A 72089-nucleotide genomic window follows, 5' to 3' on the forward strand; every position below is an offset into this window, starting at 1 on the left:
CAAAATTAACTTTTTCCCCAAATGGACAAGCTTTCCACAATCAACTGTCTTTAGTCTGTGTCTCTCTCACACACACACGCTTCAACCTCTGCGACTTCCCTTCTGAAGATCACAATTAAAGCCGTGGAGCATCAGAGGGCGTCTCTGATCAGACAGGCGACAGTCTGATGTGACTCTTGCACACTCATGCACGAAACACACTCATGCAGATGGAGCAGCCTCTCTTTCTATTTAAAATGCACAGATTTGCCTTACAAATGGTGCAATGAGGCTTCAAACACAATATACTTACATTTTCATGCACACTGGTTTTGTTGACTGCAACATATGAACACAAAGAAAGGTGTCTTGATTTTAATGATGAAGAGACAGATCCTGCAGTGGTGATGACTGTTTATCCCCCATACTTCAACAATGGAAATGAGCTGCATCAAGCAGAGAAAAAAGTGTCAAGTACCGAAAGATTGTTTCGATTCTTGTATTTCATTCTTTTGACACATTTTGTGGAAATGTAACAGGCAACATTAAACACTGGTGTATAGATTTAAAAAAGGTTGTGCAATATAATGCTTGTTCAATATAATGACATACTATTAGAAAGAATGTCTGATGTAGGGAATTAAAACCAATTGTATAGTCCTTGAATATCATACGGCACCTTGGATAGTAAAGTTTTTCCAGAATTCCATTTTTTGCATGAAAGTACATTATTCTTTACACATGTGAATATATTCACAATCCATAGATACTCATTAAAAAAGATGAAAATGGTGTGAAATATAAATATAAATCAAGACACTCATTACTTCTACCCATCATTGGCAATTATTGTAATTGATTACTATACACTAAACAGTAGTTCTTAATGAAAACAAATAATGCAACTCATTATGCATCTTTATTCATAATAACATCATTGGCAAATTACTTGTTTGAACAAACAGCATAATATTACCTGCCCTTTAAATTGAAAGCTATACAATGTGTCACTAATGTGACTCTTGTGGCAACATGTTCGAATTCTTATTCACAGCACAACTTCCAAGCCTTCCTAGAAGACATGAATTAAAAAAAAACAACTCAACTCAACTAAGGTCTGACACTTTAATTAGCAAATAATTTATTACAAAGTAAACATAAATTAATTAAAAACAATTTCTCAATAAGACTTTCCTTTGGCTTCATTAGCGATAATGAGCAGACCTAGCTGCTATTGCTACTCCTGCTGAAAACAACTGTGCAGTTGGTACACGACAATCACTAAACATGTCCTTATATTTTACACCAGGCGTCCTTCATCATATAAATTTGCTATTATTTTTGTACTTTTGATCATTAAAATTACTAACAGCATAAACCAATGATTAATCACAAGTAAATCTAATGCATAGAGCACACTGTCAAACACAGTAAACATATCCACTACTGAAGAGTTCACTGCTACACAGAGCCGCATTTTCAGCATTAGTCATTATATGCATCCAAGTGGCATGCAATGCAGTATTGTTGCAGCTGCACAGGCAGATGGTGAGTGTGCAGGGGTTCACTGGAGCATTGCACCATGAGGTAGTTACTGACTAGGATCAGATGGAAAAATAAATCATGAGCATTAAGGAGCATGGACTAAATCCCCAAGGTAAGAGTGGTGTAGTATTCAAAACCCGTTTTGCAGACTTTGCAAACAATGCCACTTCATAACGAATGAGCAGGATAAACTCTAATATTGGTGCAGCAGAGGAGTTTATTCAGTTGAGAGGAAGTATGGGAGGAGGAGAGAAGCTCGGCAGGAAGCGATGAGGACTGTGTGGACACGCTGAGAGTGGTCACAGAAGACATACTGTCTCACGCTGTTACCTGGATCAAAACTACTGTATATTACAACCAAGTGGTGTAAGAGGTTGTCTCAAGTCAGAGGGCAGAAGCTGTCAATCATGTCACCTGTCAGAGCAGCCTTGAGTAAGATAGTGAAACTGATTCTTTTATTATCATTTTCAGTGGAAGTGACAGCTGGATGTCTGAAACATAAAAATGTGTAGAAATACTGCACAAGAGTAGAGCATGACTGAAAACTGACTCAAACTGCTGTGATGTTAATATCCTGCAGGTTAGGATCTATATCAACAGATGTTGGTGTTCGTTCAACACAAACTGACTGATGGTTGGGCAGCGATGTGTTTGAGGAAATACAAAAAATACTTTTTCTTTTAGCTGGAGATGAAGGTAAGGAAGTTCAGATAAATGGAACATTACTATCAACTAATCCTCTCATAACTTTGTAACCAGGTAGTCAGTGGCTTATTGGGCTGCTGTGGTTCAGGAGGAAGAGAAGGTTGGCCACCTACCAGAAGGTTAGTGGTTCGATCCCCAGCTCCTTCAGCCTGGGAAAGAAACTGAACCTTCAATAGCCCCTGACTGATGCTTGCACCTTCTGAGCTAATCAGTAACAAGATGTACTGTCGAAACAAATTCTAAGCATTTGATATATCAAGATCAGGTTTTGTTTCAGGAAAATCTGAACAATCAATGACTCAAGAGCAAAGTCTTAAAAGTCTTAAAATATTCAAACCCATTTCCTACATATTGTGTTAAGAAGGCAACTCTGCAGCCATGTTAGTATCTCTGTGAAGCTGTGCGGATAAATAAATAAGTCCTGGTGATTTGGGCTACATGCTTATGCCAGTGTGCTGTCAAAGATAATGTAGTCATGCCAACGATTTACTGCTTCATTGTTTACCAGCGTCATTTGGTCAAAACAGCGGTTTTCATTCAGTTTGCAAGTCTGCATGAGTTTTCTGTGGATTCTCACACACATGCAGATTGGGGTTATGTTAATTGGAGACTATAAATAAACCGTATGTGTGAATGGGAGTGTGAATGGTTGTTTGTCTCTGTATGTTGGCCCTGTGATATGTTGGCTACCAGGGCGTATCCCGCCTCTCGCACAATGACAGCTGGCATTGGCTCCAGCGCACCTGCAACCCTTAAAGGATAAAGAGGTATCTTGATGAATAGATCTTAATTTGGCATATCAGCAAACTCAAGTCTCTGATTAGCACTAGTTGCAAAATATAGTAGATAATGTTGGGAATGTCATCACATTTACATGTGTTTAGTCATAAAAGAAAGTATAAGAAAAAAAGAAGCTGTGTCCCGATCAGGAAACATTTTCTCAGTATATCTTTTGGGCTCTATGAAAATCTGTACCAAATTTCATGGCAATCCAAAACTGGAAATTCTTCACCCAAATCAACAAATCTTAACCTCAAGATGAAGCTGGAGGAAAGAACAGGACACCACCTGACATACTGGTACCCTGTCTTGGAACTATAAATGTCTGTATAAAATATTCCCTCCCTCCACCCATCCATCCATCCAGTTATATGGAAGTATAAAGTACAAATGTACTGGAAGTGCAACCACAGATTTCTATAGTAGATAAGAGAACCACCAAGTCATTAGGATTCATTGTGAATGGTCACAATGTTGTGGCATCCATCCAATTTGGCTAGGGTCCAACAGCAGGACGAGCTCTACAAACGCAAATGTGTGTGACGGATTAGGGTATGAAGTTACACTACTGGTCGGCCAAATGTGGCGTGACTGATTGATGGTGTTGGTCGGCCGGTCAACTATAAGAGTTTCTCAATTGGCCATTGCTTGTTCAAAATAAATAGGTGCTAACAAATTTTTATTGCATCATAAGGGATGGAATTGACAGGCAGTCCTGCCGATGAAGTGCATTTGTCAGCAGATCTACCTTTGTGGAAAATCTGAATATGCATGTATAACAGCATAATAAAAATATGAATATGATCATTTTCATATTGCATCACCAAGCATCATTATTTTTTCAGACGAGTTTTGCTACTTCTAATCGGGGCAGTAGTTATAGAGCTTCCACAACAGTTTTCAGCTTCAATTTTTAATATCACACAACCAACTACACAATCCAGCCATAGCTTTTGACCTAGTGACATGTAGTAACATAAGCTAGTAAACATTCAATGCATCACCATGTGTAGCTGCAGAGGGTGCTGTTGCTCAGTAAGTTGAGCAACAGCACCCTCTGCAGCTACACATGGTGATGCATTCAGTTCAGCTCCATGTCAGAATAATTAAGTGGTTTTCATGTAGAGAAAAGACAAAGCAGATCAATGTGTGACCTCTGTCCCACTCAAAGAACTGAAACACTACTGAACAGTTGATATTACACATGATCCCCGGCTTACTGAAACAGAAGAGCTGCCATTATAATCAATACACCAAAATCTGTTTGGAGTTCTTCATATAGTAAGTTTCCACCTGTAGAGTTTTGGAGATCTATAGTTTAGCATTGCTCTTAAACTGCTGGGCCTTATTTTGACTGTTTAAGATGCACTACACACGATAACGTGGTTACATACAGCAAGAACAGGAGATCTGGGTGAGGAGTGCTACTGCAAGTGGCCACTTTGGTCCAGTTATTCCATCACACAAATTTTGAAGCTGCTATTTTAAGCTTTAAAATAAGGTGCATAATGTTGCTTTAAATCTGGTGGTGAATAACTTATAAAAATATAACCCTTACCCAAAACCTCAGTTTGCAATTTCAAGTTTTAAAGGTGTTAAGTAAAGACATATCCAACCTTGGGTCCCCCCCTAATTGGGACAGAGATATAATTGTGCTGGAAACACAAACAGTTTTTAAACCAGTGACAATTTAATTAGGTTCTTTTGAATATGTCAGTTTGTATTGTGTAACACTAATACCAACAAATCCGGCCCTTCTGCCTCCCTTTCTGCCTCCCTTTCTTCAATTTCAAGTTCTGCTGGAGCAACCACTCTACGGACTTGGGAGTTTGAAAATGTGACCTTTAAATACCCATTAGGCCAATCGATATAATTTTTCAAACGTCAGATCAGAGTGCAAAGATGCATCACTCCTCCCAGTTTCATCAAAATTAGACGAGAGGCAGATATCTCCTGAGATGTCACACATGACAGACGAGCATTCAGCCTGATCCATTGTGCCCTTCCAAAGTGAGAGCAATGAGACACAGCTATTTTAACCTTTTGTGTGAAATCACATCAAAGCTATGGTACGCTCGAGTTAGAACTTGTGAGATACTTGACTTTGAAGACTTAAAAATGTGAGTGCAAGTGCTTAGATGCTTGACTGGACAGGGAAACTAGGCTGACCCTGAAGACCAACTGTTAACACCCAAATGCAGTGTCAGCACAGTAAGTTTCTGGACAAAATATTTAATTCATGTGTTGACTCAGCCAGCACTTCCTTGCACTCCCCTGTGCTACTTTGCCTTCTACCTGAGATGTGGATTTTCAGTGAACCCTGTGCTGCTTGATGCCAGTTTGACTTTAGAATGCATTTCTCTTTGGTGCAATGCTCTTGGGGACTGTGTGACTCCAAAACAGTGGATATTATAATTCACATTTTTCAGGGTAAAAAAGACCACACTCTGTATAATCTAAATCAGCATGCCATCCATCTCTGTCCAGTAACGTACCCTCATGAATTATCTCGTTCCGTCTGCTTATTGTACAATCTCACTAAAATCATTTATTACATTTCTGTGGGGAAAATTTTTTAACAATATTGAAAAACAAACAGGAAAGCAAAAGGCTCCACTTCAAAAAGGATTTCAGGAAAGATTTTAAGTCTTAGCCAGCTGAATTCCGGCTGTAAAATTATGCTAATCTCCCTGAGAACACAGAGAGGCTTGATAATAAAATTGAATTTCTTTATTTCATTTTCCTTTCTATGTTTTAAGGGAGATGAAATACAAGACAGATTCAAATGTGGAGGAAGTTTTCACTGAAATTGGAATAATGGCATCTCAAAGAGCCAATACACACAAAAAGATGAACTTTGAGTTGAGCAGAAGACAGTACCAACTCCTGATTATGGGTTTTGGCTGATCTCATCTAAAGTCACAAAGTTGTGTTAGAGAGGCTTTGATGCTGGTTTCTGTCAAGGCTCAAATATTCACAGTTCCAATTCTCTCCAAGCTTCAATTGATTTAGGGCTGCATGGAGAGATTTCAGACAGATTTTTTTAAGTGCGTGGGCATCCGTGTCACAATATAGACTGATGCCATGTTGGAAGACTTGTTTTGTGCTACATCTGCTCCCCCGTCATGCTGTGGTATTGAAGAAAAGCCACACACGGCTGTCAGGAGAGCGCCATGCATTTTGCCAATGTCAACAGGTGTTTTAAATATCAATTCAAGAGTCTTCTCCAAGAGATTGTTCTCTCACTTGTCATAACTTAGCAACTTGAGCATCATTACCCCCATCTTCTTCTTTTTTTACTCTTCACCCTCCAAATGCATCCAATCATTATTCTGCCTGTTGTAGTTAATATTAACAACATCGAAGAACATGAAGCCTCCTTGCCTTTTACGATAAAGGCGATCATTGTTATTGCGCCCACTTGCAACCTCAATTAAATTTAGAGGCCGTTATGTCCTGGCTTTAAAGAGCCTCTGACTTCCTCCAGGGGCTTAATCCCATAAACCACTGTGACCCACTGACATCATAACTTTAAGCCGCAAGGCAAGGCGATGTCAGACTATCCTCCAGAGGAGGGTGACTGGCTGCAGGTCTCTTTGAATTTGTGTGCACATTTGTGTCTATTGTGTAAAGCCCCCACCGCTTGACACCAAGGTGTTAATCAGACATAATGATTGTAGTTTTATTTATTTTCCGCCCTCATAGGATGTTTATTAGTGGGTAAAAGCAGGAGAATCTCTGAGCAGTGTTGATCCCTGAAACCCTCACCATTGTTCTGATATGAGCAGTGGGAGCTGCGATGTGCAGGCGCTGCTGTTTCTCTGTATTCCAACACGTCTCGTAACAGGTCGAACTGGACAGAAATAAACTTTGCTGTGACATTACAAAACTAAACTGTTGTATAATGCTCTCTTTAGAACAAAAAGATAAAAATGGAAACCACAGGTCAACTTAAATGGCAAAGCTTAAGCAGCAAGTCTACATTCAGAGTGAATTTAGAAGGAACTTCCATTGTTAGCAGGATATTATTTATCTGTTTGACCTAAGGCTGCATTTACACTTGACACACAGGTTAATGGAAGTCTTCCATGTTTGATTTATGGTACAGCACTGGTGAGCTGCACTACAACACCAAAGACCACATGGTAATTATGCTTTAATTACAGTATCCACAACTCAGTTATTTCAGTGTATGAGTCAAATAATTTACAAAATATTTAGGATAAAGAGCAACAATGGGAAGGTTTTGTCCATTAGCTCTCCATATAACTTGACTATAGCTTGCAAAAATACACAGAGACACACCACAAAATGGTAAAACTGTGGAGCCCTGTGTTCGTTTGAAAATAAATAACAAGATTGGCTGTAGGATTGGCTATCTGAAGAAATAAAATCTACACGTATCAAACCGCATTTTGCTCGATGCATGTACTGCAAATGAGTCCAAGTCTTCCTTGGTCAGAGTTTTTGCAATTTACTGAATACAGATATCACGACCTGGCTCAGAGGCCATGACAAAAATAGAGGGAGGCGCTAGTTGAAAGCCAAAAATGAGTGAATTATGTTAATACACATATCTTACAACAAACATAATACAAACTAAGAAGGTAATGAGGTGTGTTCATCAGTGGAATCAGTAGTGAGGGTGCGTGGATGCATGAGTGAAGCGTGTGTGATGCGGAGATAATTTTGCTTGGATGAGAACAAAGCAACGACTATGCATGGAAGTCAGATGAGTGAGAGAGGAACCTCCGCCAGGCGGACGGGCTTTTACAGGAAGAACACCGGGTTCAGGTGCTGCCAACTATGTGAGTCTCCGCCCACCAGTTACCTGCTGCATCACATCAAAGAAGAATAGGGTAAATAAGGCGGCAGCCGTCACAACAGACAACTGAAGAACTGCAAAGCGTATGATTATCATTATAATTATACATGATTAGACTAAGCACACGTATAGATGCTTAACTTGCTTAGCTCTTTGAAGGCTTTAAAAAAGGTTAAGAGTGATCTTATTCCCACGCCTACTACATTGGCATCAGTAGGAGAGCACAGCAATCATCACACTTGTACAGTTATCATTGTACGTGTCTCCTGCAAAGTCAGCTAATACAAGTCATTTAATACAACAATTCTCACAAGTCTATGAAGTGGAATTGCCACCTTGTGACTGAAGGCCTCTTCCAACCAATGGATCACAGTGTTAAATAAAGGAAGGAACAGTGTTATGACACTCTGATGTCACAGTGACCTTTGGAATAAAAAATTACATCTCCATCATTTTTCAGTTAGACATTTGTCGCAAATGTTTTGTCATAATTGAGCGACCTTGACATTTCGTTACACTTCATCTTTTTAGTTGGAGTGAAAGCTTGTGCCAAATATGAAGAAAGTCCCTCGAGGCATTACTGAGATATCAAGTTCACGAGAACTGGATGGACGGATCGACAAATAAAAAACATAATGCCTTCGGCCACAACTGTTGCCAATATAGAGGCATTAATAGAAGTCTTGCAATACACTATATTACAGTGCAATAAAGTAGGATGCCAGAATCCACAATACTGAGACCAGAGGTATTGTCTTAACTTTTTTGTAATTTTCCACATCAGAGCGCCGGATTCCTCTTTTCTTTTTTTTTCTTTTCTTATCTGCATACAATGGCTGTTCTGAACTGAAGCCATAAAACCGGTTATTACCTCTGTTTTAGCTTCTCTGTTGACGTTATACATTTTGAAATGAAAGGATCTTCTTGATTTGAAATACCCTTTATCTTCTTATCTTAAACCTCAAATCAGCTTTGAGACAAATACAGTGGATGAAACTTTTTAGTGAGCTTCCAACTCACTCCACCATGTTAGCATGTCATAACCAGAAACAAAATGTACAATATGTTATATTGCCACAAGGAATCTCAATTAAATCAATAACAAAACAGTTTGATGACGCTTTGAAGCAGGATCATTGGATTTGTTATCACAACGATTGCTGATTAAAATCTAGATTATGCGACTGATGTTATGTTCACAGATCAGGTGATGTATTTAAGTTTTATTCAGGTTACCCAGCGAACGGCAATGAATTATCCATTAAAGTAATCAAAACAGACCATGGAAGGTACAACAGCTAATTGGCTAACTGGTTAGCAGTGTGTTCTTCCCTCATCATGCGTCATTTGTTTGGGAAGTTATTGCTGAGATGAATTTGACTCAATTAGAAGGTGACCAAAAGGAAACCTTTTGAATACAATTTGGGATTTCTCTAGGTTTGAACATTGTTGGAAACATTTAGGATAATGTAAGTATACAAATCAACACAATACATAACACAGGTCTATTTATTTTATTGTTACACATTTCATTTTCTTTTAATTTGTTTCACATTTTTCAAAATGGCCCCCAGACGTAAACATACTCCATCAAAATACAGACACACAATCCAAATGTATTTGACCTATTTGGTATGTTAGGTCGGGTATTTATGTATGTGTCCTGTGGTTCCTGTCATATTTAGGCTGTATAACAATGTCACTGATGCACCACCACAGACCTCAGGACCAGCAAACTAGGGATTATCCCCAGGAACAAAGGACAAAAACACCAACGTGTTTCTGTGATGTTCACAACAAGGGATTAGAAGGTTCCCACTGACAGGATTAAAACAATACCTACTGATTTTTCTCTGTCCTTCCACACCAACCCATTTTTATCCTGACCTCGCTTGTTATATTGAGAGATAATGTTTTTCTTTGCTGTTCCTGTGTTTGGAGCTTTTCTCTGCTCTTATCCCACTCCTACTTTTTAATGGTTAACCTGTGTTTTGGTCTTTCCCCTCTTCTGGGAGGATTATGTCAATCCTGCCTAATCCTGAAATTCCACCTTAATACTATGTCTCTGAGGAGCACTGTCATTCATGAAGAAATGGATTCAGATGAAAAAGAACGAGTTTGTTTTAATGATTTTTCATGTTTTTATTTGAATAGTTATATATATAAGCGTGACAAAACTCACAAGTCATAATGAAACAGACCAGTGTGGCAGCAAGATGGTGATGAAATTAGAAAAACGCCAGGTTGTCAGTCTGATAAAAAATTTCCATTCGCTTGCCGAACGACAAGGAAGAATGTGTTAAAGGGTTTTGTCTGACCGAGGCAATATAATCAGCTAAATTCACCAGGCACACTGGAACTAATTGAGTCAATCAAAAACGATTCCCTATAAACCTGGCACACGAAAGAAACGGTCTGAGAAAATCAGGCCATCATGATCGAGGAAGAACTCACACTAAAAGTACATCTAAAAAATGTTTCGTACGAAAGGGCTGTTTGAAATTTGTCATGATTCAGGTGCAATAATGTCAGGCTGGAAATATATGGATGCTGGGACTTCCTTCCTAATTTGTGGCATGGATAACAGGATTTAAACAATATGCATGAGACTTTAATGAAAAAGTGCGGACAAGAGTTGTGCTTATTATTATTTTCTCACAGTCGGACCCAAATGTAATTGACAACTCAAAGATTGAGTGATAGAGCAACAATCAGTGCAACAGCCAGAGATGATAGTGGATGTTGACACAGCTGATGTGTGGAGATGAGACGAGCGAGCTGTGACCACACTGATTGGTCTGATGTAAATGGAAATGTTGACAAAAATAAACACTGGAGGGCACAAATCACTCCGAACCGCCAGGCAAAAGCAATCACACCCGCACAAGTCTCCCACCTATCACTAATCCCAATAATCCCCCCCCCCTTCACCCCACAACCCTCTAAAAACTCGAGCGGGAACCTCCAAACAGAGATGTTTACACTGACAAAGCCGCGCCAAAAACACGGTCTTTATTCGAGGTTGCGATTACGGTAAAAAAAATCTAACAGCTACTGTAATCAGGCGAGGATCAACCTCCAACGCAGGAATGATCAAACACACAACGACCTGGGGGCGAAAACAACGGTAATTATCCCATGCAGAGTGCAGTACCAGCTTGTTCCCTGCTGGACAACGGGGTAATGATATGATGAGGGTGTAGTGATTCTGCCATTTAGGAGCTGGTGCAGAGCCAGATGTGTGTTGGCCATGCCTTGAGGGCTGCTCCTGGTTACCGTTTGATTGTAGGGTGGAAGGAAAGTTTTAGTCAGGTACCTCTTTGTGTATAACAAAAAAATACGCTGAATAATGAGACCCTTTCTACATGAAAAAAAACAAAACATCTCACTTGTGGTGATGCCTGGTAATAATATTGTTATCTATTCCATCTGTTCACCACAGTGTCATTCATTTGCCTATTTTTTGACCTTCATATCTATCATTCGCTCCCTCTGACACACAGCGTCTCCGGATTGACACTTCTGGTGAGCCGTGGGGGGTGTTCGCTGCTGTCAGACAGACTCTTTCTGACAACTCAGCACTAGTGGGCATGTCCAATCTCTAAGACCAACGGAAGGACGACACCAGCGTGGAGGAGGAGGCACCGAAATGCTCACTCCTCATTTTTTTGGGTTGCGATTCATTAAAATAATACTGAATTTTTTTTTAACAACCTGTCTTTGTTTGAGTCTCTGTTACTGTGGGTACGCGTGTGTGCTGTCTTGTGAACCGCACCATTACTCTCCTATGATCCCCATCAGCTACTCATGTCTTGCTCTTCTCCCAAATCTTCCTGACCTTCCTCAAATAAACCTATCAGCTGTAATCAAGAGCTATCATGTCCTCTCTCCTACATTCCCTGTGACACATACAGGAAGACTGTCTCTCTCTCTCACACACACACACACGCACACACACGCACGCACACACACACACACACACACACACACCAGTGTCAACTTCTCATGCAGGTCTCTTTCTGTCCCTCGTGGACTTTTTAAGGCGGAGGCGGTCTGTGCCAGAGAGCTCAGTGGCATCTGTATCCATTCATGCCCCTGTCACATACTGGGCCACCCACAAATGTCCTTATATAATGACCCCTATTAGAGATATAAGATGCTTCAGTCATCCATCATCTGTAAAGAGAAGCCATGAAACAAATACTGGTAAGAAAATTATCTTTTGATGGGACGGACATAGAGATGACCTCAATGCTTCAAAGAATCCATATATTTATCATAATTATGTTTACTGCTGTTATTAAAAAAAATGTATACGTGATACAAAACTTCAAAAAGCCCATAATGTAATATATATTAATCCAGCATTATTCATTACCACCAATGTTAATTATAATTTGTTTTTCTCAGAGAAGGACATTTAATATTTGTGCGTCACAGCTCTCATCTAACACTATCAGCACTGACACTGGGACATGACACGTGGCCGTGTGACAGAGACACAAGTTACAACAACAAAGGCCAGATGTGGAATAAGTCGAGTGTCGGGAATAACTCACACATTCGTGAAGATGACACTCAAAGTGCCAGAAACGCCAAAAGAACCTGGCAAATCGCTAACTTTTTCAAGTATTACTTTTGCATTCCCTTGCTATATGTTTTGCGATATCTTGCAATAGTTTGTTGTTGCCACAATGCAACTTCTTAATTTCATTATAGCAACAAGTGCGCAGTCATCTGTATCCGTGCAGACGTTTTCCTGAGTGCAGTAACTCAGACAGCTTTCTGCAGATCACCATATTGCGTTCTTCTTGATAGTCAGAAAAATTCAACTAGCTGATCCTTACTGCAGGACTGTAATGGGAGAAGATAACCGGGAATGGGACACATATGGCTCAGAAGGTGAAGAAGAAGAAAAATATTAGGAGGAAATGCAGAAGTAATGCTGAAAAAAATCTTGCCGTGACCCATTGGGAGCTCCTTACTGTTAACTTTATTAATTTTAGGGGACACTTCCCTTTAGCATCGTAGCCACCACGAGAATGGCATGTTAGTATGTTTCACCACAGACTAGCTACCATGGCAACCAAATTGCTGTGGTGATCACACCAGCACCAGACATCCTGCACACCCGCTGTCAAGACAGAACGCCTACAAAAAAACAACCAAAACCCACTAACATCTGGCTCTTATGTACAATATGAACTGATGCAGCATTCACTTTTACCTCAATGACATTTGATTAATCAGCTGATTGGCAGTGGTGAAACCTGTTTGAGCGCGCTATTTCTTCTTCTTCTTTACTTTGGCAGTCTAGACACTTGCCCTGCTGCTATGTTATGATGTGCATTGAGCTTCCAGGCCTTGGCATGTAAATACCCATGAATGTTTCAACACATATTCTTTTTTCACACCTTGGGAACAACGTGCAACTGTGAGTTTCCCTTCCAATCATGCAAAATGCTTCTCAAAAAGCGTGTCAGTTTCTAGCACCCTTGTGACATTTAAAAATAAAGAAAAGAAAGGCAAACTCCTCTACAATGGGAGAGGAGCTTAATGTTGAAAAAGCATGTGTATACCTGATAATTTTTGCCTAAACAGTAAATAAGTATGGGTTGAAACTTGCAACTGCTATGTTCTCATTGAAGCTTTGAAGCCACAAAAATGGTATTTAGGTTAAACATTTCAGTTTGAAGGTGAGACATAAAGGAAAAGGTCATCATCTTTGTAATTATTATATTCGATAATAACTTAGGGTAATAAGAAAAACCCTTCAAATGCAATACCACTTTTGTTCTTGCTCTTTTCTGTCTTTTGCATACGCACACACATTTACACACATTGACATGGACTGTATCTCCCAAGAGCACTCTGCTCTCTGCTCCCCCTCAGTCCCAAGGCTAGATTATCATAGACAAAAAGAGAGCGAGCAAGAGACAGGGAAGGAGAGCAGAGGGAGCTTGGTTTTTGTCAGTGGGTCACACGGTGGTGGCATGGTTAACTAGCTAATATGATTAAATTTAGCAGAGGCACAAGTCACATTGTCAGCCCACATCAAAGTCTGCCGGCTACTGCGAGAGCAAAACGAGACCCTCTGTGAAAAGCGAGGGAGACGAGAGCGAGAGGAGCAGCCGAGGAAAAGGGTGATGTTTAAAACATAAAACAAAAACGGAATGGAAGGAAAAAGATGAGGCAATAATGAGGCAAGAGAGGAGGAAGAAGTGTTTGCTTAACCCATCGAGTGAACTGCATGACCTGAAAAGAAGCAGTTAACAGTGAATCCCTGTCTGTTTTCATCTGAGCACAAATGAAGGGCCATTGACAAATACTTATGGTGTCAACCAGCGCTCTGACCTTGTGGTTTGATTATCTGCCTTGAGACTGAGAGTTTGTGAGCTCACTTCTCACATGGTTTATCGCATGGCATGAAACATCTAAATTGCTTTTAGAGTGGAGCACTCCAATTGACCCGTGTTCTGCCTGGCCTCTGAAGCACACAGGACAATAAATGGATACGTAACACAAACACCGGATATAAGACGTAGAAATTAAAATTATAACAATGGCGGTTTTCAGTTTTTTTGCATATTGTGCATTTCACCTTTCTTCACAACATTAAATTGGTTTTAAAACGTGTTTCCTATCTTATTATTTCTTATTTCCTGAATTATTTGCTGTGGTACTCTGAAAATGAGATCATTCGTTATCAGAGTTATCAGTTTTCCATGTTCATCAAAGCAATGGAGAATCACACTGTAAACCTGCAACAACCAAGATCTGCATTTAATTTATGTTTTATAAATGTGTGGTTTATTATTCATACTAATTTATCATTATTATTTATTTAACAATTTAGGTTTGATTATATATCTTTTATTATCTTAACTTTCTTTTGCTTTTTTCTATTATGGATTTCTTTGGTTTGCATGACAACATGACACTATTTTTGTGATGAAGTTATAATGTATTTCCTATCTTTAAATATATATATAAATAAATCTTAATAAAATATACAAATGTTAAATGTATAACTATATGGCTTCTGCATGATTCACCAAGTTCAATATAAGACTCTCTTGGACCATATTGTATGAAATATAAGACCTTTTTCAAGCATAACAGATATGAGGGAATATCAGGGTCTGAAATTTTAATTCTAAATAAACGCTAACATATGTAAACATCCCTAGTATGTAATATTTTGACATATTTAAGACTTTTAAGACATACAATTCTGATTTCAAGTTCAAGTATTGACTTTTTAGACTTTTCAAGACCCTGTGGAAACCCTGGACCTAGATTGATTCCTGTGTCTTCGTGAGTAAATGCAAACAACGTGAGTTGAGGATTGGAACAGTGGCAAGTGTACAGTAAATGACACTGTTTCGAGTTGAATTTGAATGTCGGGGGTTACTGACTTGAATGACACCACAGGAGCAGTATGGAGGCAGTTTATGATTTTTTCTGTTGTTTTGTGGTCACCATTTACTTCAATAGTATTGGATTGCTGCAACACTTTTTACCCCTAGACTCAAACATTTCAACCACCCCTCCATCGGCATATTGTTGAGTAGATAATGAGTGAATTTAATTTTAGTGTGAACTATCCCTTTAAGGTCTCACAAGCTCTGCTTGTCAAACTTTCCCTGTGGAGTTTGATCTCTTTCAATGCTATGGAGCAGTTTTGTTAGTGGGTCTTGTGTTACAAGACAATGATGCACATGCATCCCACGTCCATTATGTGCACTGAGGTAAATTTAAATGCACATTCCTGCCAATGGTTTCACACTGTTCCAGTAAATTGTGTTGGAAATATGGCCAAAGCTGACAGCAAATGCAAGACTGCTTGCTAGAAAATATGGATGTAGAAAACCACAAAGATCAGCATCGTGTGTGTTTAATCAGTAAATGAAATGCCTAGAAAGCCTGAATATAAATGGAATTTTTGTTTAAATACTCAGGACACCTTCAAAGCAAGAAATTAATTCATGATACTTTTGGGACATCCATGTTTCTTTGTGTTTCTTGCTATTGTTGTGTCGGTGCTACCTTCAACTTATCACACAGGTTTGAAATATGAGACAAAAATACACAGATTTAGCTACCGATGGTGTTGTGTGCATTCTTCGGTACACCAAACAAAACATTTTAATTGGTTATCTAATGCACCAGCATCAAAAGGCAGTTCCTCTTTTCCCCGTACCTCGTGGCCCCAAATCCTACAGACACCTGCAATTGCCTAACAATATATTTAAATGTGGGTTGAGCCGTGAAAAGGTCTCTGCCTGGAGCAGCTTGAATAATGTTGAATTATTACAGCGGGGTGCACCTGAAATTTACAATGAGCACTGTCGTTAATGCAAGGTAAAAACTGATTTGTCAAGACATCGTCTTTAATGTCAGCTGTCTAATTTGGTTTCAGAATTGTTGGGATGACGGCAGCGCACGCTCGTGCCTCCTTGATTTTGCCTTGGATAGCACGTTTAGGCATACAGATTACTCTGAGGAGCTAAACTGGGGATAAGAGTGAATAATAATTATCAGCTGCTCCATGAATATAACAACACTGCACATTCTCTCTCACACACACACACACACACACACACACACACACACACACACACACACACACACACACACACACACACACACACACACACACACACGGTCCCCTGGTGTTTGATGACAAACCATGGGGATTTTGAACCCTCTAAAAATGAAAAGGGTTGGAGTCGATACAAAAAGCTTTTATACTGATACACTTTTATCCCGGCTGTTAATGTCAAAGCGATCTGATCCATCTCTCCAACATGAAAACAAAAATGATTAGCAGGAAATCAAGACAATAGCGCAACAAAACAACAGGATTTATTTTATCAACAGGTTCCCTGACAAATTGGACATAAGCCACAAAAAAATGCCATTGTTTGTTCTTCCTAATTTAAAGTGGTGGTGTATTTACAGTATTTCTTCACTGCCTGCAAGGTTCTCCTCTGACATTACTTCAGTGAGACAGGCTTTTTGTTCATGGCTCATTATCACACTCCTGAGATTGCCAGCAATTGACATTAATGATATTGAAAACTGTCTGTAGGCTGTTTGGCTGTACATATTGTGCTAAAGTGTGTCAGTGGTGAATTCTACCTTGACTAAAACGTGTGCACTGACTGCTAGCTGAGCAGTCTGCTCTGGATATGCACTTTTAAATGCATTCATTAGTTTTACAGGGTCTTAGCTGGGAGGCTCATTTGTTGATGTTAGACTAATAGTGTTGTGTTCCTGCTGATTCTGCTCTTGAGCCAATTTGGGCTGCGGAGACACAAATACATGCTAAACTGCTTATTGATATTCATAACTGGTTTACATTACAACTTAACAACAGCAGAACTTGTTGGCAGGTTGTGAGTCCAACTTCACCGTATCCTAATATTAAGTGTATTTGCTTTCTATTGATGAGAGGATTCAGGTGTCACAAATGATTTGAAAGAAAGACTGAGACCATTCATGTCTGTGACACACAATAACAATAGAGCTAGCAGCAAACTACTGTAGCGTCATAATTGTCCTGGCTCTGTGCAACGGTAACAATATGAGATTAGCAGCACCTCTATAATTAATTCATTAACAGGTTACAATGCAAAGACCCACTCAGACTTGATGAACATCCATCCTGAATGACCTGATCACACGTGGACAGCGCTAATATCAGGTCTGAAAACATATTTGGAGGAGGTCTGAATGCATACGACGAGATTATTTCAGCAACTGGAACGCTCACACGTCCTGCACCCCATATGAGGGGCCGCCTACTCTGTTGACGTTTCCGACCTGCTAAAATATTACAATAAACTCAAAGTACTCTTTACTCTTCTCAGTGTTACTATCGTTTGTGGCCACTGCTACAATATCAACACTGACCACAACATGATCAATTTTCTTTTAATGGGTAAAAAAAAAATCGTACGCCATAGAAGAGCTTTGTGGAGCCTATTGATTCATTCAGCTCATTGACAGATCTGTAAACCACGTATTTGCATATATGGCCATAAAGTGAGATCCAATCACAATTGGTCACAGGAGACATATCAAGGACACATTGTAATACCAGGTGTGAACACAGAAACGTACAGCTAATGATTGAATTGCTCAGAACGGATGTAAACACAAGGGGCATACTAAAAGTTTGAAGCGCACAAAAGCTATAAATGGCGTACCCAAAAAAAACGGTCAGACCGACGAGTTCACACCTAAGATGAAGACAATCAGTGGTTTCCTAACCTCCACTCTGGGATATTGTTTGGAAATGGATGTGTGAAGGTGAACACAGTTTATTTCTTCTAAGTGGTCTCCAATGGGCTCTGTTCATCAGTCATGTTCACTGCAGTGACTTTACACTCACACGAAGAAGATAACAAAAAAAAGAAAAGCTTTTTTCTTTTACAATTGAAAGTTGTTATGGATCTGTTTCAATTCACTGCCTCATGTCTGTATCGCTCCTTTCCTGTCTCCAAAATGTTAGTACGATTTGGTCAGAGTAAGCATACGAGTTCACACATTCTCCCACCAAGTTTGTTTTTATAGATCCCAACTCCTGTGTGAGAAGTGGCGTACGCACAAGGTCTGAAAGATGCATATGTGACAGTTATAGATGAAGCCCTAGATCTGAACAGGGCCAGAAAGCAAGCCAAACTAACCATTCAGTAGTCCTGACCCAAATGCTTTGACCTTTGCTAAGCTAACCTACATCCAAATTTGTGTTTGAATGCTGTTGTGGGTTTTCTTTGAATTATTAATACATTTTCCTACAAAAATTCAAATAGCAATATTTATCATTACTTTGATCTCACTGGTACCCTGGTAGTGTCACAGCTCTTATGTAAAGTTCTTCAAAAGTGAATATACGATTGACTAAGAATCACAGATTTATCGGTAATGGTTAAAGTTATATATATATATATATATATATATATATAAAACACATTATATGAAAGGGAGAAAAAAAGCCAGACCTTTATGTTGAGTTAAGCAGATCCTCAACTCCACAAACAATGAGTCCACTCTCACTTTTCTTGTTTCTTGCACTTTCCAGGTCATCTATGATCCTACTTCACACTCAGTCCGTATTCACCCCCTCCGTACCTATCTATTTGCCCTCTGTCCCCTTGTGTACATTTGGTGCGACCTCCTCTCCGAGCACAGAGTGAAGGGCACAGAGGGCTGCCAGTCTGGTCCTCATTATAACAATATGTATGATACCTTTTACAGTTGTCAGAGTGCGGGGGTAAATCTGGCTGCACTGCCCCCTCTGGCACAAGGCCTGTCACATCAATGACCAGTTCATCTTTCTGATTTGCTGTCGCCCATGGTTACATACTGATTCTAATTTGTGTCCAGGCCCTGTGCACTAAGATAATTAAAAACACCAGTTTTACAAGTTGGATGACTCTAAAAGGTTTCTTTTTATTATTACCCATGCTTGCTATGCTGTTCAACCTTCTGTTTTTTGGTTTGGTTGGCAGGTATCACAGTTTTGACGTGTACCCACCCCAGGATGTGACATGATGATGTTTGCGACGGGAGAAAATGCAGAGAAAAGTGACTTTTTTGTTTTAATCTTTGGAGATAATTAGTGTTTACTGGTAAACTGTCAAATCATATACCTGACATTTGAAGGCGTCAGTCAGTTGAGGGACTCTTAGCAGTTGGGAAATCTTATTATTGTTTGCGGCAAGCCTCACTGATTATGAAATCACAGAGGATTATAGGAAAGTGTTCATTAGAATGTCAGTAAATGTTAATTGCATCCAGTGGGAAAAGATATATTGGATTGAGACAAAAAATACAATAAATGTAGTCCATAAAACAATGACACACACCTCCTGCCAGAGCTCATAACCAACACTGTATATCAATTTATTGATCCATCGATAGCCCAATCCACATGCTGCTTCACTTTACTAGATTGTACATCACATACGCACACACACACACAGAGACAAGGTATCAGGCAGGTGCACAGAAGCACATACACACACTATATCTCCTGTGCACGCAAACACATGCACACGTACACACTCACACACAGATGGATTGACTAACATATTTCACCAGGAGAGGGTAAAAATGCTCTATAACAGAAATGTCAAGGTGTTTTAAGGAAGAAATATGCTTTGGCACACAACAGCAATTGATGAAATGTGACCTTGAGTTCCTCTTTTTCCATGTTTGTTGCATCACAATAATGAATGGTGCTGGGTCAGGAGAGGGGGAAAAAAGAGGACAAGGAAAAAGCAAATTGAGGAACCATGAGGAGCCATTTTTATGGTTATTACAATCAGTTGTCGGGGATTGGAATAAAAAATGAGTTTTAAATGCAGAATGTATGCATGAGTCACTGGATAACACTGAGCAGCATCCAACAACTAACACAGATCATTCTCTGTTTATAATAACTCCTACTAATTACTTTTTAGGATCGATAAAGCCTGTGAATTGAATGGAAGTGTTCCTGTATCACAATTTATAGGGAGAAAAGGGTCTGTGTGATTATGTATGTGGGCGTCTACTGTTGGAAATAACAAATGTGTTTGTTCATTTGGCCCATGCTCATAACAATTGACTTATCATGAGAAGTCTCAAAGAGTGAAATGACAGAAAAGTGGAGTTAATTTCAAAAATCTTACATTTAAAGGTTTCTTTTTCATAATAATGCTCTATACACACACACACACATATGTATATAGATAGAGAGCATCCACAGCACTTTGTTAAGGTGGGGGTTATGGTCAATGATGATTTCCAGTACAACACAACACAGTTGAATGAATTTAAATTTAAGCAAACCAATGACTTTTCCTAAGTGCTTTTGCTGCCTTACTCTAATTAAACACAAGATTACGATGTAGTCATACATTCCACAAATCCAGCAAAATCCCCCCCCATGAAGAGTATTTACACTTTTTCGTCTGTATGTGTGAGGAGCGCAGGTGCTTCTGAAAATAAACCCTATATATAATTTATTTTTCCAGTAACATTTTCAGTTCCCTGTCATTTGACAATCTTTATCAGTTTTCTTATTTGTCCTTTCATTTACCATCCTACCTCTCTATTTTACTGTTGGCAGCATATATCCACTATCAGTTACACTGACACATGACCCCTCTCATCTACTTATCTTTTTTGTTTGACCTCTATTTCTCAGTTTACCCTGTCTGTCACTTATCTCTAGTTTTGTGTCCCATATATGTCCCAATAACTCCATTAGAGTCCTTACCCATTGTCCATTTCTCCATTATTCCTCCTGCTCCTTTCCCCAGAATCAACATGTTCCTCCCTGACCTGCATGTCTACCTGTTTGCACATATACCCTTCCTGTTCCATCCCCTCCTCAGTGCATCCAGTCCCTCCCCTCTTTTCTCTCCAATCTTCCTTCCCCTCGGGACCAGGGCCCTACCTCATGAAAGAGTCATCAGCGGGCATAGCTCTTAATAACAGCTAATCTTTTTAAGCAGCCGCTAAAAAGGTCATGGCATCGGCTAGCGAGGGACGGAGGGAGGGAGAAGGAATGGTGCAGAATAGAGGATTTAAAAGAAAGAATAAGAGGCTGCAAGAAGAGACAAAGAGGCAAGGGGGGCGGGTGCAGCTGGAGCAACTGCTCAGTATACAAGACAGTGTGTACAGCATGTTCTCATAAAAAAGTTACAGATACAAAAATTAAGCATTATGGTGGTGCACAAGATAACAGAATGTATTTAGAGTGGTACTTTCTGGTGCAAGATCTTTACTGAAGTCTGCTGAATCCAGCGCTGGTTCAATGAGAAAGTGATTTGTGAACACTCACAGCCATCAGATCCTATTATGGCCTCTGCAAATTCTCTCATAATGACTGTAAGGAGACGTCCAATGGTAAAATCAATCATAGATCTATGCACTTATTGAGAAGCCATCACAGACAGAGAGGGGAGTGAGGGGAGAGGATCAATATGATATTGCAACAGTGAAACACATTGTACGGGAAGATGGCAGAGAGCTGCTCAGCAGGTCAGTCAAATGGCAAAAGCGGGGGGGGCAGTGGTCGAGCTAATGATGAGATGTACATTTACTGGGGTAACAGGCTCCATCGATATGCCCAAAAATAAAATGGCTGAATGTGTGTAGATTGATCGCTTGCCTGCACATGCTGTTGCATATCATTGGCAGTGATGCACAGGCACAGGCATAGCAAGGATTAAAAGGTTACCAGTTTAACAGTAAATCTATAGTGTATAAAATGAACATACACTGTGGGTATGGAAAGTGAAGCCAATGCCTGGAACCTGTATCTTTGTGAATGACCAGCAGAGGGCGACTCCAGTAGTTGCAAAAGAAGTGAGGTTATACAAGTCTATGATCCTGTTTCTCAATTGATGTATAACATCTGTAAACATTTTCATACAAAGTTTATGGTCTCAATCGCTACTTTCAAGTCTTTCTAATACATCACGAAGTTCATGTTGGTCCCATTTGGAGTCAAAATGATAAATAAAGCATGATATGCACTGGGGAGTTAATACTGTTGTAGAAGATTTATCGATAATACCATGAAGTAGATCACATTAAGTTCCTGAGGGTTTTCTTGTGTGTTTTACACACAGGTGCAGCATGCAATGGCAATTTGTTTTGTTTTAAAGAAACATGGTGGAAGCCATTGATAGATATTTCTAATCCTTCTGAGTGAAATAAGTCAGAAGTCAAGAGTTAACTTAAACCTTAATGCATGATGCAGAAACCTCTGAATGTGACAATGACTACATGTTGTTGTATGTGTCAAATATCTGCAGACTATTCGCTCAATACACATGATAAGACATTACATTGTTTAGTTACCCAGCCAACTGATTTGGTTCTTTTTACAAAAGCAATAAAGAATCATACAAGATTTATGTAAATTGTTGCATCCATTGCAATTACTGTCAATGTCTCCTTAAGATTATCTTGTATTTATGTAAAATATGCATGGGGACATTACAGATACTCAAAGGCAACACAGGCAGACAGTGCATCTCCACTTGGGTGGGTGGAGGTACATTGAACATGTATTTCTGCTCATTTGTGTGCATGCATTTTTTGTGTTTGTGTGACATAACAACAATAATAATACATTTGAAATCCCCTTATTTACAGATTGTGCATTCCTGATGGCCAACCCAACATGGCTACTGGTCCAATGTCCTCATCTACAGCGACACAGCATTTAACACAAAGTCCTCACAGAAGCCCTTTTATTTTACATTCCACCCAAAGCATAGTTGGTTAACTCTACTTAGCCTTCACTATCCATTACCTGACTCCAACCTGGTGACTGGAATTAAACAGCCTGGAAATGCTGATCTTTCCAGAAGATCAATCAGCTCACAACATCAGAGTTTCTTTGACAATGTTCTGGGAGAGTGGGTGATCAATAAGAAACACCTGGTTTCAGCTAGCTGTATGTGTTTCTGTGAGAGGCATGTAGATCTCAACAGGCTGACACCTGAACTCTCTGTGTGCCTCTCACTCACACTGAGAACTGCACGCTTTCCTGCGCAACATGACTACTCTGTAAAATACTTCTCTGTACATGAGTTCTCTGTACATGACTACTCTGTACATGACTTCTCTGTACATGACTTCTCTGTACATGAGTACTTGGTCTGTTGAAGACTCACCTCGTTCTAACTCCACACACAATCATATGGTCCTCAGACCCAAGCCAACCTGGCTCTAATGACATCAATTGAGGCAAATCAGAATTCACACAGCTTCCTCTGAAGCCCTGCAAGGCTTTATACTACTTTCTTCACATATACACTTACCCTTCAAAGACTTGCAAAAAGTCATAGATATATAGTATACAATTTCTTAAAATTGCCTTTTAATGAAATCAAGTTGAAATGATCAAGTTGGAAAAATAGTATTTCATTATGTTACATTATTTTTATGTTTTTGCTCAAGCATGCAATTTAGTTCAATTTTGATTTGAGCGTGGACCACAATAGTAATTTAAATATGTTTTTCCTATCAATTACCTTCACTATGCTGGTCTGCCAGTCAAATCTGTACAGCCTTGGTTTTTGTCAAAATCTTTTTACATTACATTACATATCATTTAGCTGACACTTTAATCCAAAGTGACTTACAATAATGGCTTTTTTTTTTTTACATATCTCATAAAAACATATAAAATCACTAAATCAATGTTGAGTGCCATTGCCTCGTTGTAGAACTATGTGCTGCGCATTTTGCCTACTTCTTGTTAGCTTGCTCCCCTTTTCACGTTGCATTTATCTATCTCACTTGCCATCGGCAGCACCAGAAAATATCCTGCTGTGTCAATGCGCCGCTAAAACATCCAATACGTTTTTGCCATCCAAGCGGGCAGGCAGAGCTTTTCATAGATCAAGCTGTAGCACCTGCACTCTCTGTGTACCTGTCACATGGGCTCTGTTTTACATCAAAGCATTCATCCCTCTACCATTACACTTGACACTTCATCATTCAATAAAAAGTAATTCATTTCATCTCTCTCATGTTTGACTATCATGAATGGAAAATTATTATTATTGCATGCAAAATAGAAATTACTAGAAGTTCAGGGCCAGTATAAACCTGGAATACACAGAACCAACATGTCTTTCATGGTCATAAGAACTAATTCACTGAATATTTCACAAGCTCAACTTTGCCAGCATAGCTCTCACACACACCCGCGCACACACACACACACACACACACACACACACACACACACACACACACACACACACACACACACACACACACACATTAAGTCCAATCACACAACCTTTTTGAAATTCTTAGGAGCAGGTGGACTTCCCACTTCCCAACACAAAACTAAAAGACAAAAAGCCACTTCAGAATTCAACGACTTCTAGCCCCCCATGGGACTTAGCGGATTAGTTGGGAGTGAGGGAGCGAGAAGAGAGAAAAACTCAAGAGTGAAAGACATAAAGAGGAAAGTAAAAGAGAGAGAGAGGGAGAGATTGGCTTCCTCTTTCTATTCCCATTGTGGGCCATGGGCCGTGCCAACTGAATAGCTATGCTAATAGGCAGCTGAAAGTACGAAGAGATAACACAAAACCCACTTGACTTCCTGACACCTACTTGAGTGGGGCCACAGCGTTTTCCATGGCTAGTTGTTATTCATGGGGCCTGAAAGTAGCCTGTCTCTCAGCCTTAGGGTGGACGGTTTTTCGTCTTTGGAGGAAAATAGGCACGGAGCAGGTTCGCCTCTTTGTGGGTTACCATTACAATTGGCGGCTTATATATTAATTATCATTTAAATGCTTGTAGGAGTGGAGAGGGTCTTTTTGAAGGTGGGAGTGCAGATTAGGGTCTTACCGTTGGTATGGAGCGTCAACCTCAAAAATCTTTGGAAAGAGGTCAGTAGTGGGCGAGATCTAATCGTCTGTAGCAGCTGCAGGGTCTGAACACCTCTGGACTACCCACATGGCCATGGACAGCAGTTTTAGATGGTGGTCATGGAGAACATCACTGAAGAGTAACTGGAACCATGTAGATTCTGCAGAGAGGAAATTTTATATTATTATATTAATAAAAGAAGGTACAGAAGAAAAACCTCAACTGTGTTCGTAAAGTATAGACTCCAACATAAGGTTATGGTGACAAATGGAAAATGACTATTTTTAAACCACTAATTAACAATAGCTTTCACAACAATTTCATGAGTAGAAAACCCTCCACTCTAGACACACAAACATGCATACACCCAGATAAACAACTCCTAATGCACTCTGAGGTGTTACCATGGTGAAAATTATTTTCCATGACATTTCAAAGGGACAACATGTACTTCAGAGTCTATTCATAGCGAGTAATCTTTCTTTTTTTCCTGTTGCTCCTTCTTTCAAATTTTATCAGTTTTCAATGGTGGAAAAAACTTTTGCTTTCGTATTTTTTTCTGTGTGACTGGCATCAGAAGCTCGCAGGGGTCGCATCATGATGTTTTTCATTATGTGTCCAGCAGTGGCATTGTACGCTTCATCCAAATTTAAATGAACTTCTCAAAACCTGCTATGAATTTGGTTTATCAAAAAAAAATAAAAAATACCCAACTTCAGACTCCAGGATGTTATTTTCAATGAGAAAGGAGAAGAGGTAATCCTCATGTGAACATGGTGTATAGACAGCAAAGAGAGTGGCATGGCGCGCACACTTGAATTGATTAAAGGGGATGTGATGGTTCCTGATTAAAGGGTAAGTTTTGTCCCATATCTTTTGGGCTATGACAGCTTAAGATGGCAGCTCTCTGCCATAGAGGAAACTCACACCCATCACAGGGAGAAGTAATGAGAAGAGCCCCTTTCTTGGCACCAACTGAGGCTGGTGGAAATAGATTTCTTTTCAGCCTCACAAGTCAGACAGTACAGTCGTGTTTGATCAACATTCAAACAGCTTCCTCCTTCTTCACATATTAGTCCTGAATCAATGATTGGTGTCACACATTCTTTTTTAAACTGCAGAGGAGAGAAACAAAAACAGTGAAAAGCGTTTAAATTCTATGTGGCCAGGTTTGGAGAGCTTGCATTTGGGACAGAGTCACTTAAATGTTTTTTTCAATTTTGTGGTTTTCAGTGACAGTATTTCATTTCTTTTGGGTATCCTGTTCAAAAGCCTGCATGTGAATGAAAGACATTGCAACCAAAAGCATGAGATCTCTCAGCTAAAGCAGAATCACTTAAATGCTATTGCTCTTTAAGTCACAGATTGTGTTGTCGTTTCGCCCTCAATCACAGCAGCCCTTTGATGCTTGTTCAGAATTCACTCAAAGACAATAAAAAATAATTCCAGCTCACACATAACGTTTCAAATTCCTTCTTTGGTTTCAGGATTTGGGTACAAAACACTGTTTTGTTCTGTTCATGTGTGAATTGCGCTGATAATTACTGGGCTGAAATCTGTGTCTAGGAGCAGAAAGCAAGCTCTCGTCATCATTGTATAATGGAGGCAATTTGCATCTGCTTTCACTAAAGCTGCTATGGTGAGCTACTGAGAATCAAAGGTTGATTAATGCGTCTGACCACAATTTATTAGCAGCTGTTCAGTAGGCTTTTGATAGTGTGTGTGTGCATGTGTGTGCGCTCACTTGTATTTATATCTTTGTAAGGACCAATTTGAGCAGAAACGTTATGGATTGAGGACATTTTGGCCCCCTCCTCCTCACTTTTTCAGAAAGCTGTTTGAGGGTTAAGACTTGTTTTTAGGGTTAGGCAGTGTTTCCCATTAATTATCTAGACTGTGGTGCCCCGCCAAAATAAAATTTGTCTGCCCATATGTTTATAATGAATTAAACATTCTTTAGCATTTCTCACAATGACACAAGGTCTCTTACTTGATGTTTTGTTCCATTACTACATTGTATAGCTATATGCAGTGCTATTTGCAGCATACTTGCTCATGCACTTGGGCTATCATCCATAAAGCTGTTGCCATCCAAGGAGACAGTCAGACTTTATTGTTTCAGCTGCATTGGGGAAGTGTCGGCAAGTGTCATGCAATGTACATCTCTCTCTCATGTCTGAAGTTTTCTTTTACTCTTTAGAAGGTGCAAATATGACATCATGTGTGTGTGTTTGTGTGCGTCATGAGTGTGAGAGAGAGCGAGCGAGAAAGCAAGGGAGGCAGAGAGAGAGACTGACAGTAATAAACCCTGTTCACACTTAGCTTCACCACATATGTAGCTTGGTGTGAATGCTAAGGTCATGACTGACTTCCCAGACTTAATTTGGTTATGTCAAACAACTTGAACTAGTTTCAAAGGTCACATTCATGAGTGGATTGAACTTTGATTATGAAAACATTAATTTGACATGACAGCTGCCCCCCCCCCCACACACACACACAAAAACTGCCAATCTGGACACGTGATTTCCCTTCAACACAACAAACACCCAGCAGGTACAGACTGAAGTCGCCCTCAAGCTCTAACACTGTCTACAAGAGATGACCCCACTGGTTCTGATGCACTCATTGATGCAATCAATGCCGTTAAATAACTGTAAACTAGCTTCTGGAAAGTAAGGAGTCAAATTAAGTAGGCCTGATTAAATTTCATGTCGGACAAATTCAATCAACATTCCACAATTGATGGCGCTAATCTCAATTTCAGTTTGCAGCTACAAGTTGCTAACAGAATTGAAGCTGTCATTAGAAAACTGCAACAAGCTAGAATCAGGGACAAATCATTCAAACTAATGTTTTGGGGTAAGTCTGACAGAGCTCGACAACACTGCAAACCTGCACCCATTGGATAGTAGTAGCCATCGATCACACAGTATACAGGCCTCAATGCATGCCACGGTTTATAGTGAATTTTATCTAAATGGGATCTAGGTGTATCAAATGAACATCATGCTATACTGAAGTTCTCAAACTAAAGCAATTGAGAACATAACCTGGAGTCATTTTCTCAGACTTCTGAAGAGATGGCTTCATCAGCTGCTCATGTGGGAGAATTCAGGTTTCAGGCATTGGATTCACTTTCCAGGACCAAAATCTACGTCCATTCCATATACAGTCATTGGGTTTGCCACCCTTGATGGTAAAAACTTTATGGACGTTTTGACGGCCCACTGATGTGATTTTCTCAGTGACATGGGGAGGAAGAGAGACATAGAGGGGGAGGGAGGTTTGAATGTTCTCAGGATGTTTTTTCATGTTCCGCAGTAGAAAAAGTCAAAGCCTGCTGGGTATTTTGGGAAGCACAGGTTGTTTGTAGTGTAGAGAAATCAAAATGAAATGAACAGTAAAATATGTATTGAGTTGTTACTACAAACTACCTTGCTGGTTGATAATATCAACATGTTTTCATTCCCCATGCTAATGTCTGCATTACAATCCTCCTCAATATATAACATAAAAAAAAACTCATTTTGTATTAGATCTCTGACAATAAATTTCAACATGAGAAATCTTAATTAAATTTAGCCTCTTGTTTCCTTTCTTTTTTAGGTGAGCATGACATATGGAGCTATTTTTTATGTTGCAATAGTGACAGGGGCGATGCCGAGGCTCTTCAATGTGACCATCTATCACACAATCTCTGACAGCGAGTAAATCAGTCAAAGAGGTGACTGGAAAAATATTTGATACATGGCTTTACTTTTCCTTCCAAATGCCATTTTATAACATCCATAAAGTCCTAACATCAGTGTGGCTTGAAGAGAAAATACAAATGTTCACCTGACCCATAGTGAGGGAGATGCACGGTCACAGAGAAATGGAGGAAGGAATAGAGAGCGGAGGAAGAGAGGTGGGAGCCGAGGAGGGGTGGAATGGAGGTGTCGCTGAGGCACAATGGAACTATATAAATCTAAGCAAGTGCATTTGATCATGAGCTTTTGACAGAAGCAGGGATGGAGGAATGTGGTCGGGGGAGGAGATGTGGCGGTGAGGAAGTGTAATACCATGATGTGACTAGCTGCAGACGTTTTGTGATTTCGTGCACGTCCAGAACACTGGCCTTTTGTCATGCCAAAGTAGAGCAGTGGCAAGGGTATAACGCTGTGATATTTCCAGCCTGCTGCAGTGACACATGTAGTGGCTTCGGGCCATGCAGGTTTAGTTAGAGTCTGACTCATGGTCATGATGTAGTGTCTCATACAGTGATAGCTTTGAGACATATGAGCTGGTATTTCCAGTGCCAGAGACGGGCCGCCATTTCCCCAACTGGATTAAAAACTGTCCCCAGAGGAGAAACCTGGATTGATTGTGCTCTAAGGTTTAGGAGCAGGTCTAAACCAATGCTGTCACACCAATTCCTAACATGCTCTGTGACAAAGAATTCAACTAGGGGAACATAAAAAAATAAATTGCTCTCATTAGATTTATTGGCGAAGAGGTTCTGGCCTGTGTTGTGTATCAGGGTCAGAACATAACCACAGGGCTCCAGAGTGAGACTATTTCAGTCGCACATGAGACTAAAAATCTATCAAGTGTGACTAAACATTTTCATTGGTCGCACCGGTGCACCTGACATTTAGCAGGTGTGTGTGTGGCATTTAAATGTGGTCATCCCGTGAAAGACCCAGCCATCCTCTGCCTGTGATTGGCTACAATCTTGATATTCTTATTTGCTAAATTCAAGACAATTATTTTAAGAGAGATATTTAATTGTTTTTTGGCTCTGGGGCCAACAGACAATATTTTGGGGCCTCAGGTGACTTTGTCTATTTGCCATACATGGTTAACAGTCCAACTACTTACTTCTGTAACATCCTCCACACAAAATGCAAACAACAATACTTCTCATAGGCGTTTAGTTCCAGATAACATTTTGGTTAATCTTTATTACATATAACAGCTATCTGCTTATAACTGGGGATTAATTGAAAAGTGATAGCCGATGCATTTTGGTCAATAACAGAACAACTAAAGCCAGCTCAATCACAATTGGTCAAACTAGAAATGGACCAGAAGACCTCTTCTCCCTTGCCAATAGATTTATTCATAGAGATTATATTAATACTGACTTTGCCAAAATATTTTTGAAACAAGGCTACATACTGCTGCACATTATGAAAGAAGCACTCCAGAGATTTAACATATGAAGGTCAGTTTACTTGAGTAGTCTGCAGTGACAGTGGAAAAAAAGCCTGACGATGTCATCAGGACTACCTTGAATTCTGATAGAAATGAATTTAAGTGCTGTAAACTGAAATAAAGAAGTGAAGGGTTTAAAACAATACTATTCAGCTGCATTATGGAGATCGAGTGTTATTGGAGCTTGACCTACAATGGGAAGCGCAAACAAATTATTATTATTTTTTCTTAGTTTAGTGCTCTAACTTAATGAAAATACAATCCTGTGTTGCTTGAGTGCTACTTTAAAAACAGTGACTACTTTACTGCTGCCGTTGACATGAACAAGTAATTTGCATTGAAACTAGCATAAGGCAGTGCTTTGTCACGCAGACAGCTTAATGGTGCGATCCCATCACGGCTGAAACGCTCACTGTGTAACGTGCCGTTACAGGCAGGTAGGCAGACAGTTGCATGGTATAGGTACCAGGCAGGAAATGGAAAGCAACACAACACTCACAGAACACAGATGGAAATGCTCAAGTATAAATACAGACAGCACCAATGGGGACATGTGGAAAGGTGTGGAAGTGGGTGGGAAGGGTCAGTGGACCAGAAGCCTGGACAGTGCTTTCAGACAGTCAATGAACTTGAACTATTTTTGGAAAAATCCTGAAATCTTCCAGACGGGCTGTATGCAAGATTGCAAATGTCTCAGTCATTTGTTCCAGAAAATCTTACAGACTTTTTCTCATCAGCCCCCAAATAAAATGTCTGACTGAGCCCGTGTTAGAATTATGCCTGGAGAATATGAGCAAGTTTACACATTGATAACACACGGCAAACACAAAACCGTTAGGTCCAGCCTTCTACGTGCTCTACCCACATGCCAGCTCTTGCATGAATGCTCCAAAGATTATTCTGTAGTTGTGACCCAGACAATCTCCTGCATTGATCATGTGAAAAAGAACAACAGATTCGATAGTCTACACATTTACTGTAGGTCAAGTCTGAAAACAAGTTTATTCTATATATTTCTGATGAATTAATTATATTTAAAATATAATATATATATATATATATAATATATTTTAAACAATTACCTTGAAATAGATCAGATTATGATTACAGCCATCTTGAAAATGCTGTTACAGTAAAACTGAACTCTTGTTAGAGATTTACTGTAAATCTTGTAAAATAGAATGGAAAAAGTTAGTTGCTGAAATATGAACCGCGGTAACGTTGCCAACACTGCACTGTCAGGGCTTTACAACGTGAGCTTTTCGCTTGCATATGAGAGTGGAAATTAAAGCATGCCATTGTGAAAAATGATTTGGGTGCACCTGTGCAAGTGCCTGAGTGCCTAGAGCCACTGGTTCTAAATCGGTTCTCATTTTGTAAGGACCTGGAGCATTTTATGGGCACTTGAGGAGACCAGTGAGTGAGATTAGTGGATTGGAAAATGTGGTTGTGGTGTTTATGGTGCAGCTTCTCTCTATGTGTCTCTCTGCTCTCTGTGTCTGTGTTTGACTGAGGGCGAGGCCGAGCTAATCCACACGTACACAAACACGATGGCAAGAATTTATTCCGTAGTTTATTTTTTTACAATTCAAATTTTGCCTAAAAAAAAAAAAGGGGTAATTATTGTTACACAGTGCTGGCTGTCTCTTACCATATCACATATAAATGAAAGCAATTTATTCTAGCTAATGTTGATTCATTAAATATCTTTATACTGGATTCAGGTTGAAATGTTTTGAATCTAAGATTTTAGAATCAAAACCTTTCAATCTGAACTCTAAATACATATCTACATGAATCAACCTCTCAATGCTTCTCCTTTTGCAAACTAAATTATATCTTAAACAGATTTAGAATAACTGTGCCCCTAAATGTTCGTCTGTGCCCATATTTTTAAGTGACAAAATAAATATAAATGTAAAACCCCTGATAGCTTTTGACTGTGCAGCGTGGTTAACTGTAAAATAAACAGTAAGTAAATAAGCTGAGATTGTTGACTGCTGACGTTTTTTCAGCATGGTGCTGTTTTCATTAAAAGCACCTTTCAATTAAACGTGTGTATAGCAATGCACAACACAAGACAGAGGTCAGTACTGACACTAGTGACACTAGTGAAACAACTTCAAGTAGCCAAGTTGAGAAACAAATGCACCAAAAGGAGATGGAACAGGGAGTTCCTGTTTGAGCATGTTTTGTTGCAAATAGGTCAGCCAGCACGCACGAAACTTTGTGCACTATCTGCCTCTACAATGTTGTGGTGAAGTTTACCAACCATTGTTGTCCAGGGTGCCCTGGGAATACTTACTACGTAAGTAATTAATAGACAACATTACAGCGCGCCAAAAAAGATTTGAAAGCTTCTCAGTCACACTCTAGTAGCTGGCCACAGTATTGGTCATAAACCCCGCCTGGATGATGGTGAATGAAAACAAAAAGTCAAAATACATGAATACATTTTTCTGTCATTTTTGGTAGTTCTTATAACACCGATGTTTGTTGAAATGTTCAAATATGTTTGGTTTTTATTAACAATTTAATCATAATGACATGATTGGTACAATTGGTGGAGGGCGTGGACCTCTACCATTACCACGGCTCCATCCCCCAATTGCTAATTAATGGACTCTGGTTCCAAATGTGCAAGTTGGCAGCGTTCTTATATATCAGGATAATTTGGCTCCATTTCTCAATAGTGGGAGGAAGTGGAGATTCATCATCCATCTTTCTACAGTTTATGATTGAAATATAAATTAAAACTATTTCTGAGCTTAAACATTTGTGTTTATATAAATAATTGCCTTTGTTCTGACATTGTCAATATTTATTAAAACCCCAATAAATAATAAAAGAGTTGAACTGAACTGAAATAGTTGACAAATGTGCTTATTGTTTCCAGCCATATCAAATTTACAAAGGCAAAGACAAGGATTTACAATAAAACAGGCTTTAGCAAAGGTTTATTCAACATTTATATGCATGATAATGATTTAGCAATAATGAAACACACACACACACACACACACACACACACACACACACACACACACACACACACACACAAACATGGAGCTGGTGTTGTATTCTTGAACAACTGGCTGGGTATCTAAGACGTACAGAAATGCAACAGATCGAATTAAACATCATTCTTTAAGGCTGTGGGAAAGTAGTACCTACAGCAGGATAATCATTTTCTGTGTGTTACACTGAAACAAACAAACTCCATTAGCCAGAAAAGTGTGAACACAAAATATCTGACTGTTTGTTGAACCTAAACCCTGATCCATTTATATTTTCCTGATTTCCACCTTTTTCCGCATTCTGAAAATATCTTACTTTTTAATTTAATGAGCTTCGTATTTTATTAACAGTGCAATCTTGAATGGGACTGAATTGACATGTCTTTCAGCCAAGGCTCAATAGCAAATGTACTGCAAGTGTGCAGGTATTTATGTGAGCAACATTCACAAAGATCTCTTACTGAATCGTCTCTGGCTTCCTTTTCATGTTTTATGCTCTTTAACTGCCTGTGTTATATATTAAGAAACCATCTCAGCTCTTAATACCTTAATGCTATTTCATCGCATGTATCCTAACAATGTTTAAAGAGGGCGGGGGGATGGAGAGTAGGACATAAGGGAGAAAGAGTCAAAGGAGGGAAGGGAAGGGTGACACTGGGGGCAGCACAGGTGGTGAGAAGGAGATGGGCTATTGGCATGGCTGTCTGAGCAGCCGCTCGTCTGAAATTACATTGTTGCATTAGAATAAACACATGAGCACAAACAAACACACACGTACACACACACACACACACCTTCGTGCATGCCAATTTGGATATAATACACGGATGTCCTCTATGTTTCATCATCAAAGCTCCATCAGGCTGCGCGGGGTCTGAAGGGGAGAATATGAACCAGATAAAACAAATCGTTTGATGTGTGAAAGACAGACACTCCAGCTCCAAAGTACTTAAGCTTCTCCTCCCAATGGACTGACAGGGGAGGAGGGTAGCGGCGAGGAATGAGCGCTCCCCCTCTTTTATTACCCTCCTCTCTTCCGTTCATAACGAGGTGTTTCCAAAGCCTTGCATCATTGTTTATGCAAGGTCCTCGTGTCAGCACGTGCGATGTCAATTAAATAAATAAAGTCAATATTGACAGACGTTTCAAAGGCGTGGTGCAGCGGCGAGAGAGCGAGACAGACGGGTCGAGAGCAAGAGATACTGAGCGAATGAGGATGAGGAGGACATGAAATCTGATGAGCGTGTAAGTGTACATTTGAGTTTATGTGTGTTGAACCATGGCAGGATGAGGAGCAAAGTGTGTAATGTGATTCATGTCTGGCGCTGCTTTGCTATCAGCCCGACATCACAAAAACTGTCTTATTTCATTCTCCATCTCTTTTTTCAAGTTACTTTTGGAAATCTTTTGACACTCACAGCCATATGATTATCTGCTCTGAGAATCACCCGTTGGAACCGAATCACCCTGTTGTTGAAATATGGATTTTCACGGTCATTATTCACTATCTTGTAAAGTGAAACAGATGGCAGATTCTTTGTAGATATTAAAATATTCAGCGAGCTGCCATTAATTCTTTGATTGTCTGGCTTGACAAAGGCCTTTTAACTCTGGTTAATTTCCCTTCAAAAGGAGTGGGAGCGTCTCAATGAGTTATGACCATGAATATGGCTCTTTTCCGAAGTCTTTCAAGATGAAAGGGCTTGTCTGCTCTGGTGTCAAACACAGCACACCTGACCCTTTTAACGTACTGAATGGATTCTTAATATGAAACTGAATTGTTCTCATAGATGATCGTGATATAAAGATGTAAAAGCTATACAAACATATTCATTTGATGATCACAGAGAACGCCTAACAACACAGACATCATGGAAAGTATTTAGCCACGGTGAGCTCACCCACTCTGCTTTGACTCAGTTTCTCCATCTCCACAAAGAAATTTGATTACGGTGCCATCAAGGAAATTCACATTCCAAATTACCATATCTGCAAACACTTGTTAATGATGGCCACAGAAGCAGAAAGATGAAGGGATGAGACCAGCATTGTTGGGGGTTATGAGCATGCTGACCAGATGCCAAGCCACCTGTCGCTGGACTTCAGTGAGAAAACAAGATGGTGCACATTGCCACAGCAACAAACAGGAGGAGGAAGATTCTTCAGTCTGTGCTAGTAAAGTTAGAATCAAAAAAAGGCCACAGGAGATCTGCAAGAATCGAATTTACCCAAAAAAACAAATTTTGGGAGTTGGAGCACGGAACCTGTAAATTTGCATTCGCTGATTTATGTAAAGCAGCCCGGAGATGTCAGGCAGGTGGGGACACCCTTTCATCATTATGTCACTATATGCATTCTTGTCGTTTTGCCACTATCTCTCCTAGTGACTACAAACCCATGAACACAGAGTATAAATGTGCCAGTTGTTATCTGGATAAAGACATCATCAAACTCCTTTTCATTTCCACTTTAAAAAGGATTCTACCTACATAAAACTTAATTAATGAGACAAAGCTTATGGATAGCAAATGGGGAAGATGGCTGGTGCCAAGGAAGATACGTATAGTGCTCCTGAGTGACTGTTACAAAGAACAAGGCAAAGGTCACTAGACAGACGAGCATAGCTAAAGGCACCCATGGGCCAATTTCTCAGTATACTTGCCAACTAGGGGTTACTTACTCTGTAAGAGGGTAATCAGTGCTGGTGGAGAAGCTTGCTCGGACTAGTAGATTAGTCATGTGACTCCTGCATTGCACTTCTTAGCAGTCCCTCATAAATCATAAACAACACGTAAAAACTCACTTAACCTTACAAATAAAGTCAAAGGAGGAATGGATAGTCTGTGGAGAGGAGTTAGAGGTCTTTTCGTCATGTCGCCTACACAATGCATTTACACCTGGCACAGATCCAGTACAGTGAAGCCCAGACCACCTCTGGGTATTTAACATGAGTGTGTGTTAATGCCAGTTGTAAACGGGGTCCTGTGAGTTAACCCCTCTCTGCAGTGCCCCCTGGTGTGTGCATGCTGGGATCTTAAGTTCAATTACAAATTGTAACAAGTTGCTTGTTAACCAAAACCAAGAGCTTAAACAAACAAATGTGGGTCTTACGTCAATAAGCAACTTATGAGCTACAAATATGTGGATTCAGGAGTTTATCAGTGCTACTTTTATTTGAATTAACCCTTTATCTGACCTTAATCCTAATTACAACACAGTGCAGCATGTGTAAGTCAGTGGCTATCCAAAAGACAGAAAACTTTTAACATTTCATTGATAACAAAATAGATTTACTATCATAGCATTAACAAAAAACTGTTTTCCCTCTGAATATATGTCAATAAAATGTTAATGACTATTCACTCATACAGTGATAACCAGGAGAGATTTTCTTTCATCACTAAACAATAAATACATCAATCCTACCCTTGTCTGAAAGCCAATGTGTCCAGAAAATTATTCTGTGCTTATTTTTCTCTTGCAGCACAACATCAGCTATAGATTCTGTTTTCAGGTACCATCCCAAACAGCAGCTACATGAATGTAGCCAATCAAAACGCATGCACACAAGATAGACAAGTTGGTTTTAAGACTGTGGAGCTCAGTGTCTGATTTAACTGATTCCTAAAAGTGTTACTTTACTACCCTGTGTTAGTGCATAATCCAAACTGATTCAATCTGAAATGCAGACGGAGAGATCGGTGACACACAACAGTTGAGTTATTATTATTTTCTAGCTTTTTGTTCACTAAAAAGGCAATGTAAATTTCATAGTTTCATGTAACTGATGTTTGACAGTGTAACCTGTAATGGTGCTGCAGTGTGACTGAATTTGCTGTATCTTGGAGGCTGTTGAGAAGACTAATGGAGATTTTCCTCAGCCTACAACTGGTGTAAGCTCTTCAGGTCATCGGGACAACAAAAAGAAGGAAACACTTTGTTCTCTTCCCTGCAGAAGAAAAGAAACCGCACAATAGCTGATGAAACACAAATTCCATGGGGAAACACTGGATAGGGGTTGAGAAAATGTGGTCTAGAAGCTAAGAACCATGCATCTTTGTCAAGGACAGAGCTTTCCATAAGTGCTGGCTACTGGCCAAGCAGCCCACCACTCATACAAGTCTAGCTACTTTATTTTTTCAAATAGTGAACAGGGCCTTTATTAACCTCAACTGCAGAAGGTTACATGGGTTTTTTTTGTGCAGGCTTGAATTTTTTTTAGATAAGTGGAATCGGTCATATTTTAATTCGAGGTGCTGTTTGCTCTCTGCTCTTTGCACAGGGCAGGGCTTAAGGAGCCTTTAAGCAACACACACACACAAAGTGAGCAGAGTGTTGAGGCTGAGTTAAACAAAGTAAGGAGGAGAAAACTCGAGTTGACGACATCGCGTTTCACAAACCTGAACATGTAGAAAAGCAATACTCAGAGAGCGCATACCTCCGCCATTCAAATCTCATAAATATCAATCCACTAAACATGCCTTTTTCAACATCCATGAATTATGAAAAGTTTGAAAAACATCTTATCCTGCAATGTTAAAGTACACGCACAAAAAGATATCTGGATCCGCCCCCTGATCTGGATCAATGCACACCTTCATTTAACAAGACAAAAATGGGACTCCATTAACAGCAAATTGTTATCAAGACTCAAAACCAAGGCTGTCTGTCTGTAGTCAAACTTATGTTAGTCTCCAAACTCATAACATTCATCTCTACAATTTTAGATTTGTTTCCAGTGAGAGATTAAGGTAATAATGACACTGCTGTTGCTGCATTGCAACAGTTTCAGATGTAAAGTAATATACTGAAAAAAATGTTAATAAATAAACTATGATGTAAGAGAGCTTCCTGTAGTAACATACCCATGATTAATATGTTTCTCCACACCTGATACTTTATTTGAAAATGGTTGGCATTTTGGGTTTATTCTGTCATTGAGTCATTATCTCCGGCTTTACTCTTTCTAATTTACCTTTACAATTATTAATTAAAACTATTTTAAAATCAGGTGGAAAAGTTCATTGAAATATGCAATGATTAGGATCAGTGATGGAATAAGAATCACTGGAAAACACAAAAATGTGGAGTTTTTAGTCTTTTTTCTCAGGTGGAATATGCCTTGCAATGATCTTCTATATGCAACTGTCTGCCATCTTAAGATGTGTTCCCAAAGAAGTAGGCCGACTCTTTCCCTGTCACAACTCTGCGTTTGCAGCAAGCAAGTTCACACACTCATCTGTTGGACAGTTATTTTCTCACATTGCCTGACTGCACAACAAACTGCTTCATTGCAAACTTTGCAGAGTTGAGTGGAGTAGAAAACAATTCTCTGCTGCCGTTTCATGAGCAGATCAAAATAAGTGTCACTGGTTGTCGTACCTGCACATCAGAGGACGTGTCATAACTCTGTACCTTTCTAGACTTCAACATGTGCTTGTGAGCACTTCTAGTTGGCAACAATAGTGATTTCAAGGCTGCAGTCATTATGAATTGCACCATGCTATATCTCCGGTGTATAAGTCTTTATTGCGGACAGAGATCACACTCCTAGACCATGATGACAGAGAATAAAACTTCACAAGTCAGCTTGTGTTCTGACACAGTCTCAACCTTTTCAAATGGTGTGTAACAGATAACAATTGGCAGAGTTGCTAAGCACGGTGTTTCTGCTGTTAAGCCTCAGGTTATTGTTTGCGGTGTCAACCCAGTTCATCAGTGATAGAGTCATCAAGTACAGTTCTTTCAGTTTATTTTTTGGACTTGTACTTTTTAGTAAAAGACTCAAGAACGGTTATTGAATCAAAAGACCTTGTGTCTTTCTTCACACTGGGTACTTGCATTTAGCCTCCCAACCTTCATTTGAGTATGCGCAGAGGGAAGTTATCTCCCATATAATGATGACCCAGGTCGGCTCATTTATCCTATTCAGGAAACAAGAGATTGATTGTGCCTGTGCCATTGCTGTAATTATACTGTCATCACTTAATCAACCTTATTGGATTCCTCAAGCGGTCGCAGTCCCTCAGGCTGGAGCTAGGAGAAAGATTGACTTTTTTGGACAGAGAGAGAATGAGAGGGAGAGTGAAGAAGAGACAGACAGAGAGCGAGGCAGAAAGGGAAAGACCAAATTAAGCATGGAGCCATTTAAGAGGCAAAGCAGTGGTAATGAGGACGGAGAGACATCAAATCAGCAGACAATGGCGGTGAAGGAGTGCTGCCATTACAAGAGGATGTCAGAGACGTGTATATGAGAACAAGAAAGTGGACCAGAGAGAGGTGGCACACAGATGATAGGGAGATCAGGTGTGAGGGTACGGGCAACGACTGAGTGATTGTTCCCTCAAGTCTGTGTCTGCCTCGCCACAGAGGAGCTAACAAATGGTTAGGGTGTCACCTGGAAAAGCAGTTTAATAATTCATTTGTCTATGGGGCTTTGCAGAAACGGCTGCTTTGAAGAGTGGGGCACAGATGGTCATCAGAGTGAAAGAGAGGCCAACACACACCTACACCCATGCAACCACACATATGCGCACAAAAAGGCCTGTGCAGAAGCCTGGCTTATCACCTGGGTGCACACCATATGCCACTGTGGCTGACAACCTGCTCTCCAGGTCCATGCTGAGAAATGCACACAAACACGCACGCTCGCCGACGGACACTGATCTTTTCTATTTTATAAGTGTTCCGGTTTCCCACCGCAAACATCCTCTCTTGCATACTGATGTGCACTTGTGTTTATGTGGGCTGCAAAGATAAGAATTTACCAACTGATAGAAATGCCTGGCGGAGTGTCTTCTCCTACACACTGAGCCACATCAGTGCGCACATAACCAAAGTCAAACACTGGAAACACAAACAGCCAGGTAATTCACACACTGAGGTGCACACACACTCGAGAGGATGTGACGAGGAATGTAAACTGTGCTTTCTGTCAATCCATTATTGTGTGAAATTACCCGCCATAACGACCACATTCTCTCCTTTGCCATTTCACATCTGACTAAGCCCAATCCCAACACTGAATCAGCCCCTAAAATCTAATGATGCAACACCTACTGTAACAACCAAAAAAGCCCCGCATCTTACCATCTTGTTAGAACACATACCTGCGCCCCAGCCACTAAAACAGCAGCCCACCTTTCATTCAATTACTGTACCGACTTTAATGGTTATGAGTTCTCCTTTTGTGCGTGGCGTGCTTTACTCCTCTCCCTGTGTGGCTTGCAGGTGATTACTTCAAGGCAGTAAAGGTCTTATTGTGGGTTCTGCAGATTGCAGACGTAACGCAAGATTCTTTGTTTGACTTGATATCTTAGGGAATTTTGATTTCCATTAAAAATAAAAGAATGTCCTAACAAACCTTGTTTCTGCTTTTTGTATTCCATTCACTTCCAATTTTGCCATGGTGCCAAAGCTTCGAGGAAGAATTGACAGTTTCTATCAAAACTGCTCATCAGGAGGCGCGGATGACAAATATATTTGGCTGCAGACAAAATGGTGAGTTAGGAGTGACGAGGGAGGGACTTTTGTGTGAGTGGATGGGTGAGTAGTGGCTGAGAGTGTAAACCCAGGACGACCCATGCAGTCCAGACAGGGGACACATATTGATGGAATGGACTCCAGACGACAAGCACCATTACCCTGTGGATCTCAGCAGCTATAGAGAGGATATGGAGCAGCAGACGGGTTGAAGCAGAGACGCTGGGGGAGCCAAGGGTGAAGGAAGGAGATGGTGAAATGAAACCCAACAGACTGAGGGTAGATCCAGAACCATGAGACACACTGATCATTCCTGTTCCGTGGTAACCTCTGTAAAATCAATGGACATTGATTTCTGCTGAACTAATTAGCTATTTAACAGATTAAAGGAATAACTGTGAGAAATAATTAATAATTTGAGTGATTTACAAAGGAAAAATCTGATTCTGACTTCTATCAGTGTGAAATAACTATCCTTGGGTTTTGGACATTTTTGATGGACAAATGAAAAGAAAATTAAAGACATCACCCTGACCTCTGGGAACTTAGAGGAACACTAAACTTGTTTTTTTTGCATTTCTCTGACTAAAAAAATAAACCAGATGTGTATTGTCCTCTTTAGATAAGTAGTTAATTTATAATAATAATAAAGAAGGTGAGAGAGAGCAGGCAAAGAGTGCAGCAAACCACTCTACACCAAGCAAAGGCTAAAAAACAAGGTTAGAAATCTCATTATGAAAAGTATAGAGAATTTTTATTCATGAAATTCTGGTTGGACAACCTATATTATGGCAGGTGGCCACAGTCTTAATAGGTGAATAAAACAAACATGATTGTTTGTCGGAAAAAGAAGGATTCAGTGTGTCACTGTGTGACAATGTTCCTGTGGCAAGAGGCTTTTCCACCATATAAATACTATGTCATTATTGGCCATGGGCTGAAATGACTGACGGTTATTTCTTCTTGAAGGACAAGAATGACCAGGTCATAGAATAAGTGACTGGGGTTCAGAGCTGCCAATAATCTTAATCATGTATTGATTGTCCACCTTCAAATAGAGCAAATTATCTTTTTTTTTTTTTTAACATGTAATTTATCAAATTTTTGTACTATTATTTTATCCAAAGCGACTTCCAATTAGGCCATTGAACATCTATTAGGGGCCATTCAGGGTTCAGCATCTTGCCCAAGGACGACTGCTCTACCCCTCAGCTACAGCCACCACATGTCCTCTCTGGAATTGGACGAGTGCATCATCGGGTTGAGAGGATTCTTGTATCTGAACATTCCCTGTGTTGTCCTTGATTGTTCTTTTCTTTTGCTCACTTTCTTGTCTCGTGCAAACTGTCATGAAAAATGCAAACAATTTCATACCTCTATCACCTGCGCTAAACCTGTGACATGACTCGCACAGGCTGAAAGGATCTCCATGGCGACAAAGTGAAATTATAGGTACAGTCATAGGTGAGAGTCGAGCAGAGGGGAAGGAGGTGTCAAAGTCACACAATCAGCCATGACAAGCAATCACTTGGGAGTTTTATAAAAGCAGACCAGGAGGGTGGAGAAGACAAAGGAAGGGAGTGATAGATGACCGGGGTGAGGAGGATGGGGAGAGCGCACGGATGACATGATTACAGAAGTGCGAGGCCTGATGAGCCTGATGAGCCTTTATGGGATATAATACAAAAGTGAGAGAAGAGGAAGTGTTTGAATGCAACTAAAGAGGAGGCTGAGTGTGTGGTGAAGGATAACAGGGGAAGGAAGATGGTGGTTAGCAGCAGCAAGAGCGAGGTGAGTGTACAAGATTGATTGGTGATTGCTCTTGGATTTTGTGACACAGAGTGTGGAAGCAATAAAGACAGAGGGAGAGAGAGAGGTAGAGCAGAAAGAGAGAGAGAGAGTTGTAAAGACGAGGGAATATAAACTCCCAGATGCCAGGTATTTTTCCTACAGGAGGCGAGACGACAGGAGTCTAATGAGTTCCCTCATAGCCGAGCAGATTCCATCTTATGAATCACACAAACCATTGCTACACACACACATTCACACTCGCATGACCGCTCACATACTGTAGCTGTAATGAATTACGGAGCTCTCAGTCTAAAACCTTGGCCCTGCACCTCATCACGATACACGCATACATCATTTTGCACTGGGGATCGATGCCTCCACTGCCATTTGACACAAATACACATGGAATCGAATGCTACATGACGTATTCCATCACCTGCCGTTCTCTTGAATCCCCGCCGACATCCTCCAGAGAATCATTCACACAGTGGAGATCAATATATTGATGCGGTCTAAGCAAAAACATGGGGGTGCTGCTTTGTCTTGTGAAGGTGTTTTGGGTATTCTCCTGAGGTGTGATCACATGCAGAGCACAGTTATGCATCTTATTTCTGACAACAAAAAGTCAGACATTACCCACAACTATCACCAACCTCTATTTCTTCAATAAACCCACACCTCATTGCCCAAAACTGAAGCGTAATTACTTCACTCCACTGATCACTCTAAGGTAGCAAACTGTCATCCATAGAAAATGGCATTGTGGCTAATATTTTTCACATGTTATTTCAGCCATGCTGTTGTTCCAGAACCCTATGTAGGGTTCTGAGGGGAACTAATGAGAATTATAAATTATAGAATAAAACAATGCACTGTGCTATATTGTCATTATATGACAGCTATTGTCCGATCAGTGATGAGAATGACACATATCCTTATTTATGATTTTAAACTATAACTTGATTAGAATTATAAATGGTTCATTTAAAATCTTAGTTAATTTTATTTAAAAAGGGTCAATGTACATGAATTAACACAAGCACTTTCGCCTGTATGACAAACATGATAATATAATATACCTGACTCTGGCAGGCTGAAAAATAGTTTCTAAAATAGTATAGGTTGAATGTTGATATATTTCATCACTTTTTCTGTATTGTCCTGTACAAAATGTCACAAGAAATGAAAGGGACATCACATAAGTCAGGTGGGGGTTCCTGAAAGCCAAAGCACTTTTGAGCACCTGACTGTGCCCCCCCCCTTTCACACATTACCAGTTTTGTTTTTGACATTCTTCTTCTCTTTCTATCAGGAAAACAGAAAATAAGCCATTGCACGGGTTAGGCACTACCAAGTTTACAAGGAAGACCTGAAGGCAGCCTTATTTAGTTGTCTGTCACTCGACTAAGAGGAGAAAAGGAAAGGATTTGGCATTTAAGTGTGGACAGCATAATTCTAGAAAATGACATGGAAACCTGAAGTGAAGAGAAAAGTTTTTGAAAAGTTCTAAAGTTGACCTTATCTGCATGAAGAAATGAGCACATGATAAATCTACTTGTGATTATATGATGCATAGAGCCAGGATTCAAGGAACATTATCAGGGGCCAATTTGAGCATATTTGATAGCCTCCATTTTTATTGATATTTGTATTTCTTTTCTTTATCTTAATGTGCTGGTATGTGCTAAAATGAAACCAGTCAAAATCAGTTAATTCTTTTCTCTACTCAGTTTTTTCCACCTCAGCCTCCAAGTATTGCACCGCTTTGCTTCAACATATTGCAGCAGAGTTGCTTCATATTGCTACTGAAAATTAGTCTGTGGATGTCAAAAATGATTTAAGGTGACTTGGGCTACCGTCAGTTCATTAACTGATAAAGGCAAAATGCAAGAATTCATTAAGGTCCGATGCTAATTATCATGAGCAAAGAACAGAGAACAAAACATCCAGGAAGCAACCACTGCCAACCATCACATTCACCACTTTAAATGACTCATGTAATGCTTCTAGGTGAGATTCAGTATAATGATTTCTAAATAAGTCCGTCCTTGACATTTTTCCATGGTTTGTTAATTACTATGGTATTTTTTATGTTGGTGCTGACGGCCAGAATCAATTATTCCATTAGGGAGAGTAATACTTTTTGTCTTATCAGTGTACAGTCCCAGGTGATTTGATTCGAGCAGCTTATATCAATGATCATCTTACTTTTTTCAGCAAATGAAAAAAAATAAGAATCATATTTTTGAAACTGCCTTTGAGTTGGTTCGTTCCAACACATCACTGGTTGTTTGCCACAGCAGGCTCTGACCATCAGTTACACTCTTAGAGGTAAGAAACATCACATTTAGCTAAACTGCAATTATTGACTAAAAATAGAACCTGAGAACCTGGTAGATGTAGAATGAACCTGCTCACCCCACTGACTACAGTCAAACTATGAATCTAGCTAAAGCAAAAAGTTACATGGTGCTGTCGCATAAATGCTGAACTGATTTGTGAGTTAACTTTGTCACTCACCCGCCTAACGTTCACTGATCAGACAGGATATGTCTGCTGAGATCGGGTTAGGCAGCGTCTACCCCATAGCCTCATGACAATGTGTGCATGGGACATCACGGTGGACGCCGACATCATAAAGGGCATCTGCCCAACTCTACTTGTCGCACGCTGTCATGCCAAATGTACACTTTCTCACGCAGTGAAAAACACATTCAGGAATGAGAACATGCTGCGCAAAAACAGGACCCTGACAGCGCATGGACAGACAAGACCGAGCAACCCGGCACGACAGCAGCCAGACCACCAGGGTTAAGTGAGAAAGAGCCACAAATCTGTTATATTTTGATTTATCCCCATGCTCAGATTCAGCAGCTCTTCTGGCTCTGTGCACACGCAGACAGATGTGCTAGTGAGTTACTATGGTTACGATGACACTGTCTGTCACCGAGACATTGTCATGCTTCCCAACGACAGGTTATTTAGCCTTCGTAGAAATATAACGTACTTGCAACTCAAAGCTGAAGTATAGTTATACTACATGATTTTTGGTTAATTTAATCCATGGCTGCCAACACATTATATTCTCTATTAAATACATATTTCAAATCTCACGCCAAATAAGACAAAGCCTCAAAGCCAGGTCTTCAAGAAGGAACATAATTCCATACGTTAAATAGACTTTCTGCGCACAGGTCAAAGTGTGAACACCAGGCTTTTTTCGAGAACAGAGGAAATCCCTTCTCATTGGATGACAACAGCGAGCAAAACTGAAACACCTGCTAGAGTCAGCAGGCGAGCAACTAGTAACAGAAGCGTATTTACAAAAGCAGCATGTACAGCCACAGGAATACTTAAACACTAGATTGTGTTTTAAGATAAACAATAATCAGCATTTGTATGAATGGAGCTCTCAAGACTTCAGTCAGAATCTGTTGTGTACTTGTGTACTCTGCAAGATGTCTGGAGACTGTCTGGATCAGAAGCTCTCACGACAATCGGAACATTTCCAGAAAAGTAAGGTGTTGGGCAGTGCCTGGGTAGAGCAGGAGGCAGGAAATGAAATACATTTCACCATTGTTTTTGTTTACAGCTTCTTGTTGCCTTTCTAAGTGGACATCATAGGTGTATTCGATGTGGATGGCAACGCTTTTGTATAACGAGATATTTGTATTCTTTTTTTCCAATCTGTCACGTATTGGAAACATAATTAACATGCAGGCACTATAGTAGCAAAGGATTTTATAAAAGGCACTCAGTAGAGCACATTTCTCTGCCAAGACCCAAAAGTACCTTTATGAAACCAAATTTAAATTCACTAGATCTGGATATTAATTTGGATCTGCACCTTTAACACACACATTGAACACACCCCATTCACACAGACTGGTTCTACATATGCCTGATTATTCCCTGAGAAATCAAGGAAAATAATTTAAAGAAATCTGCTCCCTGATCCAGATCCACGGCAAAATTGTGTGGCTTGTTCCTTGTGTCATGCCCCACACCCTTTCGTGGAAATCGGAGTATTACAACGACATACTGCTAGAACACTGGGATACCACAATGGAGTATTTTAAGGGTTCAGTGTAAAAGATTTAGGTAAAAGGGATCTACTTGCAGAAAATGTAATAAAAAAAATCCTAGTGACCTTTTCACAAGTGTGTTTTAGCTAAATTGTACAAATTGTTGTTTCTTTACCTTTATATTAAAATACTTTACATTTACATCAGGAGCAGGTCCTGTCTATGGAGGCTGCAGCCCAGTCCGGATAAACTAAACACCTTTTGAGTTTTTATGCCAACTGAAGCTACCACAAATTCTCTATCACTTTTGGAAGGGGAGGGTGAGGTGAGGTGTGTTCAGCTGCAACCTGCAACTTCACCACTAGATGTCACTAGATTCTACACACTGTACCTTTAAGATTATCAACATTTCTACCAAATTGAAGGAGCAGTGCAGTCATACAGAGACAAGATGAAAATAAGCAAAACTAAAATGACACTCAAAGAGCACATACCTCCCCCAAGGCCCAACAGTCCTCTAATGAACACGTTTGAATTCACTAGATCCAGAATTTTATTTGTAAAAATCAGTCCCCTAAACATGACAGCTTTTTTAAAATCAGGATTCATTAAAATTTCTCTGAGATATCAATGGAATGTTGAAAAATACATTTGTTAACGAGAAAAAAAATTATATCCTGGTTCCACCTCCTGATCTGGATTCACAGCAAAATTAAATGGGTTCTTCTCTGAAACTGATTTCACGGGTCTATATATCAGTGTAGGTGTATATATTGTCTAATATAGTGTGCTGTGACTCCAATATTCTCAGACATGTAGCAGAGTACACAGATGGTGGAGGGCAGAGCTCCTAACCTCTCTGTGTAAAACATTTTTCATTATAACTCATATATATATACATATAAAATATCAGGACTTATTCACTTAAAGTGTTGGCATTATCAGTTGGGCCCAAGTAATCAAAGATCCAAGGTTCAACACCAGATTTGTCCTTACAAATTCTGTCCTCTTCAGCCTTCAGCAGTGTGTATACCTGCAGGCTGTCTGGATCAGTGCCTGCGCTTGAGTGCACGACTGCTCTTTTACTTTTTATCTGTGTTGTTGATGTTTCTTTTATTCATTTTTCCATGTGAATCCACTGATTGCAGGTGCTCAAGGCGTGCACATATTTTCCGCTCAGGGGGGGGAAGTAACCGTGGTTACTTCTGCGTGCGATGTCACCGCTGTGACCCATGTTACACCAGCTCCACACCTGCAGCATCCGTGTCCTCACAGTCGTACACAAAAAGACATAAATAACACATACACCCGCCAACACCCCTGTCATGTTTCTGAACACCAGCACCCGGCTAAAATATCACCTCCAATGTGAAAATATTGATTCCAAAGGAGTTGGAGTGGGGTATGATTGTGTGGCGATCACACAGCAATGTGGCAGAAAATACAGGGAAATAGATTCTGAAACCAAACCTGCTCCAGCAACGCTTCAAATGCCAATTATCATTAAGGCCCTGACTGCAGCACTTAACTGCTGTCAAACACATACATTACACATTGCTTAACACTTACTTCCGTTAATTACTGCACAAGACAGCAGACAGTAAGTAATTAGAAGAAAAACTGCTCGGATCGAGATAGCAGATGCAAATTATCTCATAAGTCTTTTACACAATCGGTGCCTATATGTTTTATTTTTCTCTACTTCTGAGACAACACAGTAAATACTGTACGAGCTGCTACCTCTCCTCCTGCCTTCCAGCTGTTTATTTGAGCCACGCCGCCCCACCTCCCTGTCACTGCACCAGATTGACCGTACCCTACTAATAAAATAAAGAGAGATGCTCCCTCTGTGATGCTAGCACTAAATCATCGTGGGCCCTTGCGCCGTGTTGACAACCCCAGCCTCCTCTCTCTTTACTGTGACACTGCGAATATTAAATTATGCCACCGCAGGGGCCACAAGCACAGAGAGAGGGAGAGGGAGAGAGAGATACAAGTGCCAAAGAGTGAAGACTAAACGTAGATGGGTTTGTATGAAAATGAAAGATTTTTTTTGTTAAGTAGATAAAAAATAAGGTGACTGGTTGGAAGGAGTAAGAGAGAGGAGGGCGCAAAGAGGATGATCAGTAATGTGTAGCCGGAGGGAAAAGATCAAGTGAAAACGGTGCTTATGGGATCAGGTGGAATGGTCAGAGTATGTGAGACTGAGGGGAGAGATTAGCAGATAGGCAGAGTGCTGGGCCTGATTTCCATAAAGGAAGGAAAAGGGAGGGGGAAGAAAAGAAGGAATGAGAAGGGATGAAAAAGTTTGAAATGTGGTACGGAGGTGGACGAGAAGGAAAATGGCCATCAGCTAGTGCACGGCAGCTGTGAAGTAGAAATCAGAGACCCAGGGGTGCTCGGAGATGACAGACATCCAACCTTCAGCATGAGAACACGCACGCGAACACACATACACACTCGAACATGAACACACATGCACGCTATTCTTGAATTACTGATATAAAAGTCTTCTGCTGAACATCTACTGCAATATCCTATCTACTTATATCTATTTGCAAAGGGATACATTGGTTGAGTGTGTGTACTGCAGCAGGAGCACCTATTTATTCCTTCACTCAGTAAATAAAGTGGAAATAAACATGTATTTTAAAAAATGTAACACTTGCATCCAGAAGCCTCGACGAGGGGATGATTTGCAAGCACTGACTTCTTAAATCAGATGTATTAAAATGATTAACCTGCATCCACAGTCTTCCGGGAACACATTGTTGTCCTCCACTTGATTATCAGTTTTTTAAATGACCCTTTTTGATTTACAACACTAATTTCAATTTTCAATCATAAAACATTCCTTAAAAAATAATCCAATAGCTGCTCTGCCTTTAAAACAGGTGCCACAAAACAATGCCAATCATTATCACGAAATAATTTTCATCAATAGCAATATAACAAAAGTCCAATTTATATTGCTGCATTGTTTATGTACTGTGCAAGCACCGTGAGGAGATACAACACATAATTGATTGACCTTGTGTTTGTAAAATCTTTTGCTGTTTATCAAGCGTTTGCCACAGCAACATTCTCTGCTCGTAATTAAAAGTGGTCCTGAACGTCAGGAAACGAGAAGCACTCTACATCATGTGAAATTTTTGTTGCAAAATATGTGTGGGCCAGCCGGGGCAGAAGCAGCTGTGTCAGAGTACATGCAGGCGCAGCAGAGGATGGAGGACGTTTCTGAATGGTACACAATGTGGTGGTTTCAGCACTGATATGAAAATGAGCGCAACTTTCCAAATTCCCACTCATGAATGGTTGCCAGTGTCGGGAGACAGCCTACCTTCGATTGGTGGGAGTTACATTTTTCATTTATTGTCCTGACGTAGAGACATCACAAATGTTAGTCTCTACATAAGCACTGGCCCTGAAAGATCTGAGACTGTTTCAAACACAAGTTGGAGTAATGAGTCATGTTGAACCCATACACCCATACTACATCCTGTGGGTGTACACTATTCCAGCTTGCACTACTCATCTTATCCACTGTATGCCTTTTGATTGCATACTATGTTGTACTTTGTACTTAATATGTTGCCTATTTATGTTAACAAGGGGGTTCACAGAGAAGCGCCATCTAAACAAACAGTGATTATCAATATCGACTGATATAAAATGTTTTATCGTGATATAATCATGGACATGTCACCCACGCACACACACACACACACACACACACACAAACAAGATAATACACATTTTGAGGAAAAATTAAGTCAGTCAGCAGACAACTGTGCCTCATGTGATGCTAATACACTGCACATGCCTGACAATATCAGACGGATGCACTGTTTTCACTTTCATTCAAAAGCTGCACGTCTCAACACTGAATGAGTCAGATCGAATCAGATGCAATGAAGAGACAGCAACTTGTTCCATAAACCTCAGTCACTCATCACATGACATGTTGTCCTTCTCCCCTGATTCTATTCTCCACACTAGTCTGATCCATGCCATGTGTGAACAGGTGACTTGCCATTGTGTTCTGCTGCCAATTAGCCAGGTCACACAAATCCTGACACAAAACGTACATATAAACATTAACACACAGCAACAAGAGTGAGCTGTCTCACCTCTCAGCAGTGTTTAGTCTTCCTCTGCACTTAAGTCTTCATCCCAGTCACTGAGGCATGCTCTTCACTTCCAGTGTCAGACCACAGACATCGCCTGCTCCAGGCCTGGTGCAGCACATGAGCTGTTAGCACACCTGAGTTTGTGTCATGAGTCTACTCTCCAAAGGTGGAGCCACCTGGTGGCTGACTGCAATGCAGGTCATAAATCCCACCCCTTTATTGTCCCAAGATTGGAAAAGTAGCTGCAACAGTAAAATAATCAATAAGCTTGATAAATCAAGAATATAAAGTAAAGATAAGTTAAAACAAGATAAATTACTATATACAAATTGCATTGCTTCATGGTAGTGGGTGGGACATGGCTCAAACTTAAAAGTCAAAGCACATGTCAAATAATTATTTCTCAAAGATAGTTTGATATCTATGAAGCCCCTGAAGGGTCATGACAATTTTTTTATTATAATTAACTTTTGCGTTTCCTCAAAATATGTTTTGCGTTCTCTCTTAATATTTTCCTATTCCCATCATGCAATATTGTCATTTCATTAGACCTTTAGGTGCAGTCATCTGTATCCATCCACTTGTCCTCATTACAGTAATGACACCCTGCAGATCACTATTCCACATTCTTCCATTTGGAAAAATTTGTTTAACTTTGCTCTCATTAATTATAAAATAATGTTTATTGATTGATCACCAACCTTCATGCCCAGTTCAAAGTAAAATTCAATAAGCTGATCCATACTGCGGGTTGCAGCACGAAGTGGACTTCATATTACAGTGTGGATAACTGACCCGAGGCCCCTTGGTTCCTGTCGAGGACCCACAGGCCAGGAGGGGTTCTGACAAAACTTTTTGAAATACCGTTCTGGTTTGGATCAGTCACATTAGCTGGGCTGTTTTTTTGCACTGCACATATCTGCAATCGGGGAAAACAAGCATAAACCATGTTTGTCAGGGACATGGTAACACAAACTGCAGCTACGTGCAGCTTAAATTAACTTAATTTTTGCTATAAGTTTGGTTTTGATGAATTATTTGATGCTATAAACAAAGGGTGAAATGTTATGATTGATCGCTGAGACTGCTGCAGCTACAGAAGCTCCATCCCCGATCACCACTGTGCAGACTCGAAGTGTTAATAGCTTTTAATATCCAGGATATTTTGGCTTCATTTCTGGATAGTGGGAAGAAGTGGAGGCACGTCCTCCATCGTTATATACGGTTTTGTTCTTCATAGGGACATAGCTTCAATATCACCCACCCAATACTGGAGATACTTGGTACCTCCACAGTTTCACCCTTCACCTACATCAGTTTGCTGTTCTTTTCTTTACATTAGATTTATATTTCCATCAGTAGCAATTCAATTAACCACCAGCACCACCAGACACGTGTGTTAACCAAATCAGTCCCGCCCCCCTTGGTTACTGTCCAGAGTTCTAATCGAAGATATTTCCAGTCATTGTTATAACGATGCATCTTTAGAGACTTTATAGAGAGAAAGATTGCTTTAATTTCTAGGCAATGAGTTTCAATTTGACCTTCTACAATGACAACTGTCGTCATTATCAGGCTTATTTAGCTGTGGTTAGTTAGTTAGTTTATTAAGCTGTTGGCTCAGTGAGTTGGATGAAAACTCAACTGATTTTTGGATTACTATAAGTCAAAATCCTAACCACCTAATGATAGTAAAGAGTCAGTGAAATAAATAAATAACCTTGTGTTTGTATTGCTGTCTGTTAGCCCCTTTTTTGTTTCTTATATAACATTTATTTTTAAAATATTTGCGAAATTTTTCATTCTGCAGTGCCACCTTGTGGCAGAGAGATTAAAACCACACTAAAGTGACTCGTGAAGTGGACTTCAGTAGGTAAGTGTAAGACAAAAGAATGCACTCACCGTAATGTTTGTTATCTGACATCGTTATTATTATTATTAGCAGTATTACCATTAGTATATTATAAGAATTGTGTTGTCTCAGAGGTAGCTTGTGTTTTTTTTGCATAGTTATGGTTTATAATCATCATTCCCATTTCCATAGCAATGTGTCATGGCCATTGTCAATTCCAGTTATTCTATCTGTTGTAAAGACAAATCAATCAACAGTACAAGGACTAACGTCGTGTCAGCTGGGCAGTGCTACAGAGAGACGTCAAGCAAGAGACCCTGATATGTCTTGTAATGATGGGGTTCAGAGGCCATCCAAATAAATGAACATGTTACTCTCCTGATCCAATGTGTGGTTTATGTTGCACTGATTTTGCTGACGACACACAGTTGCTGTTAGGATGTGAGAATATCTAGTGATACTTTTCATTTGAAGTGGGAGGTGCAGTTTGTTAAATCTTTTTTTCCTTTTCTGGCTTTTCAAGGACACTGATTTCCACGTGTCATCCCTGAATCTCTTACATGTAAGTACAACAGGGTAAACTTGACCTGCGGCAATCATTGACATTGCGTAGGAGGACGGCCACTCTACAAAACACTGACTGATTTGCATTGACAGAGGATGCAAATTTAACAAAACAGACGTACATGCACTCCATGTGTTCCTGCCACCATTCTACTGCTGTACCTCCATCACTAACTTTAGCAAAGGTCACAGTACTTGAACTGTTTCATTTTCAGTATTTAAAAAAAAAAAAAAAAAAAACTGTGATACCTCGTTTGATAAAAATGATTACTGGCACGAAAATAAAGTCCACTACTGAATAATGTGAAACATGAATGTGAAGAAGCCTTTCATTCTGTTCATAATGAAGATACTCGGGTTTGAAAAGAGACAACAGCCTTCAGAGTTTGTGCAATTCAGTTCAGTGCAAAGGGGGTTTCTGAATAAACGTGTGTCTTCATTGCACTTAACAAGGATCGCTTTGGTAAAAAATTACCCTGCAGTGACCTGTTTGAATATTTATGCTAAATATGGTCATTTTAAGGACGGATTATGTTTGATGTACTATATTTTAGAAAAGTTTAAAAACTGTATTCAACTTGCACTTAGAAAATGTATTTTTTATTGAAGAAAACAAAATGAAATGTCAGATATTATAAACCAAATGGCAAAACCTGAAAATGGCTTAAGTTGTAGTTTCCAAACAAGATTTCAAATAGTTTCCATGGCTTCGATAATAGTTGTTTTTTTCTTGGTCCACATGAGGGCAGTGACAATACACAGATATACATAGTAATCAGTTTTTTGGGAATGATTTAACTAAAAGCGATTATTTACTTTTCCCGTATTTTTTTCCAATTTTGTCAATTTTTTGTTTTATTTTTGGTCACTACCAACTCCCAAGGGAAATAGATGGTTCTTTAGCTGCCACATGCTCCTTCATGTTCAGCAGCTGGTCACCAGCTTTTTCTCTGTCGGTCACTTATTGGTTTTTTTTTAAAAAGGAAACAGATGCAGCTTGAAACATGGTGGATGAGAGCAGCAGGGTTGGAAGTAACCTTTTACATTCATTCTTGTTACTGTGACAAAGCTGTCATTTTCAATCAGTAATTTCACACCTAAAATATTTTAGTCTGCTACATTTAAAGTTAAAATCATTACGGAGAATGTCACATAAAGAAATATGTGACATTGATCAACGACGTAAGAATGCAACAAATGAAAATAGACAAATCAGCAGGTGCAGCAGAGAACAAGCTGCTGCTGGTGGATGTGCAGCATTGTGGTCTCAGGCTGTAAGAGGGCAGAGCTCTGTGTTCAGAGACGAGCCGCTCTCAGATCACTGTCACCAGGTGTTCACTATTCAGTTAGGTTCAGCATTATGAGGCCGTAATTAAAATTAGCAGTAATTTGGCAACAGCTAAACGTTAAAGGTTCAGTGTGTTGAATTTAGTGACATCTAGTGGTGAAGTTGCATGTTGCAGCTGAATACCCCTCACCTCACCTTCCCCTATCAAGAGAACCTGTGGTAGCCTTCAGTTGTCATTAAAACTCAAAAGGTTTAGTTTGTCCTGTGTGGGCTACTGTAAAAACATGGTGGCCTCCGTAGAGAGGACCATCTCTCAATGTAAATATTAAGTATTTGAATATAATGGGACTTTTCTGGGGTAAAGAAAACAATTTGTACAATTTAGATGAAACACACAAGTGAAAACATCACAATGGATCTGTTTACATTCAAATTCTGCCAAAACTTCCCTTTCACCTAAATCGTACACACTGAACCTTGAATCCTTGGGCTGTGACTCGTATTCCTGTTGTTGTATATTGACAATGAACAAGCAGAGAGGTTGGAAAAGAGGCTGCGGGGGACAGAGTGATGTTCATGCAAGTGTGGAACACACGACTGATTGTTGTAAGTCTTTGTACAGAGGAGCATCAACAACTTCTGCGTTTCCTGGCAACGAAGCGTGTTGTCCGTGTTTGTCAGCTGCAGCTGCTGTGGAGTTTATGTCCTCTGCATTTTCTGCTGCTTAATTCCCCTGTTAATTATATTATAAGCAGCAGGGCATTTGATTTATGTCGCTCAATATTGCTACATAACGTCTATGGACACCAGCTGTGGTAAACAGATATTTCTATTTCTATTTCTATTAAGTAAAGCCCAGCTACATGAAAGACACGTCCCTCTGTTTGATACAATACAGCGCCCAAAGGCACCACACACATTTTCAAAAATAATCAACCACTCTCCTAAAACAATTTTAATGAAACCCCAACAAATTACAATCATCACAAAGGGAGAATTTATAACTAGACGGTTTTGTTTGATACTTTTGCTCCATGTACCTTAGTTGTTGGTTGTTTCAGGCTGCTAATTGCCTGGAATGTATTGGTTGCTTTTGGTGTATTTCTCACCTGGGAACCAATTATATGCATTAATGTAGCAATGCATGTGTCCCTGTAGCAAAAATATGTTCTGTAATACACCCCTTAAAACAAATAAGTGGGTATATGCAGGTAAACGTACTAAAAAAAACTTGAAACTGACTCCTTTCTCATTGCTAATCAAGATGTTTGCTTTTTCTCTTTCTCTGATGTCACAAATGTGCCAGAAACTGAGCAGCTCTCTCACCTCGCTGTCTTTCTAGAGTTGCATTTTGTTGAATATAAGGGGTAAAACACTGTTGCAGGTTGTTTCCAAGATGTAAAAAATAAACTACATAAAAGTATACAAATGTTCCTGGCTGTTTACGAGCTAAAGTCAAATGCACATCACAATTACACACAGAAAAGGTGCAGCGTGTGTCAGCGTCTAGACTGCCAAAGAAGGGAGAAGACATTTGAGCGTTCACATGAGTGTTTCCATGTTTGTATCAGATGTTAGTTGCTGTTAGTTTTTTGAGCAGTGGAAAAGGGCTCAATGAAATAACCTCTTTAATTGTTATTATAAAGATAACAATGACGATGATAAGAATATTCTAAACTTTATTTGTGTTGCACCTTTCATAGAAGAAATGCTGCTCAAAGTGCTTTAAATATAAAATTACTTTACACACTTTACTTCTTCTGGAGTAAAACTTTAAAGTAACAGAACTTTCAATTGAGTACATTTTTTCCAGTTCTTTTTAAAAACCAGGACAACAGCACAGTGAGAGTGCAGTAATCTGTATGTAACTAGCTGAGCCAGTTCCATATTGTAAATCTGCCATTCAAAACTTCGAGTATTCCCATAATATATATTTATTCAATCACCGCCATTGTGTTTTCCTTTTACTGGGCAAGCATGCAGAATTTTCTTGTCGAAAAAGAGCAACAAAACATACAGAATTCATACGTGTTAACCTTGTCCTGTTAAGGTCTATTCCATCTGTGATCAGTCATGTGTGACCTGCAGCAGCCTCTAATATTAGGAGGCCACTGAGATGTTAGGATATATGATGCCCTGTAAAATACCTTCTCACTGAACATAAACATTGATGCTGCCATGGTGAGCTTTCTGGGATGAGCAGCTCTAAAACAATAGCATCATAAGAAAGTTGATGTTCTGTATATATGCTTTGTACATGCGTGTGTGTGTATAGGCTTGTGTGTCTCTGTGTGAGGGGGCGTTCAATTTTTGTTGTTTTTTAACATGCTTCTTGTCTCAGTTTATATTTTAGACACTGTGCAACACCTTCACATTTCCTCATATATACCTCCCTGGTGTTTTTAGCATCAGTTCCTTCTCATTATCTGTCTCTCTCCCTCCTTCTTTCCCTGCCACTAATGTGCCCGTGAATGCTGAGATAGGCAGTTATTTCAGAAGCGACTTAAAAAATATTGTCATAAACTATTGAGATGGCAAATCCATCAATATGTCAACAGGGCGGCCCTCCTGATGGGCATGTATCATTGATATGGACTCTGCCTCTGTGGTGTCTCACTGTCCCCGCTCTGACGTACGCGGGTCAGTGTGAATGTGTGCGTGTGTGTGTTCATATGCACGCTCTGTCCACTTGCCACTGAAGGGGGCTCCCATGGGTCTCCCTCTCCAAGTAAGAAATGACAGAGACGACAGCCGAATCTCGGTCTTGTCCCTCTCTCTCTCCGTCCTACTCCCCTCTCTCCCTCCCTCCAGCCTGCCTGCCCGTCCGCCTATTGACAGGTCTGCGGCCACAGCACCGTGCTCACAATGAATCCCAATGATCGAGCGTGCACCAGGATCCATTACCTGCACGGCACAAATGTACACTGTGAATATGAATCACCGGTGTGGGTGTCGCAAACCATTTGAAACACACACACACACACACACACATGCTAAAGTGTGAATACTAAATATCTCTTCGGTGCATCGCTGCGCTCCACTCCTCTGTCAGTCTTGGAGGGAAGAGGATCCATGCACAATGAAGCTCATGAATTATCTGCTGAGCATGAATGTCAACTATCGGGCACACACTTGTATCCATCATTCTTATATGCTGATGTGTCAAAAGATCAGGCTTCGCTCAACGGGCCACATTCGTGAGTGATATGTGTGCAAAGCTTTTGTCATTTACACTTGCAATCAATTATCCAAATAACATGAAAGAAAAGGGGGCATACATTGTACACACAGCAAACTCCCATGATACCGCCCTGGATCTGTCACGCTGATAGCCAGCACATTCCATCACTTCTTTCCATATTCGCCTTTTGATTGGATACATTCAAACCACTAAATTTGCTTTAAATGTCAGGGCCAAATGAAAAACCAAGCGCAGGTCACATCTTTCATAATTCTGTGAAAATACGCTGGATGTTTCGACGTTCCAATGGGATTATGTTTCAGATGCTACACAGTTTGTTTACTACCTCCCGCCACGCACATCACTGTAATGTCTGTAGGCAGGGGAGCAATTCACATACACATAATGTATGCCTAGAGACTGATGGAGTGAAGTCTACTACGCTACAAAGGCTGCATAATTTTATGCTACCTGTTTGCACACTTTGTCCGCATGGAAATGCTCAGAGCAGTAAAATTAGCTCAGTAATGAATGAATAACCTTTACATATGATTGCTCGTCATCTTTTCCTGTTAGCAGGAACCACCTGGCCACGTTTGACCTTGGATTCAATAACAACTGCATGTTATAATGTGTCTATTCAGATGTTCAGAAAACTGTGAAAACATTTTTCTTCTTCTTCATTATGGCCGTGTAAGAGCACAGTTCTCCCTCTGAGGCACGGAGATAGAAGATGATACCTGAAAAGGGCCTTTCAACAGAAGCATTGTGAAAATAAAATGCATTTTCAAATAAGATCTCAGATGTAGATGAGCCATCTGACTGTATAAGATTTGTAAGTTTATATATGCACAGCATGGTGTGTGCAGTGGAGGGGAAAAGGGGACTGGGACTGCAGAGTTTAGAATAACAGCATGCAGATAGGGATCAGGGTTTTGGGGATGATACATATTCATACGAGGGATGGGATTGGGGTCGGCCTGTTCTTTGGATTGTTTTCAGTGCCCGCGTTGACTTCCCGAAACATGCACACGCAAGATACAAAAGGGGCAACACACACACACACACACTCACGGAGAGAGAGTGAGAGGACACTGAGGTTGCATTTTGGCATCAACACAGTTACATAATTGTCTATTTAGACTTTGGTTTAATCTGAATGCGGCATGTCTCTAAATTTTTCATCATCCTTATCTGTAATGGCATCACTCTAACTAATCACAGCGGTGTTGGAAACGGTCTGCGGCGTCTGGCTTACTGCTAATCCCCCCTCTCACGTGAGAACTCACTTTTTTTTCCGCCACTTCCCTTCCACCTCCGTCTCACAAACAGAAACTCACTGTTGGCCCCCGCCCAACCTCTTCAACCTCCAGGAGCCCATCAACTCCCGTTACGAGCCAGTGTAAATTGAATGCTGTGAATCAGGGCCGGCTGTTACTGCATGTGACTGGAGGGAAGCGGGGAGGAGAAAGGGACTGCATGTCCCCGCAGCTTTATGGGATGGTGTCTCTCCAACATATATCACCGCCTGGCCAGATAATACCATCATGTACATAACTACCCTGTGTGTGTGTGTGTGTGTGTGTGGGTGCATGTTATGTACTTAAAGGCTGACCTGCCGCTCAGCTCCTAATAAGGGGCATCTGGTGCTGTTTTACAGGATGGAACCGTGGAGGAGGAAATGAATTGTAGGGGAAAGCTGTGGAAAATAAGAGGGACGCCGCTCTATGAGAAGTGTTTGTGTTGAAGGGGAGTAAAAAAAAAAGAGTAACATTTGGCGACATGTGCGCGGGGTAGGCAAAATAAGTATAGAAATTTGAGAGAGAGTGTGTGTGACAGAAAATGGGGGCTCGGAGGGTGAATTTAGTAGAGAAAATGAGATAGATAGAGAGAGATGCAGTGAGACGGGCACACAAACAGAGTGCGAGCGAGCGATGGAGAGCCAGAGAGAGCCCAGATGAGGGAGTTGAGATGATGGGCTGGCAGTTTCCAAGCACCAGGCTGTTTTTCAGGGCTGTCAAGCACATTGTGAGGCATTGTTTGAAATGCCCAGGCTGATGGCTGACATATTCCCCATGAATCTCGCATGCCAGACCGCTGTCCACAACACTACACTCAGACACACACAAGCTGATGTGCTGTGCGCTTTCCGAGTGTGTGTGTGTGTGTGTGTGTGTGTGCGTGTGCTCGTCAGCGAAGGGTAATTGGCCGACCTTGGCCCATCAGGGTGGCTGGGATGAGGAAGGGTGAGGGAAAAGGGAGGGCAGTTGTAAATTTTGCCCCACATCAATGTATTTCTGTCAGTGGCACTCCACTCTGGCAGTTAACCATTACCCCTGGACAATGTGCACAAACACCCCCCCCACACACACACACACCTGAAATTCGTACAAATATATGCACACACCCACACGCACATAGGAAGAAGAGGCATGCTGTACACAAACACAAATCCATAACTCACTCAGTGGTCTCTCTCTCACACACTCACACACACACACACCAGGTGAGTTAGTGTTTAATCTCTTCACCAGCACTCAGAAGTGTCTCACATCAAATCCAATCTACACATGTGGACATGTGTTTAGGGGGAAAAAAAATCTTTGATGGTGATTTTTATCCTTCCCTCTTCTCTCTTTTTTCCCTTAATCTCTTTCTTCATCACTCCACTGTCTCCCACAATCCTGCCCTCTCTCCCTCTCATCTCTGTTTCACTGTTTCTCTCTAGCTCATGCTCTCTGTCCACCTGGTTCTCTCTTCTTCCCGTTCCACTTCTCCTCTGTGCTCCTTTCTTTTTTGGTGCCTCAACCCATCCCTCCCGCTCACCTTCACCATCCATCTTTCCTTGCATGCAATTTTGTCGCTTCTCCCAGTGTTTCATCTCCTTCCTTCCATGCTTTCTCTTCTCTGTGCCTCCATTTGTATGTTTGTAATCCCACCCTCTCTCTATCCGTTTCGCTCCAATTTCCATCCATTCTGCTGGGATGTCTCTGTGCTGTTGTTTTGTCTTTTTGTTTTTTCTCTGTTGCCTTTGTCCTATCTTCTGCCTCCCCATTCCCATCTCACCCACAGCCAAAGGGGCACAGCTGTCGGAGACAGACCTGCAGAAATAACTGTGTTACTCCTTTAATCGATACAGCCAGGCACCAGTGGCTACTGCCTAGTCTTGTCCAGTGTGTGTGTGTGTGTGTGTGTGTGTGTGTGTGTGTGTGTGTGTGTGTGTGTCACTGTGACTGTGTGTACTCCAGTCCTTTGCTAGAAGGCAGAAACAGCAGAGATCCAAAGACATACTGTATCTACCTTCGTCATCAGAGAAGGACAGGATTTAATACATGTATATCCCTTCCTCTCTCTGTCCATCCATCCCTCAATCCTGCCATTCACCCCTCTTGTCTCCCCAGGTTGTCATCCCCAGGTTTTTTCTATGATCTGACAAGAAAGGGAAGGGAGGGGGATGGCAGGTGTTTCATGAAGTGTGTGTGGTTTAAGCTCATATCAAAATAGCATAAGAAAACCCCCTAAACCTGACCCAGTAACTTTAACCTAGCCCTCATGTTATCCACACATTAAAACATGTCTTCACCTTAAATATCAATGTTTTATATTGTGTCCTAAATGTCCTTAGAAAATAGACGAGGCCCCATAATGTGACTGTCTAAACAGATTTTGGTCCCAATAACATTAGAAATACCTGGACCACACACACACACACACACACACACTGCATCTGTTAACACTAGTAGCACGTGCAGCATCTGTATATAAACACAGATGGGTTTTTTCTTTATGATTAACCATCATATCCAATATGTTTGGTCTATTACAATCTCATTTATCAGAAAACGTGTAGCATGTGCCAAATTTGAATATTCTTGCAGACAACAAACTGAACATGTTGCCCTCCAGACCCACTCCGAGAGGCTTAAAGTGGCAAATAATCATTTCCTCTGCTTTCCAGGACTCATTCAGCTCAATGGCAGAGAGTTGGTCCATCTGTCTATAACTCCTCTTAAGAAGTTTCTCCCCCCTCTCGCCCCTGGCTCTCTCCCTCCTATCATTTCTCTTCTCCGGGTAATGAGGATGTTGTCTACCAGGAGCCGTGTTTCTCCTCTCAGTCTTCTTCCAAAGGCAGTGGCTGAAATTTACTATTTTCCAAAGCGCTGCTTAATGGTGGATGGCAGTTTATTGGAAGGGGGGGATGGGGGAGATTGGCTCAGCAATGCAGATTGTTTGAGATTTCACTTGTTGAGCTCACTCGCTGAAAAAAAGAGATGTGAGAGAGTGTGAAGACGTGAGAACACCTAAACCTTTGGCATGTGGGAAATAAAGATGAGAATAGTGATAATTGCAAAAAATTAAGACGTGAGAGTTATGTGTGTAGAATAACACGAGAAAAAGAGGCAAACAGATAAAGAGTGGATTAAAGGGAAAATGGAAACACGTAGAGACTAAGAAGGCACTTTAGGCTAATGGCCTACTGGCAAAGAATATTCAGTAATCTGTTGGTTTTATGGGATTAACTGTTCAATAGCACTTCTTTGGCTTTTACTGCTCTACACAGGTTCTATTTATAAAGCAGCTTTAGAGGAGAGGGCTATGTGATCATGGCTCACATCAGCGTTTCAAATCATTTTAAAAGACAGGAAAACGCTTTAAGTGACAAGGATTCTGCTCCTTGGGGGATGTGTCTGCTGGCCATGTTTCTCCAAAAAAAGAGCAAAGAAAATGAGAAAATATGAAAAAATGAAAATTAATTGTCAGTAAAATACATTTATTTTTTTATGCCTAAAGTGAGGCTTAGCATGAGGAGGATGCCAGAATTTTACCTATTTTACTTTATTATTCCCTAACTTTTTTCACAAGCACGGCTGCCAGCGCCATGTAACACACAGTGAAAGCACAACAGCACGGAATAAAAATGAAAAGATATAGAGGGGGGTATCACCTGTGATCATGTTTCATGAGTGCATCCAGAAACACTTGGCTATGGCTGCTTCTCCTTTTTTTTTTTGCCTATTTCAGGTCATTCTACGAGCAACATGACAAACACCTTCCCCTCCAGCGCACTGATCTAATTAGTTGGTAAACAGTGCTGCTGTTGCCAGAGTTTGACATAAAGGCTAAAACGAGGTGCGTTCACAGTGTCTGCTAACTCGCTGCAGCCGTGGTCAGTGCTAATGAATCACATGAACACAAATAAAAACATACATGTTTGACTATATGCCAAACATGTATGTGTGTGCGTGTGTGTGCGCGTGTGTGGGTGGGAGTGTTTTTTAGTGTGTGCTTGCTCTTCCCTGCTGTGAGCTGTTGCCATGGTGACTGTATTAAACATGTGCTGTTCTACCTCCGGAATTACATTTCGCACAACCCCAATGTTTTCCACCTTTTTATGTTTGTTTTAATGATAGACAGAGAGAGAGAGAAAGATAAAGGGAGGGAGAGAGGAAAAGAGCGAGAAAAATTAATGATGATTGTTTTTGCATTTTATATTTTTTGTGATTGAGGATAAGGAAACACCTTTTTTATATTTTAGAATAAGAACTGAACATTTTAAATAGTAAACGTGTAAACTTTGTTCACTTGTTTTTGCAAGGCACACTCAAGAGGAGAGAAGATAAGAGAAGATAAGAGAAGGGAAGGGAAGAGAAAAGAAGAGAAGAGAAGAGAAAGGTATGATTTTAGTAACACACCTTCAGCATCAGAATAGACTACTGCTACAAAAGAGGCTCTATTTTGAAGCCATAGTTCTCCATGTGAAGAGGAGCCTCACTGGCTGAGGCTCTGTGGGGAAAGGCTTTACTGCCATCTTCTGGTGATAAGACGAATCACTTATTAAGAATGCAACACATTGCCCTCACATAATCAAATACAAATGGGATATGTATTGACCTATTGGAAGACACTGACATGACATGTATAGCCAGACGCAGAGAGACAAGACTGACACATGCACAGACAGAGAGAGAGAGAGAGAGAGAGAGAGAGAGAGAGAGAGAGAGAGAGAGAGAGAGAGAGAGAGAGAGGATTAAATGTAGTTTTAATCTTTTAGAAATGTGAGCCTTCCAGAAACAACACACATACACACACAGACACAATCCACTCATACATGCACTATTACTGCATACCGTCAGCATGCAAAAATCAATTTTTAATTTTGTTTGGGAAAAATGAAGCACAGTGAGCTATGTAAAATCATTGGAGTGCTGTCTTCTAAAATGTGTGTCCATACCCATGAGCACACTAATGCAGAAACACACACAAAGTGCACACCATGCACCCTGGTCACAAACACACCACTGCTTATTGATCCTCCCTGATTCGGTATTGATTATTGGCGCCCTTTACTGAACTGACCACCTCGCTCTCGGTCCATTGCCTATTTTTGACCTGTTGCAGGCTGTTATTTCCTCTCTGCTCTGAGGATGACCAGAAACACTGTTCATTACAGCCAGGATGCGATTAGACTTGCAAATATCTGCCTCGCTTCTCTTTCTCTCTCTGTCTCTTCTCTGAGTGCAGTCATTAACAGAGCCCTTCTTAACCCTGCAATTTGCCTCCTTACCCATGCTAAAAAGCACCAAAGGCTGGAGAAGATGAGCCTGATATTGTTGGCATGATGTGGTGAGCACATTTCTTCAGTATCACACTGCTTCTAGGAACTGTGTGATTTGTGCTCCAGATGATAAGGGATTAATAACAGATTAATGATTCGTCTGCATGGAAAGAATGAGATCCTGAGACTGTGCCTGATGGTCAAACACCCCTACAAGTGGACTGGGTGCAAAATTGTTTGTATGAAATAATACAGCAAACCAAAATGTATTTTCACAATGATGCAATTTTCAAGAGAGGAATATTATGAGTTGTGCACCTTTAGTACTAGTTTGCAGCAAGGTGCTTGTTAAATCATGCAAACATGTTTTTTACTTCTTTGTGGTGCTCAAAACTTCCGGTTACAGTCTTTGGCAGATATGCCAGCCCTGCCAAAGCTCTCTTTTCCATGAGTCAGGTATAATCTTTATCAGATTTACTTTAGGAACGTTTGATTACATCATGAACCTGAAATCTGTTAACTGAGAAATTTCCCCCTATGAGAATTTCTGGATTCTTAATCATCATGCATTCTGGTCCATACCCATCATCAATCCCTATTAAACTCTCAATCCATCCAATTGTACTTTGTCCACATTAAAATCAACCCCACTTCTCCCTCTGTGTCTTCTATTTCATCATAATCTAATTTTAAATCACGGCTAAGAATCATGTTTTCGAATACAAATCACATCATCACTTCATTAATTGATTACTTAACAAAACATTCAGTTTTTTTATAAAAAGAAAATAGCAAAAAAGTGATCGTCAGCATCCTCTGAAAAAAGAGATTCAGTTTTTACTTCTGATTGAACAGAAAAGACAGAACATCTTGAAAATATTGTGTAAATCTGTCCAGAAGTTTTTTATTAAATCATGCTTATGAACAAACTAAAGGACAGAGGTGAAAATGTCAAATTGATGAGACTAATTTCGTGTCAATCAACCAGCTGATTGAAGTAAGGATCTCACAAAGCAGCTTGAGGAAGAACAGTATCTTGTCCATACAGGTGGGGAATGAAGGGCTTATTCATGAAAGAGACAGCAGCTAAGAGAGATCATGAGATTGACTGCTGCTAAGGTGTAAAGTCTGCAATAATGCCAATCCTTATTGCCTCGTGCTGGTGAATAAAGAGCTGATCTCTCAATATTTTGCCACTTCCTGTTAGATCTCCCTGTCACACCTCACTTCACGGCCACCGACGACAGAAAGAGTAAGAAGAAAGATCCGAGCAGTCAGAGTGGTGCCTCTGTGCAGTCTGCAGACACAGTCTGAGCCTCTTACAGAGGACAAGATGTGCAGAAATCCAAGAGGACCTGCGAGTTGAGTGCTGAGTGGAGCCGTCTGAACCTGACAAGGATGGCGCTCAGGTATCTGCCTTTGGTCATAAAGGCTGACTGGGAGGGGGACCTGAGGAAAGATTCAAAGAACACAGAGAGGATTACGTCTCTCAGCTGGACTGGAAGTGATGTGCGACTCCCGGAAAGCAGCTGAACGAAGTTGCCAGGAATGTTGAGCTTGTTTGAACTTGCTCCTTTTTGTAGCTCAACCTCTTCTAAAGATAAGTGGATAGATGGATGGTCAGAAACCAAGAGCGGAACTTTGGGTTTAAATAGGAGGTGAAGTTTAAATTGTGTGGTCAAATACCTATTATTCTACAGACATCTGTCTTTCTTTCTGTCTGTTGGCCTGTATGTGTAACACATTTCTCACAGATCGTTCATCTAATCAGCCTCACACTTGGCATGTCTGTTGTAAACTGCCTGTGAGTGTGGTACCAATTGATGAACATATCCTCTTCTATGTCCTCGGATAAACTACAGCAGTGGTCGGCCAAATCATTTTGATAATTTGATTATTTTTATTTCACCATATCAGACTAACACAGACACGGATGGACTGATCAATAGCGGTGATGGCAACAATATTTACAAATTGGTGCTGCAATTCTTTACAGTAAGCGGAATTACAGAGCTGAGAAGTTGAGAACTTTGGTTGGAAGATTGCCAAGAAAACAGGCCATTCCAAACAGGCAGGCGAAGAACTGCATTCGTTTCTTACCAATTCTTAACCGCTGGAAATAGACATTAGTAGAAATAATCACTTAACACATCATAGTTGCCAGATTATAGCGAGTAGTAGCCACAATGAAATTTGTGATGCAAATTCAAATGCAGTGTGAAAACCAACCACTAAACCATGTTTCATAGAGGTGAACATTGATCATTCAGTGTGATGGGAGGTGGGGGGCAGTGTGACGAGCAGTTTTGATTATTGGGGTCATTACAACCCATTCTTCAGCCATGTAAATTATGCCTTAGTCAAAAGCTCTTTGATTTGATGGTTAAGAGAGCAGATACGGTCTGTTCCCACTTGTTCACAGCAAGGTGCACTGCAGGAGTGTTCTTAAGAAAGACTTAAGAGTGGTATGAAAGAGAAGGTGTCTGTGCTTTTCTATTACTGGCAACTCAAGAACCTCCATGGTAACATTTTTCTTTTATAAACCAGACTCAGATATGTTTTACCATATAGGTATAAGTATACATACATGTCTTATACACTTTGAGGTGCAAGGGTTGGTTTGTATGCTTTAATTAAATCAAATCTCACCTTTTAGCCACAGCTGTCACATTCTGCATGGTTCTCCTTTTATTTTTTTATAAATATAGTTTACATTGATAATGCATCAAACCAATAATTTGTTAATCAGCTCTGTGGGCGTGAATGTGTGTGTGTGTGTGTATGAGAGTGTACATATAAAATGAATGACAAAAACATTAATGGAAAATTCCAAAATGTTTAAAAATTATCTCCCATAAAATATTCCAAATACAATTTACGGAAAAAATTGAGGAGGAAACATGCAACCTTTGGACAAGTTAAACAAAACTGTTTTTATTTCAAGATTTTACCAGTTAACATCCATCTTCTCTCTCTCCCTCTTTTCTTTGCCAAAAAAACAGTGAATACTGGAAATATACCAGAAGAAAAAATAAATTACAGAGAAAATACCAGGAATCTAAACTTCAAATAACCAGAAAATTTCTCTTAAAATTTACAGAAATACAAATTTTAAGACAATATCAGACAAGCTAAAAACTATTATACCAGCCTCCTTTACTATAAAACAACATTTAAATGATGGATCTTGGAAATTTTATGGGACACTTTAAATCACTGCATTTGTTGTGCTGTTATGTGACATTCTTTATATGCTGTTGCTTTTTTAGATCTGACCCCTTTGTTTCAATGTAGCATCACAAAAACGGCAACATGTGTTATCATGTTATATCATACAGAGTTCATGAAAAGGACACTACAACATCATCATCAACAATCTAAACGAAAAAAAACACAAAAGTACCATATCTCCTTCTAAAGTTTTTACCTTCCTATTCTGTAGATACATTTTAAATCTATACACAAACACGCACACAAAAATATTGGCACATGCCAAAGTCATTAAGATCGCTGGAGCTTGGGGCCACAATTAAAACTATTGTGGCTCTTGTAATCATTTTCTAAATTCTACCATGTGATTGGAGCAGACACATCCAAACCTGCAGCCAGATTCTTTTCATAAAGAGGGCCAAGACCTCCGCTCGGTTATTATTGCTGTGAGCACCTACTGTACGTGTGTCTGTGCGTGCGTGACTGTGCAGGATGACACATGAGAGGCAAACTGGGAGACTTGGTGTGTCTCATAATAACCTGAGGAGGTGCGTCCTTACAGAACAAATCATTTGGAAGCTAACAAGCCTCCATCAAAACAGAGGACGTTCAGCTGTGTGAGGAAATGCAGTGATGTCTGCCGTACTGCAATGTCCCACAATTCCTCTCTGTGGTGGAGCTGCGGAGCGATTTAAAAATCAGCACATGGGTAATGGCGACGTTTGAATAATTATATAAATATTCACGAAATTAAGTCGTCGGCACGAAGCTGCAGAACACAAAATTAGTAATGATGAAAGTCTGGTGAAATAAAAACATTCTTTTTTAAATCAAACCAATTGATTTTACAAAAAGGTTCCATCTCTTGCAGTCCACAACCACTGCTAAGTAGTGGTGTACTTATCTCATCAGCACGCTATTAGATGAAATTACTGAGATTTTCAAAGATCTCCCCCTCGCTGCCATCACTACCACCACACCGCTTCCCCAATAAAAGTGCTGCCTGGTCATTTTGGCAGCATTACCTGTCAGCTCTCGTATAATAATGTAATTATGTGGTGACCGGCGTAATAATCTTGCTGAATTACATCGTGACCTCTGTCTGCGCGGCCTGCTTTCACAGCTTCTCACTCTGAGGGGTAATGGGGAAAGACTGAACCCAAACGATCTGTGTCTGACAAACCAGCGAGCCTCGTGTGTACATAATGGACACGGACGTGCTCAAGGACAACAAGGACATAAAGTAGACCACCAGACAAATAAGCAGTTGTGTGGAAGTTACTCAGGATACCTTAATTTCTTATCCTCTTCCCTGGGCTTTGATACAATTTTTTTGAATTTCTTATCTCTCCATTTAAACTAGAACAGACATCGTGTAAAATCTGACTCATGTTGTTTAATAAGAAGAAAATGAGACAAAAGGGAAAGCGATATGTGATGAGGGAATAATGAAACAGAATATCATAGAATGTATGTGCATGTGACCATAATGGATTCCGTCTCGTCTTGTAATTCTACACGACTTGTCTCAGCATGAAGCATGGTCAGTGGCATTAGTTTGGAAAGAAGATCTCTACAGGAGGTCAATGGGTCGGCGTCTGTCTTCGATATTTATTTTCTCTTTTTCTTCTCCGCACTCTTGCGCTTGTTGTATTATGAAGTGTCAGATAAATGCCAAACAGCTCACTGTGTATGTAAGCTATAGGAGTGATAATCCTGTGAGACATTTAATAATGAAGTGGCTATTTAAAAACTGTTAAGGATTCTTTTTTACCTGTTATTCATTCAGCTTGGCATTTCGTGACATGCAATAACAGAAGGACAAAACAAATCCAATGATAGTGATGAAGATGCAGGAAAGAACATTAAAGAATGAGGGTGGTGATGTTCTGTACTTTTCTTATTGTGAAGTAAATTGATTGTACTAACAAGTATCATGTGAATAACAAAAGTCTGATCCAGCTTATTTGTCTCTGCCATTTGAGCTTTGTCCAAAAACTATCAAAAGCACAATGAGTCACACTGTTGCACTGGATGATATCCGCTTCATTATGGTGACAGATCCAAGTGTGTATTAATCTATGGCTTAAAATAGTCCCCAGATATTAAAGTTTTATCCTATTTTCCCCTTTCAGTGCATCCCTGGGATACCCAATGATAGTGTCAAAGTGCACACACTCTGGAACATGATGGGATACATCCATACATGCTGTAATCATAGAGTTTATATGAAAATAGGTGACACTACCCCACTTTCTCCCAACTATCCAGAAATGAAGCCAAAATATACGCACAGCAATTGGGGGATGGAGATGCAGTTGGGAGTTCCCGCAAATCCACGTTTGACCAATCATGTGTCAGTCTCAGTTTCACATATATCGAATATGCAGCTAATAAAATAATTGGAAAAAATTTGACTTGGACAAACATCATTGGGATAAGAACTAACTAAAATTACAGAAACAAACCTATACTTTCACTTTTTAGTTTGGCCCATGCATCCACTAACATGGAGGAGACAGGGTTTATGGGCCATACTGCAGCCGGCCACCAGGTGGCGATTGAGATGTGTTGGCTTCACATTTGAGCAGCCATCATGTTGTCCATCTACAGTCTATAGTTGTAAAAAGTAAGACTGAGTCAGATTGATTATTCGTTTCACTATGGACCACAGCACAACGATGTTTCGTTTAAATCGGAGGAAATTCAGGCTGTTCTGGATATTGCGGATTGAAGAATGTTTGTAAACGCTGACGATGGATGGAAAATGTCTTTGTTAGGAAGTTATGTGGACTGGGCAGATGGAGACTCAGTGTGGGGGTTCTGTCTCAGGCACATTTCTGCCAAAGCTAATGTCAGACCCCAGACAGAACCTAGAGAGAGACAGGAGAGAAATATGCACCAGATTGAGCTGGAATAGATGAAGGATGAGGAAAGGGAGGATTAAGGGATGTAGGTAGGGATGAGGATGAAGTAGGGATGAGGTAGGGAGGTAAATGGATGAGGGGAAGGAAGGGTGGGTCAAGAGAGCTGAGAAAAATGGAGCAGGATGAGTTGACCAGGTATACCAGGTTGATGGGTAATTAGAGGAGTAGTTGCGGTGTGGTCCTGCCACTGAACTGAAGTTAAATTATTAACCTTAAGGTTCAAGGCCCTCATTCCCATGACTTTGCTTTGGACATAAAGGTGATGTGTAATAATGGAGGGCATGAATTTGACTCATGCCAGGGAAGTATGTATCTGGGCACGGGCTGGGATCACTAAAGGTTTTGGGGGGTGGGGGTGAAATGTTATGTTGTCTCTTTGAGTCTCTGGGCTACATGTGTGTTTGCATAATGTGCTTGTGCTATGTGTGTGTGTGTGTGTGTGTGTGTGTAATTCTGGAGTGCTGACAAAGCAGACACATCAGTGCTCTCCTCTCGCTTCAATATGCAAACCAGCCCTTGGCAGCCCAACTTGTCCGAGCATCAGAAAGCAAGGCTACCAACACAGATGGTCAGATGCTGGAAAAACAAAACGATTCGTAGAGCACAAGTGGCCGTCCGCCAAAATGCCAACAAAGCCGAGACTAAGAGGTCCCACCAACAATATGTTTACTTAGATATGAGGATGTTAAATGGGTTTGTGGTGAGATGACCACTGGATGTCTTTTTCTTAATTTTCGCTTGGCTGTGTGTAATGATGGCAGCTGAAACTGCGAGCCAGGCTTGAGTGCAGCAAAGTGATGAGTGGAACACTCTGTAGCTGTTGAGCTACATTAATACAGGAAAATGAAGACTCAACAAGTTACAGAACAGTGTTTTACAGTAGTTGTTAAGTCTTGGTTATGTCATTAAAGCATTGCACCCACAACATTAAGAGGCATCTTTGACTTAAGCATCTGCCCATTTACTGCATTTTCTGTGTTGATGTGCAGGTATTGAGCTGTGCTGCCATTGTGTTGCAGTAGAGGGCATGATGACTTTAGCACAGAATTTTGTTATATAGGAGGTACACTTTTAAAAGTGGAATTTTCATTATTTTGTGCAAATTTACCTGAAACACATTTCACTGAAGAGCAGGACTCTCCCATTGCACATGGTAAGGGCTTAACTGGCACATAACCAGATGGTTGGTGGATGTAAAGATTGGCACTATAATCCCTCTTCTCTGTTTTAATCTCTCAGACGGTTTCCTGCCCACACCTCAACATGGATGGAATTGCTTCACCTCCCTGTAAATTGTTGAAGCGACTTAAGGATCAGAACCTTTGAGAGCCAGTGGCTTGCAATGAGCAAAAGACTCTCTGCCTCTTCCTCTCTCTCTCTCTCTCTCTGTCTCATTCTCTCTCGTTCGCTCTCTGTCCTCTACCTCTCTCCCCTCATCTGTGTTTCAAATCTTGAAAGCACAACTCAGGCGTGTATCATACCTAAAGCTTTCTCTATAGTCTCGATTGTGCCATGTCAACAACTTCATGTAAACAATTAGTGATTTTTCTGGATTTAATTATAATGATAATAATTTAAAATATTGAATAATTAGATGGTCATTTTAAATTGATCTTTGTGGATCATGGTGCAG

At 40.3% G+C, this 72089-nt stretch overlaps 1 long non-coding RNA gene across 1 annotated transcript; it reads right to left on the minus strand.

Moving 5' to 3' along the window:
• Positions 1-19784: 19784 nt before the first annotated feature.
• LOC109627506 (uncharacterized) lies at positions 19785-51015 on the minus strand. Its single transcript, XR_002202603.2, has 3 exons — positions 50879-51015; positions 25214-25394; positions 19785-20085 (listed from the first exon to the last, which is right to left on the minus strand). It is a non-coding gene; the product is annotated as an uncharacterized lncRNA (long non-coding RNA).
• Between the last annotated feature and the right edge of the window lie 21074 nt (positions 51016-72089).

Source organism: Paralichthys olivaceus, chromosome 8 (genome assembly GCF_024713975.1).
Source record: "Paralichthys olivaceus isolate ysfri-2021 chromosome 8, ASM2471397v2, whole genome shotgun sequence".
NCBI lineage: Eukaryota > Metazoa > Chordata > Actinopteri > Pleuronectiformes > Paralichthyidae > Paralichthys > Paralichthys olivaceus.